The sequence below is a fragment of the Chenopodium quinoa genome, unplaced genomic scaffold (genome assembly GCF_001683475.1).
Source record: "Chenopodium quinoa cultivar QQ74 unplaced genomic scaffold, ASM168347v1, whole genome shotgun sequence".
Classification (NCBI taxonomy): domain Eukaryota; kingdom Viridiplantae; phylum Streptophyta; class Magnoliopsida; order Caryophyllales; family Amaranthaceae; genus Chenopodium; species Chenopodium quinoa.
In genome coordinates, this window is record NW_018743979.1 from 3,146,066 (window position 1) to 3,218,154 (window position 72,089).

At 38.9% G+C, this 72,089-nt stretch overlaps 2 protein-coding genes and 1 pseudogene across 3 annotated transcripts; 1 reads left to right on the forward strand and 2 right to left on the reverse strand.

Annotated features, from left to right (window-relative positions):
* The first annotated feature begins 20,994 nt into the window (after positions 1-20,994).
* Positions 20,995-30,900, forward strand: LOC110690024. The gene is made up of 3 exons (XM_021866849.1): positions 20,995-21,475; positions 22,766-22,825; positions 30,503-30,900. The coding sequence occupies exons 1-2, from the start codon at positions 21,119-21,121 to the stop codon at positions 22,793-22,795; spliced, it is 387 nt and encodes a 128-aa protein (XP_021722541.1). The 5' UTR covers positions 20,995-21,118; the 3' UTR covers positions 22,796-22,825; positions 30,503-30,900.
* Positions 22,834-24,282, reverse strand: LOC110690025 (annotated as a pseudogene).
* A 1,723-nt stretch (positions 30,901-32,623) lies between the features above and the next one.
* On the reverse strand, positions 32,624-41,325 carry LOC110690026. Of its 2 annotated transcripts, none has more exons than XM_021866851.1 (7): positions 40,988-41,325; positions 39,670-40,278; positions 35,389-35,579; positions 33,754-33,983; positions 33,470-33,669; positions 32,950-33,075; positions 32,624-32,852 (listed from the first exon to the last, which is right to left on the reverse strand). In XM_021866851.1, exons 1-7 carry the CDS (start codon positions 41,141-41,143, stop codon positions 32,754-32,756), a joined length of 1,611 nt encoding a protein of 536 aa, XP_021722543.1. In that variant the 5' UTR covers positions 41,144-41,325; the 3' UTR covers positions 32,624-32,753. The 2 variants fall into 2 exon arrangements, with proteins under 2 accessions (XP_021722543.1, XP_021722542.1); XM_021866850.1 differs by having other exon boundaries at positions 35,389-35,582.
* Positions 41,326-72,089: the final 30,764 nt, after the last annotated feature.

Consider the following 72,089-nt stretch of genomic DNA (forward strand, 5'->3'; position numbering starts at 1 on the left):
TCTGGGTTGGTGGTTCCATCAGAAGTACCACCATAACATTCTTAACCTTGGTCGGCTGTGCTGCCTCAGTTATCTCCTTGGAGAACGTAGAAGGTTGTTTCCGAAGTTTTAGCAGATGTAGCTGCTAGTCCAGTGGCTGGACATTATATGGCGCCTGACTCCCGAAGAGAGCAGGCTGCATGTAAGGCTGGGCAAACGTCCTGTATGGCTGAGGCACATTTGGGGTCGAGACGATCATTTGAGGACCTGTATGGATGGACGGGCCGCCTGACATGCTCTCTTGAACAGATTTAGAATACCTCATCGAGCTATTCTTAAAGCTGTCTAGGAACGTCGACGTTGAAGCCGAGTCAGACAGTTGCTTGTTTTTCTTCTACTCAATGAAGAATCGAGCATCAGAGTAAGTCTTCTTGTTGCCATCCGGCTGTGTTTGCCGGATGGTCTTCCTCTTCCCCAGCTCGGGGAGGCGGAACTTAATCCAATCAATCAAAGGTCGGGTCCCTTCCTTTGTTTTTGGGTGCGGAGTGGGCTTCCTGTCCTTGACTGACTTAGCCTTCTCAGAGCGAGAGGGCTTCTTAGCTTACTAACCCTTGTTGGGACCATCCGTCCTCTTGGAGATCAAGTCCTTCATCTCTCCCTTGAAACTCGTCATGAATTTCATGAACTCGTCTCGGGTGATGTGAGCAGACTATCCTGCCGCCTCGGGGGATGACTTACTCGGACCTGTCTGACCATCGCTCGTTCCTTGTTGTCATTAGAACGGATGCGCCTTGTAATGAGAGATCCATCTGCGGTCGTATATGTTTCGAACCCTGGTTCCGTATCATGGTCTGAATAGACCTCAGCCGTAGGCTGCTTATTCTCAGAAGGCAGTACAGTCTCTTGAGAAACCATCTTAAAGGTACTCTCCCCACAGACAGCGCTAAATATTTCGGGGTTTTGTCCCTTGAGAGAGTTATGTCACCAAGACTGATTTCCCGCTGACTGTACCTGCAAATTAACAGAAGCTCCGGGTGTACGGAGTTTTGCCTCCGACGATCAAGTTAGAAAGTGTTCAGAGTGATGTAAAAGTGTGAAAAGTAAAAGTGGATCATCTCGGATTCTGAGATCAGGTGTTTTCTCTGTTTTCGAGAGAATTGATTGTGTGTAATAAATGAACGTGTCCCCGAATTGGGGGAAATCTCCCTATTTATAGGGTCGTTGGTAAATAAGCCCCTACCTAGGTCATTCTGACCTAGATTTGGGGGGTTGCGCTGTATTGCGGCTTTTCTCAGGAATTGGGCCCTAAAGGCCGTCTTTTTCCCTACTGATTGGGAGTGCCACGTGTCAGCTGAGGATTGGTTTATTTTGAACCTCTCCGAAGGTGACACGTGTCACCCTCTGATTGAGCCACATGGCCTGGGTATTTTTACTCAAAACATCTCCTTTTAATTTTTTTTTGTGAATTATTTGTTAGGAAGAAAATATAATTAAATATCATATTTTTATAATTTTTACTTAAAAATAACGGCTAAAGAACTGCATTTGTAAATGTGAAATGACAAATAATGCAATTTAAAAAACCGGAGAATGTATTAAATAGTTATATGTAATAATTTATTGTCTTCGCCCCTCAATTTCATGATTAATCAATTTATTACATGGTTATGACACGCACACAAGTAGACCTGGAAAATGGGTCATTCGGATCGGGTAAAGCAGGGCACAGGCAGGGGTGGCCCGCGTGCCGCCCGGCACGGCCCGCCCTTCGACGGAGCACGGCACGACCCGAGCCCAGGCCCGGCCTGGTACACCAAACTGAGTTCGTGCCACGGGCCGTGCCACGAACAGCCTTTTGGGTTTCTAGGCATGGCCCGGCACGAGCACGGCCAGGGCCCGGTGTGCTGGCACGTTGGCCCGGCACGTGGCACGAACACCAGGCACGGCCCGCCAGGCACGACATTCGTGCCGGCCCGACACGGCCTGCGTGCCGAACGTTGCAACGGTAATATTACCGTTTGTAATAACGGCTAGTTTTTGGCCATTTTCCCTCCCCAAATTCCCTATAAATACCCACTTACATTCATTTCCCAAATCACAAAATCACAATCTCTTCTTCTTATCTCTTATATTCTCTAAATCTCTAATAATCCTTAATCTCTTATATTCTCTAATAATTCTCTTATAGTCTCTAATAATTCTCTTATATTCTCTAACTATTTTCCTAATATCGGAAAAAATTAAAAAGTTCGTAATCGTAATTAGTGGAGCGTTAAAGCACGGTTGTAAGATCTAAACTATTCTTTAATTTATTATCGTTTTATTGTTATTATTAGAGTAATCATGTTTAATTATTATTGTTGTTAATTGTTATTGTTGTTGTTATAATTATTGTTATTAATTATTATTATTATTGTTACAATTATTGTTATTATTTTTTTATTGTTGTTATTGTTATTGTTATAATTGTTGTTATTAATTATTATTATTGTTATTTTTATTGTTAAAATTGTTGTTATTAATTATTATTGTTGTTAATCAGTTTTTATTAAAAATCTAAAAGTTAATTATGGCATCGAACAACCCATCATCTAGGGGGGGGGGGGGAGGCCGACTTGGCCGTGGTAGTAGTTCTAGGGAATCACCTAATACAACGAGCCCCCAAATTCCGAGTCCAACCAATGACCCCGGTTACTTCCCCCCGTACTATGAGCCATTTAGGCATGATTGTACTTCCGGATCTTCCGATTTTCAACCCTATAATATTTCGGGATTTCCACCACCAAACCAATTTCCACCACCACAGCAATTCCCACAATTCAGTCAATTCCCACCTAATTATTTTGGTGATCAACAAAACTATTATTCTAGCCAAAGTAGCCAAGAAGATACCCAAAATGCCTCCGGTTCTATCCCTTCTACTACTACTACTACTACTAACCCAAACACACATCATGAATGGTTAACCGAAAGTGAGATGGTACTTTTGAAAAACCGAAAGAGTGACGTATGGCGTCATTTCCTCCTAAATAAAACCCAACAAACACATGCAAAATGTAAAACACGTAATAGTATTCTCGGCACTATCCAAATCCGGGACGGGACACTTAAGTAGACACAAGAGAGCTTGTGCAAAACCAGCTAGTGATCCAACCCACCCAAAAATTTCCCAGTACCATCCACACGGCTTCACCTAAAACTATGAGAGGGATAGAAATGAACTAGGAAAAATAATAGTACACGCTGAACAACCTTTTCTTTTCTAGGAAAGTGACCCATTTAACACCTAAATTAACAAAGCACTACAACCCCCAACATAAAAGAATCTCTAGGAAAACCTTTGGTTCCGCCGCAATGAAAAATTTCTTAGAGTACAAAGTCCGGTTACAAGCCGAATTGAGTAACCTTAACTATAGAGTATCTTTGACAGCCGATTCTTGGGATAGTGGTTATAAATATCACTATTTATGTGTGACTTGCCATTGGGTAGATGATCAATGGTTGTTACAAAAAAGAATAATACATTTCAAAATGCTGGAATACCCAAACACCGGCATTAACATTGCTCACCATTTAATAGAAGCAATAAACGAATACAACCTTCGAGATAAAATGATGTCTATGACTTTTGACAATGCAACCTCTATGACATACACAACTAATCTTGTCAAACAAAACTTAACCGATGTAATATTAGACGGTGATGCTCTTCATACTAGATGTGTTTGCCATGTACTTAACTTATGTGTACAAGATGGAGTTCGGGAAATTGGCCCATACTACAACTAAATCAGAGATGCTATTATGTCTATTAATAGCTCAAACATGAGATACCAAGGTTGGAAGAGTTTTCTAAAACAACAAAAGATAAGGCCAATAAAAATTAAAACCGATTTCCCAACTAGGTGGAATTCCACCTATGACATGTTAACCAAGGCAATTGAGTACAAGAATCCGTTAACAATATTTTACAACCAAAAATTTCCACAAAATGCTTTGTATGATGATGATTGGTATAACTGTGAAAGATATATGCAATTTTTACAGTTATTATATAACATGACGTTTTGTTTTTCTTCTGTTTACAATCCTTGTGCTCAAAACTTTCTTTCTAATGCATGTTTACTCGCCCAACTTTTCGCTGATCATCGTAGTCAAAGTGATTATGATCAGTATCTTCCAGCAATGGAAACAAAGTTGCGTAAATATTATCGTGAAATTCCTTTGATTTATATTTTTGCATCCATATTAGATCTTAGGTGTTTCGGGGTTTTCTGATGTCCTGCGGGAGAGTTACAATACCGAGACTGGAACCGGACGCCTGTACCTGCAAAACAACGGAGACTCCTGGTGGTGGGAGCTCCGCCTCCGACGGTCAAGTTAGTACTTGATTAAGGAGTAATTAATGCGGAAATTAAAGTGATTGGGTCTCTCTAGGTGAGAGTGTTTAATGTAGGTAATCTGCTGTGTTAGCGAGATCAGCCTGTTATTTCTGTGTGTAATTAATGTAATCTCCCTTAATGAGGATTAAGGGAGGTATTTATAACCTTGGGAAACGTGCCCATCCTAGGTTTAGGTTAACCTAGGGCTGATTGGGCTTCCCTCGGAAGTTGGGCTTGGGTGGCCGGTTTCTCCATTAGGCATGGAGTATGCCACGTGTCATGACATAATAGGTCCAAGGTGGACGAATAAGCGCGTGCCACGTGGCAAGCTCTGACAGTTCCAACTGGGGGACACTTGGCAGGACCTGATTGGCCCACGTGGCGCATTCCGATTGGTGGGAGCAAAATCCCCTAATCATTTGCCCCTCACAGGTGGCACGTGACTGGTCACGTGTTACCTGTGACAGGTGTCGCACTGTAACAGGCGACGACCTACTACAGGTGTCAGTCGGCGAAAGGCCGAGAGATTTTCCCGCCCAAATTTTGAATTCTGAAAGTGACCCTTCGCCTTCTCACTTCGCCTATATAAGGGAGTGTTGACTTCAGTCATTTTCACACTTGAGAACTTTGTGAGAGAACATTCGGACCCCTGAACTTGCTCTGACAATTTGGACCTTTTCTGCCTACCGCTTGTTCTGACAAGCCGACTGCAAAGGATTTTCAGAACTTCATCAATCGTCACTCGTTCAGGTAACTGTCGGTTCTCTTACTTTTTAATTTTCTTTTTATTCTTTTCTTTTTTGAAATGGCACCACGGAAGCACACGACACGACCTAGGTTAGTGATCAGCCGGTCACCGGGGAAGGCTGAATCTAGGACTAGGAGTGCCGCCTGCCCTTTTCCGGACCCATCTTTGCCCTTTATACAAAGTCCGACTATATCTGTGTCTATGCAGAGCATGATGGCCAGAACAAAAAAGACTGCCAGGATCTCAAACTCAGACGGCTCCTCCCACAGGGTGCCGATTAGTGAAACATCTGACCAGGCGCCAGATGTGGAGGTGAAACAAAGCGGCTTAGAAGCCGGCAGCTCTGAGGGAGGATTCAAAGTGACCCCTTCCCATTTTTCAGTTGACAATTCTTCTTTCTTTCCTGCTCCTTTTAAAGGAGAGGAGGCGGGCCCCTCCGGGAGAGGGGAGGAGTCGTCCTCTTCAGACTCGTCAGAGGACGATTCCGAGTCTAGCTCTTCTGGCCATGCTTCTCTGGACACAGAAGAGAAAAACTGTCGCCTGCAAGAGGCGAGGCTTTCTCACGCAGTTGAGAAGGGGGACAATTGGGCGGAGCCATCCGCCTCTTACCGAGAGCAAAATACCCCCTACTACTGCACGGTACCTCGGGGCCGGATCACAGCCATGCAAGAGAAAGTGGAGAGCTTTATTGCAAACCACACCATGGGCCCCGACTTTTTAGTGTTCGTGCCGGATCCAGAAGACACAGTCGTCTGGCCGGCTGGTACCAGTTATGATAGCGCCTGCTTTGGCTGCTACGAGGCGGCCATCAAGGCTGGGCTGCGCTTCCCATTACATCCGGCTGTTCAGCGGATCTTGGATGGGTATGAGTTGGGGTTATGGCAGTTAGCCCCGAACTCCTGGGTCAACGTACTCGGCTATGTGGCCGGGTGCGAAGTGCACGGGGTGGAGCCGAGCTTCGAGGCTTTCGCCCACATGAACTATCTCAGCCAGACCCCTAAGGCAGGCGGTACCGGCTGGTATCAATTGACGAGCCACAGGGGCTACCTCATGACGAGAGGTAAAGCAAACAAGTGGAAGGACTGGCGGAGCACCTTCCTCATCATTGAGAGTTCAGACACTGAGCTGAACAAGCGCTTCAATAGGTGGAACAGGAATCCGCCCCTTCTTGCAGGCGGCCGCAGCATGCCGCCTGTTCCCCCCAAGGCTAAGAAAGAGATCCTTGATAAAGGACTCTTTAAAGTAGAGTCAAGGGTCAACTCTACTTCAGGGGTACGAGAGCAAGTACCCCTGCACTGCGTCCCGAGCTTCAAATGGCTCTATGACGAGTACTTTTTGGCCGCCTGTGGACTCAGCAGTCGGTGCTCAAGAGGTAGTCGGCCTGTCGAATACTCTGTTGTTCCATACATTTCTTGTTATGACTTATTAACTTTGCTATTTGCTTTTGCAGCGGACGCTATGAGCAAAATTACCGCCTCCAAGACTGCGGCGGCCATGTTGCGGGCCTCCATCATGCAACAAGCTTCAACCGACTCCCCCAAGAAGGGGGCACCCTTGGTGGGCTTCGAACCTTTCACCCTCTTTTTGGAGTTGTGTTTATGCATATACTGACTCTTTTCTTCTTTTTTAGACGGGTGCTCCAAGAGCTTCTTCTTCCCAACAGCCGGACCCCAAGGCCCGGAGGACGACTGTTGCGAGCTTTCCTGGTTCTGCCAGGAAACATGTGGCGGCTGAGAAACAGCCGGCCACTTCTTCTAAAACTCCTGCTGGGCCGCCTAGAAGTATGAAGTTGTCCTTGTAAATTTTAGACTTGCTCCCTTTTTTACTAGGTCTCATCCGTTTGTTTATGCTTGATGCAGCCGGCCCTCAGGAGCCTGACTTGGTCGAGGTGGCCAAGTCTATGATCAAGGCCGTTCCTCCAGCTAAAAGGGAGGCGGTCAGGGGTGTCGGCACCCTTGACCTAGACGGGATTGCAGGGGTCCTTGCTGAGGTATACTTAGCATATTTTTTAGTATTTGAATTCCTGGACGCCTGTTTTCTTTTTTGTTTGGAAACTGACGCCTGTTCCTTTTTACTTAGGCCCTGCTCCGAGTGAACGGCCTTCGCAAGCTGCTTGACCGGAAGAACAAAGAGGTAAAGGCTGCAAAAGCCATGGCCGCCTCCAACTGTGATAAGGCAATGTTTCAAATTGCCCAAAATGAAGTTCTGACCATTAATATTCTTTATTATCAGGCGCAGGCTACCGCCGCTATTCGGGCTCAGTTAGAGGCAGCCCAGAAGAGGAATGGCGAGCTGAAGGCGACCATCACCAATCTCAAGGCTGAGCTGAAACCTCTTCGCCTAAAGATGTACTCATACGAAGCCTAGGAGAAATCCTTGGCCAACGTAAAGGAACGCCTGGTGACCCAGGAGAAGAGTCTTACTTAGGAGCTCTCGGAAAAGGCCGAGCAAGAGAAGAAAGAGCTGGTCCGGGAGATGATGGAAGACTCTACTCAAATCCAGCGCATGACTTGGGGCCGCCTCTTCCCCAATGCCGACTTTGCCTCATGGGAAAAAACGTACCGCCAGTGTTCTGATACATATAATCAAGAGATCCTGGCGGCTGCTGAGGAAGAGGCGTTGGAGGAAGCGTTGGAGGAGGAGGAGCCGGTAGTGGCGCTTGTGCCGCTTGGGGGTAATGCATCAAAGAAGAATGCAGCTGAAGCCGAGGCGGCTGAAGCCGAGTCCAGCAAGAAGAGTGCTGACCAGGCGGCAGCTGCTAATATTGAAGATCTGCCCCCTTCTTAAGCTTTATGTATTCTTTCCACGGCCTGCGTGCCGTTTGTTTTGTATTTACCCGGCCAGGGGGCCGGGGCTCTAAATATTTTGCCGGTCTTTAATGACCGGCTTCTTTTTAATGAATTTTGAGCTTCAACTTCAAATTTGTCTAAGTATTGAATATTCTGATATCCAATTGTTCACTATACCGACTGTTTTACATGGCCGATAGTTGCAGACAGGTACGGATAGTTAGTCACGCCGCCTATGCCCCTGGACGACTGGTTGTCTGTTTCCAGGCTAGACGATCAGTCGGCCATTTAGCAATTCGGTATTCAAACTATTTTAAAAACTGGATCCCCTTTAGGCAGGCGGTCCTGTCATTTGTAAATTTAACCAAGTAAGAAAGTTGTCTGACCAAGTAAACATGATTGTTACTTAGTTGCCAAGGAACTGAGTAGTAGAGGTATCAAACGGCGGGTACCGGTTGTTTCCCTTTATTCGCCAATATTTGTTGGCTTTTAACTCATAATTTGTTAACCTAGCAGGAGTAGTGGTTGAGAGCCCCTGTTTGCTAAAAACAGGCGGACGACTCATACCCTTTAGGCTCCATACTAAGTTTGATGGAGTGACTATAAGTTAACATAGGAGTTACTTAGTCTCCGTCACACTCTAGATTGAGTAGTAGAGGTACCAGGCGGCGGAGGCCGGCTGATCCCCTTGATTCACCAATGTTTGTTGGCTATTAACTCAAGAGGTTACCTAGTAGGAATAGGGGTTTGAGTGCCCCTGTTTGCCAAAAAACAGGCGGTCTACTCAAACCTTTTAGGTTCCATACCAAGTTTGAGGGAGTGACTATGAGTTAACATTGGAGTTACTCAGTCGCCGTCACTCTTGCTTGAGAAGTAGAGGTACCAGGCGGCGGAGGCCGGCTAGACCCCTTGATTCGCCAATGTTTGTTGGCTATTAACTCAAGAGGTACCTCCTGCATTTATCCCAAGTAATACAGGCGGTCATCTGACTCAGATTTCAACTGCTACCACTGGTTTGGTTAGTGATAGAGTTATCCTTGTCTCAAAAACGGCTACGTGGTTGCCCTTAGGGACAGTCGTATAGGTGCCGTGTAATTAGTTTATAGAGCAATGTTCCACCCAAAAGGGAGCTGCTCTCTGCGACGAATTTCATCCGGAGGGATGCCGCCGGACGCCTGCTATGATGTTGGGACAGGTCGTATTAGTTTTGAAGATTGGATCAGTTGGCTTGGCGCCTGGTCTGATCACTCGGCCTGTGGCCTTGGTTAGTTCTTGGTGAACGTAGGTGCTAAGTAAGAGGAGGGTAGCCACCTGTTTAGGCACAGGGTCGGCCAGGCCCTAATCTTTTTTAGCTAAGTATAAGGGGGTGGCTGTGTGTTTGGAACCAGTCGGCCCTCTTCTATGGAGAGTAGCCGACTATATGTCCAGACAGCATGCCCCTATGTTGAGAGTAGCCGACTGTAAAGGTACAGGCGGCATGCCCCTCTGAAGATAGAGTGAAACTCAATGGAGAGTAGCCGACTGTAAAGGTACAGACGGCATGCCCTTCTAAAGAGAGTAAAATACTCAATGGAGAGTAGCCGGCTGTAGAGGTACAGACGGCATGCCCCTCTGAAGAGAGTAAAATACTTAATGGAGAGTAGCCGACTGTAAAGGTACAGACGGCATGCCCCTCTTAAGTAAAAAATTAAACTTGGAGAGTAGCCGACTGTTTTTCAGTAGGCGTGCCCCTCTTTGTACCAAATTGAATAGTAAGTATGCAAACTTTTATTAAGTAGCTCTTGACTATTTACATCATTCAAAAGAAATATTTCTTAAGATTATCTACATTCCAAGTTCGAGGCAACGGTTGTCCGTCTGGTGTTTCCAGCCGGTAGGTACCGTTCCTGACCTCTTCACAGATTTGGTAGGGTCCTTCCCAGTTGGGAGTTAGTTTGCCAGACTCATTAGCCCTACCTACTGCTTCCATTTTTCTAAGTACAAAGTCCCCCACTTTGAGTGGACGCCTGTGCACTTTTCTGTTGTATGATCTAGTCATTCTCAGGCGGTAGATTTCATGGCGCAAGACAGCATTGCCCCTCCTTTCAGGAAGTGAGTCTAATGCCAGGCGCATGGCTTCCCAGTTTGCCTCTTCGTCATATAACATTACTCGAAGAGTCGGCTCGTAGTGTTCTATTGGAAGAACAGCTTCCGCACCATAAGTTAGGAGGAACGGAGTTTCTCCAGTCGCCCCTTTTTCAGTCGTCCTAATGGCCCAGAGAACATGTGGTAATTCATCCGCCCATAGGCCGCGTGCTCGCTCAATCTTTTTCTTGAGACCGTCTGAGATGATTTTATTAAAAGCTTCTACCTGGCCTTTTGCTTGTGGTCGGCCGACAGATGCAAAGTAGTTTGCAATTCCTTGGTCACCCAACCAGCTTTTGAGAACAGGCGTCTCAAATTGGGGACCATTATCAAAAACCATAGACATGGGAACCCCAAACCGAGTGATGACATTTTTCCAAATGAATGAAATTACATCTTTCGTCTTGATTCCCTTTACAGCCTCCGCCTCTACCCATTTAGTGAAGTAGTCGACGGCAACAAGTATGTACCTCCTTCCGCCTGTAGCAGGCGTATATGGACCCAGAATATCCATGCCCCACTTAGCAAACGGTAGTGGGCTATGAATAGTAGTGAGGTCAGTAGCCGGACGGTGAATTAGCTTGCCAAACCTTTGGCATTTGTCACATTTTTTTCACCATCTCCATTGCATCTGCTTCTAAAGTAGGCCAAAAGTAGCCCTGCCGCCTTGCCCGTTGAGCAAGCGTCCTACCGCCTATATGAGAAGCACAGTAACCAGAGTGAAGATCGTCTAGTATCTCTCGTCCCTTTTCTGGAGTAACACACTTTAAGAAGGGTTGAAGGTACCCCCTTTTGTGAAGTTCTCCCTTTATTATTTCAAAACTGGTTGCTCGTTTTTTCAGTCCTGCCGCCTGTTGATGATCATCCGGCAGGGTACCATTTGTCAGATATGCCCTGATTGGATCCATCCAGGTTGAGCTTCTGTCTAAGATTCCAATAGGTTCTTCCTCAATGCTTCTCCTCTCCATTACTTCCCAAAAAACAGTTCGAGGAGTATCACAGGAGGCGGATGATGCTAATTTTGAAAGTGCATCTGCCTGGTTGTTTTCTGATCTCGGCACTTGGGTCAGATGGAAATCCTCAAGGGAGCCTACTGCTTGTCGGACCGCCTGTAAATACTTGATCATGGCCGGATGGGTTGCTTCGTATTCGCCATTGTACTGACTCACTATCAATTGTGAATCGGAACAGGCGTCTATTTTTCTTGCCCCTGCCGCCTTGCACATGCGGATTCCGGCTAGTAAAGCTTCATATTCCGCCTCATTGTTTGAGGCCTGAAAACTGAAGCGTAAAGCATACTCGTACCTGTCGCCCTCTGGCGACTGACATATGACGCCTGCTCCACAACCATTTGAAGTAGAGCTTCCGTCCACATATACCTTCCAGACTTGGTCTGGAACTTGAGAGTCAGGAGGACGAGTCATCTCAACAATAAAGTCAGCAAAGGCTTGCCCCTTCACTGCTTTTCTAGGCTCGAAAGTAACTTCGAGGCTCTGTATTTCTATGGCCCATTTGATCATTCGGCCTGACGACTCCATGATGGTCAATGGCTGCTTGATAGGTTGGTCTGTATACACGACGACTGCATGTGCCAAAAAGTAGGGCTTCAATTTTTTAACAGCCATGAAGAGTGCAAGACCAAATTTCTCCACTAGGGGATACCTCAACTCGGCATTTTTCAGTACATGACTGACAAAGTAGACCGGGAGCTGACAGCCGTCTCTTTCAGCAAGGAGAACAACGCTTAACGCATGATCAGAGACGGCCAGGTACATGTAGAGTACTTCTTCGGGCAAAGGGCTGACCAGCCTCGGCAAGGAATGCAAGTGAACTTTCAATTTCTAGAAGGCGGCCTCAGCATCCAGCCCCCATTCAAACCTTGCCTTCTTCTTAATTGCCTGGAAAAAGTATAGACATTTGTCGCCTGATCGGCTTAGAAATCTTCCCAAGGCCGCCAGACAACCTGTTAACTTCTGAACCTCTCGGATGGTACGAGGCGACTGCATGTCAATGACCGCCTGCACCTTCTCAGGGTTCGCCTCTATTCCTCTCTGATTGATAAGGAATCCGAGAAATTTCCCAAACTCAACCCCAAATACACATTTCTTGGGATTGAGCATGACATGGTGCCGCCTGAGTGTGGCGAAAGTTTCTCGGAGGTCCGACAGATGATCTTTCTGAAGTTTAGTCTTGACAATCATATCATCAATGTATGCCTCGACATTTCTCCCAATCTGATCAAAGAACACAGTGTTTATCATTCGCTGGAAGGTAGCCGGAGCATTCTTAAGACCAAACGGCATGACCGTGTAACAGTATAACCCCTGATCAGTGACGAAGGCCGTCTTCTCCTGATCTTTCTTCCATAAAGGAATTTGATGGAAACCAGAGTAGGCGTCCATAAAGCTCATCAAAGCATGGCCGGCTGTTGAGTCGACCAGATTATCAATTTTAGGCAGAGGGTAACTGTCTTTGGGGCACGCCTTGTTTAAGTCTGTGTAGTCTACACACATTCGCCAGGTGCCATTCGGCTTTTTAACAAGCACCACATTTGCAACCCAGTCTGGGAAGTAACATTGCCGAATGAACCCTGCATCAAGTAATTTTCTCACTTCGGCGGCTGCCGCCTGACTTCTTTCTTCGCCATGGTTCCGTTTCTTCTGTCGTATCGGCTTCTTTTTCGGATCCACGGCCAGTTTATGTACCGCCAGATCAGGACTAATGCCAGGCATTTCATGGACTTCGAATGCAAAGATGTCCTTGTATTCTTTCAATAGTTTGTGAAAGTCGTCACCAAGGTCTCTCAGAGCAGTCGTCCCAACTTTGACTGTTCGATCAGGACGTGAGTCGTCTAAGATCAGGTCCGTATGCTCACCAGTCGGCTGAGGGCGGAACTCATCCGACCGCTCCCCTGTCAATGATTGCTATTTTCTTTCTTTTCTTGCGGCCCCTGTCTGGGATGCCTTTCTCTTCTTGCCGCCTGCTTCTTGAACAGGCGCACTCTCCTTGACATTGTCAAGGTCTGTTTTTTCACCACTTGACCCAGTGGCCATAACAGTGGGCTTGACATGCGAGAGATAGCACTCTCGGGCCATCCTCTGATCTCCCCTTAGGGAGCCGACTGTTCCATTATCCTTCTCAAACTTGAGCAACATAAGAGATGGGATTATAACAGCCTTGGAATTATTCAGGGTTGGTCGTCCCAGAATCATGTTGTAGGCCGAGAGTTCTTCTACTACCAGGAACCGGACTACCATGTGTCGTCCTTCCCCTTTTTCGCCCAGGCGGATGGGTAAATCCACTCGTCCCAGTGGGTGGACGACTCCTCCTCCAAACCCTACTAAAGGGTGGGAGGCCGGATGTATGCAATCAGTCTGATATTTTAGTTTCGACAGACATTTGCTACTGATGAGATCTGAGGAGCTTCCGGTATCTATGAGGATTCGGCCAACTCTCTGGTTGGCCACTTTACATTCAATAACGATAGGGTCGTCATGCGGCCCTCTTACCCCTCCTAGATCTTCTTCAGTGATGACAATCTCAGGAAATGAATATTTGGACGACCGTTCTTGGTGAGCGGAATTTACATCTAACCGCCTGATATTGTCTTTGTTGCCCCTAATAGTGGGGCCGCCTCCTGAGAAGCCGCCTGCAACGGTGTAGACGACTACATCATCTGTATCGGAGCTGTCGGCCTGTTGTTTCTTTTTGGCCGACTGCTTTTTCGAGGAAGTGTTCCCCGTAGATTTCTTGACATAAGTGTCAAGATCACCTTGCTCAGCCAGGTGGTCCAGATACCGCATGAGACTGATGCAGTCATTGATGTGATGGCCAACATCTTCATGATAAGCACAAAATTTTTCTTGGTTCCGGTTGTTTGCAGAACCCTTCATGGGGACCGGCTTCTCAATTGAGATCCGTCCCTTGATTTCTTTTAGGATAAACTGGTTATCCTTGTTAAACACATACTTTGGGGAGTATGGTTTGAATTCTTTTTTCTTTGTCTGGGCAGGCTGTTTAGAGGAATCAGCCGCCCAGACCTCTTTTCTTTTCTCGTCTTTGTTGGACGACTGCTTCTGTCGTCCTTCTCTTTTGTCGGACCTTTTACTGTCCGACTGTTTTCCCGTACTACAAAGATCAGTCGCCTGTATATAGGCTTCTGCTTCAATCAAGGCCTCTTGAAGAGTCGCCACCCTCTTTCGGACCAAGTCAAATTTGAAGGTCGACCCGTCCTTGAGACCTCTGAAAAAGTCAGTATAGGCTACCTCATCCGATAACCCTTGAATCTGTATTCTCATCAGGTTAAAACGCCTGATGTAAGAACGAAGCCCCTCCTTCTCGCCCTGCTGAATTGTTCCTAAATCAAGGGTCGTCTTCTTTGCAGGGATGTTCATGGCGAAGTTGGAGGTGAATAAGTAAGCAAGCGTCCTGAAGCTATTTACACAACCAGTCGGCAGGTTGTCGAACCATTGTTGTGCGATTCCTTTGAGAGTCGCTGGGAAACACTTGCACCAGGTGGGATCATCCAACCCTTAAAGGTACATCAGGTTGGTGAATGCCATCAGATGGTCTTCTAGGTTAGTAGTGCCGTCATAGGCGCCTACTAGTACATTTTTCACTTTGGCCGGCTGAGCGGCTTCAGTAATTTCCTTGGAGAAGGCCGACGGCTGTTCACCAAGTCTAAGCAACCGTAGCTGCCAGTCCATAGGTTGGACGTTTTTTGCTGCATGTCCACCAAACGGAGGTGGCTGCAAAAAATACTGTTGTTGCGGCACAAACGGTAAGTTTGGTACCGCCTGGTCGCTATGAAAGCCGGACTGACGGGAGGTGCCGCCTGACTGACTCTCATGATACGACTGAGTATGCCTCATCGAGGCATTTCGCAGACTGTCTTGGGAGTTTGAAGTAGAGGTCGACTCTGACAATCGGTCACTCTTCTTCTGCTCTAGCAGTAGCCGAGCGTCTGTGAATGTTTGCTTCGACCCGTCCGCCTGAATATGACGAACAGGTTTCCTATTTCCTGTAGGAAAACGGAATTTTGTGAAATCAAGGGCAGGTGGCTCCCGCTTCCTAGATTTAGGATGAGGAGTCGCCTCTCGCCCTTGAACTGGCTTCCTCTTCAGTGAAGTGGAGGGTTTCTTAGCCGACTGCTCCTTGACCAGAGCAGGCGGCTTCTTGTTGATCAACTCTTGAATCTCTCCCTTGAAGTCCCTCATGAAGGTCATGAGTTCGTTCCTTGTGATGGGAGCAGATCCATCAGTCGGCTGCTGCCGAACAGGCGGTGCGCCTGCTGGCTCGCTTCCTGTTTGAAGATGTTCCCGTTCCCTTCTTTCGGTATGACGGGTACGTCGGGCCCTTAGGGTCCCGTCTGAATCTGTGTGAGCTTCAACTTCAAATTCATCCTCAGTATCGTGGTCCGACTGAACTTGAGGGTCGTCTAGGGGACGCCTCTCTTCAGGAGTCGGTACAGACTTGGATGCCATCTCAGAAGTACTCTCCCCACAGACGGCGCCAAATGTTTCGGGGTTTTCTGATGTCCTGCGGGAGAGTTACAATACCGAGACTGGAACCGGACGCCTGTACCTGCAAAACAACGGAGACTCCTGGTGGTGGGAGCTCCGCCTCCGACGGTCAAGTTAGTACTTGATTAAGGAGTAATTAATGCGGAAATTAAAGTGATTGGGTCTCTCTAGGTGAGAGTGTTTAATGTAGGTAATCTGTTGTGTTAGCGAGATCAGCCTGTTATTTCTGTATGTAATTAATGTAATCTCCCTTAATGAGGATTAAGGGAGGTATTTATAACCTTGGGAAACGTGCCCATCCTAGGTTTAGGTTAACCTAGGGCTGATTGGGCTTCCCTCGGAAGTTGGGCCTGGGTGGCCGATTTCTCCATTAGGCATGGAGTATGCCACGTGTCATGACATAATAGGTCCAAGGTGGACGAATAAGCGCGTGCCACGTGGCAAGCCCTGACAGTTCCAACTGGGGGACACTTGGCAGGACCTGATTGGCCCACGTGGCGCATTCCGATTGGTGGGAGCAAAATCCCCTAATCACTAGGCAAAAGTATGAAAACACATTTATGTTAGTTGACATTTATTTTCAATGGATGAATCTTGACGATGATGTAGAAACCTATAAGACTCATGTGAAGGATCAGTTTTTTGATTTATATAGAGTCTATGAAATCAAATATGGCACCGTTCCTCGCTCAGGCCTTTCCCAACCATCCAAAAACGTAAGTAAGAAGGCCTAACATTTATTTTCACAAGCTACTAACTTGATTTCAAGGTTTTCAGGTGATTCATTAATCAGGAGAACGCAAAGCGACGTCTCGAAGTTGCAGATGTACCTGAGTTAAGACTTCACCAAAGGCATGGACGACGATGAGATAAACAGCCTCGACCTCCTTGCATGGTGGAAACAACAAAGCGGGAAGCATCCAACTTTGGCGGAAATGGCACGAGACATTCTTCATATCCAAGTCTCCTCTGTTGCCTCCGAACGAGCTTTCAGCGCATCCGGAAGGGTTCTGGACGATAGAAGAACAAGTCTAAAACCCGAAACACTAGAAATGTGCGTGTGTTTCAAAGATTGGTTGGATGCGAAAAATCGCTCACAAGACCGTTCTTACAAGGACAACGACAACGATGAAGGAACCTCTGCTTCCGACCGTTCGGGTTCGACTAGTTCTCAATCTATCCAACTAGCCGATGAAGCCGAAGCCGAAGACGAAGACGAAGACGAGGACGAGCAACAAGAAGAAGAAGAATAGACAATTTTTGTATATTGTACGATTTTAATCATTATCGTTTATCAATATTATCATTATCCAATTTTTGTTTAATACCATCATTTTACGATTTTTTTCATTGTTATCATTGTACAATTCTCTCAACTCAAGTAATAATAATATGAAGTATGCATTATTCACATCCAAAGTCCGATTTGCCTTTTTTCCCCATTTTATTATAATTTGTAAATTAATATAAAAAAAAAAGAAAAATACCAATTAATAATACAAAAAAATATTTAATAAATCATAAACATTAAATTTTAAAGTAATAGTATAAAACTATAAACTAAATATATAAACTTATAAGTAATAAAACATAAATATTCAACTTAATTTATTTTATAACTTATAATTTTATAACTTATAAGTTATAATTATAATTTTATAACTTATAAGTTATAAACTTATAAATTTAAACATAAATATTCAACTTAATTTATTTTATAACTTATAATTTTATAACTTATAAGTTATAATTATAATTTTATAACTTATAAGTTATAAACTTATAAATTTATAACTTATAAAAGTTATAAGTTATAACTTATAAGTTATAGTTATAATTTTATAAATTATAGGTTATAAAATTATAACTTATAAGTTATAATTATAATTTTATAATTTATAAGTTATTAATCGTTAACAAAAAATAAATAAATAAAAAAAATTACAAGGCCAGCATAAAGGTCGGCACGGCACGAGCCCGCCAGGCACGAGGGTCGTGCCAGGCCGTGGGCTAGCCATTGAAATTGGCCGGCACGGCACGGCACGAAAACCTGGGCACACCGGTGACCGTGGCCCGCCAAGCACGACCCGTGGCGGTCCGGTACGGCACGATGCCCAGGTTTAGGGTCGGGTCTAGGTCAGGTCACTTTCGGGTCGGCTAACATTCGGGTCGAGTATGGGTCGGGTCGGGTCAATTCGGGTTTCGGGTCAACTTCGGGTCATGTATCGGGTCAAGTTCGGGTCGGGTCATTCGGGTCAAGTATGTTCGGGTCATATTCGGGTCAGGTCAAAATTTGGTCGGGTCATGTTCGGGTTGTTTTATTTGTGAATCAAGCTCAAATGAATAATTTTATACGGATTATATATTTTTTATTGTTATAATAAAAACTATCAATTCAGTTTATGAGCTTAGCTACGGTTAAAGATGAACAATTTGAGTTACTTTTGGTACGAGACATTTTAAGTTCAATTATAAGGTAATTTTAGTTCAGGACATGTCGGGTATTGGATCTGTTCGGGTCAATTTTGGGTATCAGGTCTGTTCGGGTCAAGCACTTCGGGTCAATTCGGATCGGGTCAACTTCGGATCGGGTCGATTCGGGTGTTGGGTCAGGTTTGGGTCAACTCCATTTTTGGGTCGAGTATGGGTCAGGTCGGGTCAATTTCGGATTTCGAGTCAATTTCGGGTCATGGGTCGGGTCATCGGGTCTCGGTCAGGGATGCCATACACCAATCAACAATTCCCATTTAAGCTATTAATATTTTGATGAGCATGTAATATATTATTTTTAAGTTCTTCCTTCTCAAAATGTGCATAATTACACTACTACGTTGGAATCCTACTTTAACACAACTCATTATATGAGAGAGTATTAAATTTACTACTTGCCTCAATCTATAGATATAAGTGAGTAATAAATAATAATCATGTTTCATAAATAATAATTGTAACTCTTTCTTATAAAATTGAATTAAGTTTGCATTAATTTTTCTTGTTACTTATACTTAAATAATTACATGATTCAGTCCACTTTTAATAAACGGTTTTTTCACCATATACCCTTGAGTTTTTTTGTTTATTCGCCATATACCCCTGAACTTTTTAAAATTCATCATATACCCCTGAGTTTTCACAAAAATACATTATGTACCTCTGATGACTAATGATTGTTAATTTCGTCAGTCATTAGGGTTAATTATGACCTGAAGCCACCCTAAATACATTCCCTTACCCCCGAAACCACCTACATTCCTTTTTCCCACCCCCAAAATCACCCCAAATTTCCTTTTCTCATCCTCAAAATCAACCATACGAATATGATTATGGAAATTTGGAGTGGTTTCGGATGTTAGGGAAAGGAGAGGATCGGTTTCGAGGACGGGGGGAAAGATCTAAGGTAGTTTTGATGCATAATTAACCAAATTTCACTCATCTTGTTTTCATTAGGGGTATATGGTGAATTTTTGTTACAACTTAGGGGTATATGGTGAATTTGAAAAATTTTAGGGGTATGTAGTGAATTAACAAAAAACTCAAGGGTATATGGTGAAAATCCGTTTAATAAACATATCGTGTCATAATTAAATTATTACTTCTTATCATGCTTGTAAACAAGTCATTAAACAAAATTCATCAAACAATCCAAGAATTATATATATATATATATATATATATATATATATATATATATATATTATGATGTCACTTCAATTTTCAAAGTATATAAAATACCTAATATGATACTATGCGAGTATAAAAAATTCATACATGTATACATATTAAATAAAATTTTGGTGAATAGTCACAATCACTAAAAATCATCTTACTCGAATTCTCCGATATTGTAAAAATAATTATTGTCAAAATAAAATTGCATAATAATTAAAATACGCTAAGACTAAAACAAGAAAAAATCTTCTCATGTGAGAAATAAAAACTTGTAGGAAAACTTCTGAAAATAACGACTACTATCATCCGTAACACATATGCATCAAAATCCCTTCCAATTTAAATGGAATCTCGATTTTGACAACTTTGATATGAATTATTACTATAAAAAAAATAACAGTCATTAAAGATATCTTTATAATAAATTAAGACATTTAATGCAAGCAAAATAATCCCTCCAAATTTTTATAGTGCGCACCACTTTAATCGGCACAATTTCTTAGGAGATTGACTTGAATTCTATAAATAATAGGCACAAAGAAATTGATGAATTGTATAAATTTTCATAGTATCAACTAAGTTTAATAAATATACGATCAAAACTATTTAAGGTAAAATTAAGTTATGTATCAACAAATATGTATATTAAAGTGTTCCAATTACTTTAGGATGATTGATTTTGTAGGGTACCCCTCCGTTTCTTTTTATCGGTTATGTTAAGATCTTAAACACTATTCATAATTAGGGATGGCAAACAGATCAGGTCGGGTCAGTTGATTTCGGTCAGCTACCCCCCAACCCGACCCATTTAAGTTTTCGGGTTGAAAACCCCAACTTGAACCTGATATTTTCGGGTTTGGGTCAACCCGAAAGTAACCTAATTTGACTTGATTTTTTATTTTTGGGTTTAAATCAGGTTTTGACCTGAAATTAATCGGGTTCGAGTCAACTCGAAAGTAATCTGGTTTAACTCAATTTTTTGTTTGGGTTTAAATATGATTTTTTTGACCTAATATTGGCTTATACAACCTTAATTTTTTGGAAACTACTTAATTTTCTTTTTAAACAAACTGATATTTTCATTTTTCAAACTAATATTCTCAAGCAAAACACCAAAATTATATAATGAAACTAGCATAATTAACGATTACATATCAAAATAAGATCTACCTACTGAATTACAAATTAGAATTCAAAAGTAACAATTTTTTTTTAAACAGACTTCATATAACATAGTTTTTGGGACGATGTATGTCAAGGCGTGTCATCCTTTCACCCTTTCACACTTCAGGATAGATCCATATTTCGAATTTGAGGGTTTGAAATGTTGAGAAGAGAGAGAAAATTGAAATATGAGGGAGGAAGTTGAAAACGAATGAGTAGTGTGTGAAAAAGTGAAGTAGGCATTTAGGATTTGAGGGTTTTAGTCTACTTTAAGATATTACATAGGCTTGGGCCGAATTTTATTTGTTTTGTTTAGATATTTTTATTTTTGTTTTATTTTTATACTACATATCTATCTTATACAATTCGGGTTATCAGGTTGGGTTGGGGTTGGGGTTGACCCAAAAATAATTTTGGGTTAAGTGGGTCATTTTTGTGTTGAAATTTTCAACCTTAAATTAACCTATTTAATTTCAGGTCGGGTTCGTGTCAACCCATTTAAATTTTCGGGTCGAAAAACTCAATCCTAACCCACTATTTTTAGCTGAGTTTTCGGGTCGGGTTAGCTTAATAGCTTTTGCCACCTTTATTCGTTATACTCCCTCCGTTTTTTTTATTGGTTACGGTCATATTAGTATCACTAGTATCAAGAGGAACTTGCAGACCCCAATAGTATCAAGAGTGAACGGAGGAAGATAAGAGGAGAGAAGAGAGAAGAGAGAGAAATTCAGAAAATTGAGAATGTTGAAGTTCCTGTCAAAGGTGAAGCTAGAGTTCAACGCACTGGACTCCCGTGCAGGTGCGTGCATGGAGTTCTTAGCCCAGTGTAGCGCGGGAAAAGCCAGAGACTCAAACCCCAGTTGCCAAGTCGAAGTTAAGCGTCGCACCGATGATCACCCTCCTCAAATCAAGGTCACCTTCGTCAATGGCGTTGAGGAAGTTTTCGACGCTTCTAAAACCTCTGCTCAATCCATTCGTACTCTCATTCTCGATAAAGGTCAGTACCTTGAAACTGAGCAGATGTTTCGAGATGGTGGTCAAGGTTGGCCTGTCATTATTCCTGAGGAAGAGCTTCGTGAACCTACTCCTAGTATTAAGGTGTGATTTAGGTTCTTGCTGTTTTGATCTGGGTTTGTTGTTTTTCTTTCAAGCATTTTGTCGAACACCTTATGTGCATGTTCTTGTTGGATGCGATTATGTTTATTCGGTATCAATTGTGTTTACTGTTGAAATTTGGGATTGATTTTTGTGTGTTGATGTAACATTTGGGTGAAATTAAGTAATTTTGCCTTTAAAAAAACAGTTATTTTTGTCCTTTTGATGGATTAGGTAATGTTCTTACAAAGCATTTAAAATTTGGGAGTTTAAACAAGGATTTTGTTTGCTGTACCATTTTTTCTTGTTAGGCTAGAAAACTTCGTTCAGTTGGAGAGCTGCTTTGAATTGATTTAGTGTAGTGCCTTATGCTGGTAGTTCAACTTGATGTTATTGGTGGTGCTCCCGTGGGTTTTACCCCATTGTGTATTTAGTCTTTTCCACATTCATTATAGCTCAACTTGAATTTTAATTGTTCCCCGCCCTGCCTAGATTATGATCAATGCAAGAGCTTTCTTTTTCTCGTAATGCTTGACAGTAAATTCCTGTATGGGAGAAAATATTGTGTCTCGGAAAACACTCAAATACAGTTGCCGAAGCTGTTGTACATTAGTAGCAAATGCAGTTGTTTACTTTGGTCCTTGATTGAGCGATTAGAAACTGGGATGGCAAGTACTAATAAAAAAAGTAAAATTGCTAGAATATCTTGGTGCATGTGGTGATATTTCTTCCTCGTTGATTCTTTTCCGGATTGCTTTTGGCCCTAAATTTTATATAAATACAAATGAGAAGGAATGATAAAAAAATATGGGCTCATTGCAGTATTGCACTTGCATTGACGTAGTAATGAGTTGGTGGCCTGGTTCTCCTATGTGCTGGCTTTAACATTTATTGTTGGCTTGGTAGTTGGTATCAGAAATTTCCTTTTTTTTTTTTAACATTTGGCATAGTTGGTTTTTGCCCTGCTGCTTTTATTTCAGCTCAAATCATATTAGCAATCTATTGATTCTATTCAGCATCATGTTTGTATGAAAGCAACTTAAATCTTGATATTGTTGGATTAAGGTACTTCAGAGCATTATTGAAAAGTAAATAAAGATTCCATGCTAACTATTGTTTCATTAGAGTCTAAGAAGTTAAGGTGTATTATTGAAAATTGTTCTTCAGAGAACAATGGTGATCTTGTACACTCCCTTTCCCTCTTCATCATTTAAGATATAATGCTTGGTTTTTGTTTTTTTGTTTTTTTGTTTTTTTGTTTTTTATTTATTTATTTTTTTTTATTTCTTGCAGCCTAGAAAAGCAGAAGACAAAAAGCAATAATTGCCCCTTCTTGAAAAGCTAGCTATGTCAGTAAGTTTTTAATATCTCTTTCCTCATAATACATTGTTTTCATGGAAAGTTATTCTCTGCAATTCTTTTGTAAATACATATTTTTACCAAAAGCTTTGTTTTTTTAGTCTATTCTTCTTTTCTTCCATCTTTTTTTAAATATACTAAGGGTCTAACGGCTAGCCTCTAATTGTAACACCATGATGGCTCTTGGTAATTTGCCTTTTGATGCTGAAAATTCTTATTATTTGGATTTTATTGGACTTTTTCTTAGAGTATATATATAAATGTGCACACTGAATATTGAAAAATTATAGTGTGCAGTCGTAGAAGTCTCATATAAGAACATTAATTAGAATGAAAGTAGTAGAATATACCTAGTTCCAACTTGTGTTGAACTCATATGTGAGATTGATGTGCTTGATATATATGAGCTCGAAAATCTACATACATATATTCATGTTACACCTTTAAAATTTAGCAAAATGCAAAATGCAAAATGATCGGAATCAAAAGAGAAAATGGTTGAAATGTCTTAGGTGCACCATAAATATAGGCTATGTTAATCGGACAAGGCTAAAATTGTGAAGTGTACGTGTCGACACGACACGACATGGACACCGACACGTGTGACCCTTCAATGTGCACTCGGACACTTTCATTAAAAGTGAAGAGAAAAAAAGAGGAGAAACATGAAGAAAAAATAGGGGTGGACGTAATGAAAAATTTAAAGCTTTTGTAATATATTTTATTTATATAAATTTAAGTGACGTATTGACGTGTCCCCGTACCCATGTCCAAATATCGGACAGAGTCCCCGTGTCCTAGAATTTTGGAACTTGCCGGATCGGACACTTGGACACGTGTCCGTGTCCGACCGATCCTGAGTCTATGTAGCATAGAATATAGGTCACCCTACCCAATTTATAACAATGAAAGAATAAAATGCCTTTAGTATTTTATTATTTCCAAACCTCTGTACACTTAATATTACTTCAATAAGCTCCTCATATGGATATATCACCAGGTTGTTGTCAATGATCTTTCAAAAAACTTTCCAATTATCCTTTTGTATCCAGGCCTCTGTTGCACCATCTTCTAGTACTCCACAACGTTTGTCCTAGTATTAATGTACCCATTTTCATCTTAGGAGCAACAGACAAGCTAACATCTTCCATGGTAAACTCTTCTCCGGCTAAGTAAGAAGTGTTGTTCAATTGTGTTTCTATTTTATCAAGAAGCCTAATTAAATGTTTTTCACTCCTCCTTAATACCTGTAGATCTTTCAACTTTTCTTTTGTATCATATTCATTTCTCAGCCTATGGTGATAGGCACTTGTGAGATCAGGAAACTCTGACATCTAGCAAAAAATTTGTGAATTCTGATTTCGGAAATATATAGCCGGTGACTCCCAGGGACATGAGAGAGTGAAATATTTGGGGTTCTGCTCCTGGATTTTGTGCATGCATTCTAGGACTTATCTGCTGCAGCAGAAAGAGACAACTGCCTTTATATGTACCTGCAAACCAAAGGAGCGTTCCATGGAATCAACTTTTCCATCCTTTCAACTCACAATATTACTTGCCAAAATTTCAAGTAAAACTTAAAAGTTTCAAATGAATTCTTATATCTTTAGTAACAAGATTCTTAATCTTTAATCATCGGATAAATACCATATCAGAATTCAAAATCTATATTTCAATTCAGTACCATGAAAAATTTTCAATATTGAATGAAACTTTAGACCCACCTTTAAAAAAGGATAAGGAAATTTGATTCCTTTTTCTATGAAAAAGTATACTTATATTGATTAAAGTTTACTTGTAGAATGAATGATATTATGAAGTATCTAATAGACTGACCTTCACAACAACGACAACAACAAAGCCTGATTTTTATAACCAATGTAAAAAATAATGTCCAAATAATAATAATAATTAATAGGAAAATTTGACCTTTGCTACCACTAAAATGCACCACTTTGATTTTTGCTGCCCATCTAAAATTTTATTTTATTTTACTACCACCCAAAACCTAAAAATATAGGTTTTGCTACCACTTAACAGTTTTCGTTACCCTTCCCTTTTGTCGGGCCCACTTATTTACTTCCTTCCATATTCTTCTCTCTCCATGAACCTCCTCACAGCAGTCCATCCCAAACACCTGGTTATCCTTACATTATAATCCCCATATTCACCCCTTTATTCTCTGAATTTACTCCTAAATAATAAACGGTTAGGACTCACAATTTTTTAATGTTATTTTCTTAAGTTCTCTTTGATAACCCTCTATTTTTTATTTTTCTCATTGGTTGCAAAAAAACTTATTATCTTTGGTAATCATGAATTTTTATAACCAAATATAATAGATATTCTAATTAAAATACTTAACCATGGTCAGTTTTATAATAATTAAATACCTTTTTTTTTATAAAATAAAAAAAACCCACCCCTTCCCACCAGTCCAACACCCTCTCCCTCTCCCTCTCCCTCTCCCCCTCTACTGTTAGTGCCCTGATCACCTTCTCCGTCGACGCCCACGCCTGCGGCCGACCCGACCCCAACTCCCCAACACCCCAACCCCCACCCCCACCCTGAGACCCCCACAAAAATGTAACTGAAATAACTGAAGAAAGCAAAAACCAAAACCCTCTATAGTAATCGTTGTTTGGGTAGCCGAACAAACAAACTAGAAAACAAACAAACAATGGAGACGACGGCAGAATCAACACAAACAAGGTGTTAACATCGACCTTGAACTGGCTCTCTCTGAATCGGTTATCAAACATCTTCATCAAGGCAGTTTTCAGCGATTTAAGCCGTTACTATCCCTTTACTTTGCACCTATAAAGATGTTGTCGTCGATGTCGCCACCGAAAAATTCCTTGCTTTTAGTGTTGAAAGGGAAGGAGTAGGGTCGCTAGCTGGGGAAAGTGCCGGCAGAGAAGGTGGACCGAGTGCCGGCAGTGGAGTGGGAGGGGGAGAGGGAGACGGAGACGGAGAGGGTGGCTGGGTGTGGGGAGGAGGTGGTTTAATTTTTTAAAAATTATTTAATTGTTAAAAATTTAAAAAGAAAAAAAAAAAAAAAAAGAAACTAACTATAGCTGAATATTCAATAAAAAAAAAAGTATCATTAATGTTATAAATAACTTAATATAATAATTCATGATTACCTTAAATAATAAGTTTTTTTGCAATTTACTAAAGAGAAAAAAATTGAGGGTTACCAAAGAAAATTTCCCTTTTTTATTTTGTAAATTGGAGTAACGTAGTTGCTAATTGAGGTATTTGGGATTTTATAGTGATTCTAGGTTCGTTAAATGGAGATAATTGGAGATGTGGGCTCCATGGATGAAAGTTGTGACCGAAATGAAAAATCGTTAATAAGCCGTGCCACACAAAGTTTTTGATAAATTATTTATTTAGCTTTGTTTTTTCCCCCCAAAAGAGGGTAAGATGTAGGTATTGGAGTTTGGTTCCCCAACTTCTTTGTTATGTGGTATACTGTTCGTCAGTGATATTAATGTGCTACAATGAGGCCTTTGCTGTGCTTACAGCCTTACATAACTACCTCCTTAGGTATGTGAAGTTTCTCTTGTTTCTTTCATTCCTTGCCTCCCCCCCCCCCCCCCTTCCCCGTCTACCCCTTTACGGTTTGTTTGGATAGCAAAGTGGAAGGGAAAGGGAAGTAAGGGAAGAAGGAGGAAGAAAGGAAGAGGAGAGAGAAGGTAAGGTTACATAGGAAAGATTTGGTTTATTAAAGAGGAAGGGAAAATGCATAATATCGTTTCCCTTCCGTCTTACCAAATGGTATCCAAACAAGGGAAGATGGATCCCTTTTTTCTCTTCTCTTCCTTTCCCACTAATTTCTCTATCCAAATAAAGTGTTGAAGAGGATCAGAAGAACCTGTATTAGACATTCAAGAAACTAACAAGCAGGGAAGCAGAGTCAAATTCCCTAAACAAAAAAGTACTTGCAACCTATTTTAGGGGAAATAAAAAAAGAAATAAGAAAAAAAAGAGAGCCGAATTCTTCCATTTAGTGTCGAGTCCTTCAAGGTCAATGACATCAGGATCTCTGTCCAAGGTTTAGCTTTTTGTGAAAGACATGTCTCGCATTAAGCACATGTTCTACCAATGCACCAGCCAACATATTACCCTCCCTGTGCTTATAGTATAAGATGACAACCCTGAACCCTCTCATCTGTCAAAATGATAGCACCTAAGTCATGGTTATGAATTAGCGGAGGCCTCTCCAGCATATTCTTCAGAATGAGGGCATCAGTTTCCACCTCCTGAGTGCGAATTTCCTTAATCCAGGTTCAAAGACTTCAAACTTTATCTTATAGTAATTAGCTCTGCGGCAATCAGAGAGGCAACCCTTAATTTAATTATTAAACCAACGATCCACGAGTCATACACCCTCCCCTACAGCCTTCAGCTGTAAACCCTCCGTATGTCATCTGTATTCAGCTTATAGAACCTAGGTGCAGAGGCTTCCGAGTCTAAGCTATAATCAGAATTCGTAGTTCCACTACAGTGATTGTACTTGAAAGATTTTTCATCTTACTTGGATTATTAGCTAATGGAGAATACAGTATTTGAGTATAATGCAAGGAATCAATATTAAGGGGTGGGCATGTTTGTCATAGTCTATTAGTAGTGACTTGGGGAATAAGTTAGAGGTTTGTTAGGAGAGAGTTTTCTATAAATAAGCCTCATTAGGAGGAATAAGGATATGTTGAATATTGTGAGGTTCGTTATTGGGAGAGAGTGAGCCTCTCGAAAGCTCATACTTGGGAGAGCATCCACCTCTCGAAAGTGGAATTATCATTCAAGTTACTTAATTCTCATATTATCAATATCATCATCTTTCTTCCCTAATTTCTGCCATTGTTAGAGCTGTAATGATGTCAGTTCCTAGCATATAACTGATTGAAGAATGAAAAGAAGCATGTTCAAAGCCAATTTAATGATACATATAGCTGAACCATTATTAAGTATTAACAGACCAGAGAAGTAAATAATGAAGATTAAAAAAATAAAAAATAAAAATTTAAAAAAAAATAAAAAAATCTCCCGTCAGGGTTATAGAAAGAGTTGAAATATAAGTCAATTGGCCTATAATTAGTATAGGAGAGCGATTTCAATGTTCCACAGTAGTCAGACAGTCGCAGAAAACATAAAGGTGGTACTCAATATTAGAGTTGCATTGTAACCATCTAGGGAGAGTTACTCATAGTTATCATAGATAGAACGAGATTCCAATGGTTTTTTCCAAAAAGAAGAGGTTTAGGAGGAAGGTGGTGGAAAGGGGGAAGAACCAATTTATAGGCAGAAGTAATAGAAAAATCACTATCCTTGTAACATTCCGAACCAATGAGTTATCCTGACAATTAAAAGAGGTGTCCTGACAGAAGTTGGACGTTGGGAAAAATAAGATGACTGACCCAAGAAAAATTTTCATTTACCATGTATGAGCCATCCTCCAACCCGCCACCACATCTTGAATAGGACAATCCATAAATTAGACCATTTTTTACATAGTAATGATACCACGGAGAAATATCTTCTTCTCATATCAAGAACATCTGAATCTTGTAAAAGATCTCTACCACAAAGAATGTCCCTCCAAATAGGATGAAGGGGATGAACTTGGAATATTTTAACAAAAAAATTAACAAAAAAAAAAAAAAAAAAAAAAAAAAAGAAAAAAAAAAAAAAAAAAAAAGCTGGATTTCTAGCAGTATCCAGCCTCTATAGCTCTAATTCTAAGCTTACCTTGATCCCTTTTTAGCAACCACTTCATCCTTGTCACAAATTAAGATTTGATCATCTAAATCATCTATTTTCTAGCACCCATAAACATATGAATTTGCAAATTTCATCCTAGGATTCTTAGCTGTCTTGACTTTGTAACTTAGTCTCACAAAAGATTTCTACAAATCTTAATTAGATCCTTTATAACACCCAAAAGTAAAAGGCTTAACATACCTTAAAGAGGAAAGGAATTTGAAAATGACATGATAAGAGTATCGCTATCGGGAAAAAAGGACTTTTGCTTGCTACTACTTCCTCTGTCCCTAAAAAATTGCCCCACTACAGTTTTTTTTGGTAAAACTTCTAAAACTTTTACCATGATTTCCTCTATGAATGATAATGGTCATGTGTGATCTTGTTTCGTCTCAATGTATAGATATATAAAATCAGTTTATCAAAGGATATAGCACCTTGAAAATGAGAGGTAGGCACAATGAGATGTCTAAATCGTTGAGGCATAGATTTTGAACAGTTAGCAAATATTGTCAAAAGATTAATGGGTACCCGAAATGGTTGCGAAATTATCTGTGGGACCCTTACCAAACTGAACATATTGGCATAGAAAATGTGAGAGATATGTGCATTTCTACATATATCATAGAGATCTAGAGATTGTGGGGGTTGATTTTGGCACACCAAAAGTTGATTTTGGCACATTGTAAGAGCTTAATTTTCAATGCTCCTCTAACATAAAATAGTGCCAAAATCAATTTTTGGTGTGCCAAAATCATTTCCCAGAAATTGTTTTGAGTGCCTTCCCATTGATATCACCAATGTAATAAGGGAGAGGATTCCCTTGTTGAATACCTCATAAAGGTAAAACAGTTAGTAATAGAACCATTCCAAATAAATGAAATTCCTGAGGTTGTGGCTCAAGTTCTAATGGAATTTGTTAGTTTTGAAGAAAACCAACAAGATTTTTTTACCAGTGAAAGCACTCTCAAAATTGTATCATAAACCTAAGCCAAATTGATTTTCAAAGCCATGATAAATTTTGAAGCAGGAGGAGCTTGGTTGAAAAAATGAGTTGTCTAACAATGTCTTCTAGAACAAAAACTGAGTGGGACTAAACATGTACACTATGTTTGGATAACAATAGTGAAGGGGAAGGAAAAAGAAGGAAGGGAAAGGGAGGTGTGGGGAGGGAGAAGGTGACCTTCCAATTTCCTTCCAAATCTCTCCTAGAACTGGAGGATTTGGTTTATTAAAAGAAGAATGAAAATGGATTCTTCCAATTCCTCTTCTCTCCTTGCATTAGGTATCCAAACAAAGCTTGATGCATCCTTTTTTTTCTCTTCTCTTCCTTTCCCTCCATTTCTCTATATCCAAACATAGTGGTAATCTTAAAAAGGCTAATTCTCTATGATTTTTGTGATAAGGTTGTAAATAGTATTTATATAAACCAATAAGCCTAAAATCTTTGTAAGACTAGAATATAGGAGTTAGAAAAAGTGTTATTGATCTGCTATTGAACAGCTGCATTCTCTATACAATCATACATGTAAATAGTGAGTATTTACATAAATCAATAAGCCTAAATTCTTTGTAAGACTAGAATATAGGAATTAGACAGAGTTATTGATCTGCTACTGAACAGCTGCATTCTCTATACAATCATAGTGAGTGTTTTCCAACAATGTCTGCGAACTATACCTTGCTGGACAGGTTGTACAAGAGATAGATGGTTTATAAGATATAGATAGCTTGTTGATGTAAACTTCTATCATTATTTTATAAGATATGGATAGCTTGTTGATGTAAACTTCTATCATTATTTTATAAGATATGGATATCTTGTTGATGTAAACTTCTATCATTATTTTATTTTTACCTCTCTTACATCGTTGCTGTTTTATTATATTTTATTTTCTTTTTCAGCAAAGAGAAAGCCCGATGAGAGCAGGCAATCACATTGCATAGCACTTTAGCACAGAGGAAATCGGCTTGAAGCCCAAGAAATAGCTTTTCAAGATGGTCAAGTTTTTGAGAATTATTATTTGTATGAATGGGAATGTACGCTCTGGTGCCTGACTGATAAGTGATTAAGTGCAACAATCATGCATTCACTTTACTGCAATAGTATTTCGTGTCAATGGTCGTATAATCTTATTTTACCTTTTCTCCTTTTACTACAAGTATTATAAAAAAAAATTTGTTAGTTTTCTCCTTTTATTTTTGACACTATTCACATGCAATTCTGTGTTCATCTTTTGTATTTTATGCACAAGAAAAACTGTACTTGTGGAATCTTGTTGAATTAGTCTTAATATGTACTTTCAAAAGATTAACTTTTATAATTTTTACTTGAAGATAATTAAAGATATTATTGGTTGAAATTGTGCATTCATCAAGTTAAATTGAATAAAAACAAGAGACTATGAGCTAAGGTTAATTTTTAAATTACCACCCAAAAATGTAACCATTTTCGAACTAACCACCCGTTTAATTTTTTATTCTAAATTACCACCCCTTAAATTAAATAAATGCTCAGATTACCACCCATTTCAAAAATCCGGTGGATTTTCCGTTTGTAGGCCCCACCTAACACTTATTTAAACCATTTTGACTTATTTTTTCCCCGATTTTTCTCCTTAAAAACGCTCTATACTTTAATTCACATTTCCATCCCCAAATTCAACCAAATTTCAAAGAGAAAAAATGTGAATTGGAGTTAGGAGAGTGTTTTAAAGAGAGAAATTGTGGGGAAAAATCAGTCAAAAGGGTCAAAATAAGTGTTAGGTGGGGCCCACATACGAAAAATCCACCGAATTTTTGAAATGGGTGGTAATCTAAGCATTTATTTAATTTAAGGGGTGGTAATTTAAAATAAAAAATTTAATGGGTGGTTACTTAGAAAATGGTTACATTTTTAGGTGGTAATGTAAAATATTTCCATGAGCTAATGAAGCTGAAAAAGCAGCTCTCTAGTGATCTGTAAGAAACCTAAACCAATTTAATGCCAACTTAATGTATTGACATGAGAATCAAAATTTTGATCTCGAATTCACTTGAGCAGAAGATCCTAAACCTGGTTTAGCCGTGATAATTAATAATGTGTAACGTAGTAATTGTTAGTTGTGAGATTGGCTCTTAGTTGTTACATCAGTAAATTAGCAATGTCTAGATTGTCAACTATTAGCTGTGAAGATTGTACTACAATGAATTTTGGATCAAGGTCAAGAAATAGTCAGCTCGAAATAGAAATCGACCCAACCTAAACATGAGATCACTCAACACAAAACAAACCTCTATAATAGTCATTTCGTATGTGTGGTACCCTTTGCATATATGAGCTCCACTACATTGTCATCTTTTGCGTTTAAGACCTTATTCCATTCACCATTCCTAAGGCTAATAGGCTATATAGCTTTTGTGAAACATAACAGAGTCGATTTCCATTTCCTTCCTTTCCTAGTACTTGCCTCTAATAAAAAAAAATTAAATAAAAAATAAAAAATAAAAAAAACAACTGTTTTTGAATATGATTTACTATAGGCAAGTTGCAAAAAGGCGATATATTTGGGGCTAATTTACCTTCAGCAGGAGTAATGAACGGTGCAAGGAGTAGGGAACTGAGGAAGTAATGCTGCGGAAATCTAAAATAAGTGTATTTTAGTCATCCTTTCAATGAAGTCATTAAACCTTCTTTGTTTATATAGAAATTAACCGTTTTCTACATTTGTGGAAATAGACAATGGCTGTTTTAGAGAAGTGTTGTACCAAAAAAGAACAGGAGGGAGTAAATATAAACATAAGATGGGATGGTTGTCTCTTAAACTTGATATGAAGAAAGATTATGATTGGATTGAGTGAGCTCCTCTGGCTAATGTGTGATCCTGGATTACTTTATTCAAATTAGAGAAGGCAAAAGATAAAAGGAAATCCAAATATGATGTTATTAAAAATAAAAATAAAAATCACAGCAAAAATCTGAAATTTTGATATATATATATATATATATATATATATATATATATATATATATATATATATAGAAACTCGTGTAATTACAGATTTTATTTTTATTTTATAAAAAAACACTAACAGGCAAAAGCTCGTTGATATTGCTTAGATACATCCCCACCATAAATACAAACATACAGGTCATCTGCTATTTCAGAATGTGAAGTTAAGGATCCTCACGTCGAACTGTATTCGGATTAGACATCATGTCCATCATCATCTTCTCCGGAGAATCTTCCCAGTTAGTAAATGTTTTCAGGTCAATCTGAAACCAACTCAAACCAAAGATAAGTGCTTTTTTCCTGCATCTGTATCATTGTTAGCAAAATCAACAAATGACTGTGACCTAAAAGGAAATTTACCGTGCGCCTTTGCTCTGTGAAAAGCTCCTCTCTCTTCTGGTATGACATTTGTATTTCCCTTGCAGTCTTACCACCCAATCCCCACACTTCCACATCGAGGACTGATGCTTCAACAGGAAGGTAACCCTAAAAAAGATAATCAAAGACCTCAACAATCACATATATATCAGAAAGGGCCGTCCATGGTAATTGCACTAGACATTATAGACAAGATGGATAATCTAAGCTGGATCACATATATATCAGAAAGGGCCGTCCATGGTATGGATAATCTAAGCTGGAAATCCAACATAGCTACGGCATAGAGAGTATTTTGTGCCCAAGATATCCTATCCTAAAATTCCAGAAAACTAATCATGTACCCAAATTGGACACTTTTTTTTTGGGTAGAATAAACAAAAACCAAGTTGGAAACTTGTAGCCTTGCACATGCAAATGAACTCAACCAACATTGTGATATTAGGATGTATATTGGTACCACAGATTTATGGGGGCTTACTACCAGGATTCAACTCCTCACCTGATTAGGAAATAGAGAGCCATGCTGGTATGTTTTGTCGACAGCATGATGACGTACAGTAACCTTTGCAAAGTCATCATCAAGGAATATTCTTTCATGCCCGCTAGTTCCTCCAAATGCAATCCCAACAGGCTTTGGGTGTGGATCATATGCTCTAACAGTTGAATGCAAATGACTATAAAGGTAGTTCTTCTCCGTTCCTGTCCATAGAAGGGCTCTCAAATTTAAGTACATCAGTATATATTAGTCACTTGAAAATTTCTCAAACTATCACATTCACATACCAGATGCTGAGAATACATGAAAGACTGGGAATATAGAATATAGACAACCCCCAGTCCCATAGAATCCATCTCTGTTCTCGAACCCTTGTTGTGCGAGTGCCCCTATGATCCATTTCCTGCTTATCTCACTGGATTCACCTGAAAAGGCAGAGATCAACAATAGTAATGGTCCATGATAACCATCAACATTTGACCATAATCTGTTCAGCCCTTTCCCATGATAATAAGACCTGTAAATCAATGACAGTAATCAGTCTCCAGCTCATAAGTATTGTATCCAGCCAACATGAGACTGTATCCAATCCATATAAATATTATAAGTAGATTTGAACTTCAAGCTTTATTTTGCAGCATGTGTTCAATTAAATTGACATAAAAATTTATCTCAAGGTTCGCTCCTATTTCAGGCGGAGCCTAACTACTCAAACAACCCCCCAAATGCAGTTACTCTTGGCATCAATAAAAGTAGCTGCTACATGTTTATTTATTATATATATTTTTTTTTTCACAGAAGCATAAAACTAGATATTAGTGACCAGTCACTCTATACAATAATAAAGTAATAAAACAATCATTTATCAAGGAAAACATATCATAATTTAATGGCGCATATTAAACACAAAAAACATGAATGAAAATTACAGTATTTTTGACAAATTACCATCAGATGACCTCATTTAGTCTTCACATCAAGACGTCAGTAAATGTTACTCACTCAGTTTCAGAATAAAATTTACACGTGTATATGGGCACAAAGTTTAAGAAAAAGTTGAGAGGAGATCATAAAGGGAGTTGTATAATATTTTACGAGTGTTATTTTTACTTATCTGAACTAATCTAATCTTACCAACTTATTTGAACTTAATACACCTTATTAAAAATTATTTCGATTGTAATTTGAACTTGGATAACCCTTATCAGAACTTAGTTTTCCTAAACTGACCTTATAAGACCTGAAATAAATGAAAATAAGGTGAACTGAATAGGCCCTATAATTGTTAAAAGGGGGGGGGGGGGATATAAGAGTGGAAAAGGTAAGTGAGCCATGATAGATGAGATGACAACATTTTAATGATGGTAAATCGAGTCTAAAATAAGGAACTGTCACTTATTTTAAAATAGCCAAAAGAGGGAAGAGCGTTAGAGGGAGCAGTGGAATAATACACTTATTCTATGCTAAAGTACACTACATAGAACGCCACAATCTACGCCAAAGCACGCTTCATAGATGCAAAAAAACATAGCCATATTTATCCAAAATTTACAACAAATAGCAAAACAATATAGAAGTAATAGAAATTTCATGTATTCTCAGCTTGGATTTAGAGTCAACCTTTTCAAAGCCAATTATGCTTATCTTGGTAGAATTGAGTTGAATTTTTAACAACACATCAACATCAAGACAACCAAATCAAGTAGTACAAGATGGCTCATTTCATGGTAAAAGCATAGCAAGGCAGATGTGTGCCCACCCACGCAGAGTAGTTTTTAATTCGGAGTATGGGGAGACATATATGTTGATATTAAAGACTGCATGTAGTTCAACTGGAAAGTTTCAGGAATTCCTTCAAACATCAAACAAATAAAAGGCAAATAGAAATTCCCAATCCAGAATCATAGATATTGATGACGAACCGATAAAGAAGGCTATCCGGAATCACATCATTGTTGCTAGGGAAGCATATCCTCAAAAGCTCCTCACTTATGTTACTTCTTTGGGAAAGAGCCATTGCCCATGCCCTACCACATGTTAGAATATGAACTTCACTTGACTCTGCAGAAGTGGATTTAGCAGCCATTGTCCCTGAAGCTTCTGTTCCAGTAGGCTGCTGGTAACAAGACAAGAATAGAGTCAAACACTATTGCTCTTTTATACTTAAATAAATGATGAACTTTCACAGTCCACAAGCAATCAGATTAAAATCAGAGGGAAAATGGGAAAAGACAACTCAAGGGACGCCAAATACTCCAGTCAACACAGCACCGACATTCTAGGCAAGCTGTCTACACAGCTCATTACGACATCAATTGTTTAAGATAATACTACCTCCATTTCTCAAAATATGTGATTAGAAGAGAAAGTGTGTACAACTAAGTTACAAATGTGGATTTGTCCTCACTTATACAGTGGGTATTCTGGTTAGTGAAGTAACTCCAAATCAAAAAATAAATAAAGAAAGAAAGAAAAAAGTTTTCCATTGGGAAAATGATGCAAGTTTGGTGATATATCCCAAAAGATAATACGTAGCGTGCATTGAGAAACAGAGTGTGATGGAGGATAATCTTGAGCATTTTTGTTTTCACTATTATGATGAAGTTCATCAATAGAATCTTTTGCTGCTAATCTTGATAATCAAGCTAATATGTAAAATGCTGGGATCTTGGTATATTAATAATAATTTGTCGTTTGCTCTCCACACTACAGCGAATCACTATCTGAAAGATAGGAGCAGCTACATGTTCTGCAGGTGGGCTAGCTTAACAATACTAGGTACCAACTTATGTTTCCACTCCATGTTGCGGGTAACATAAAAAGAGAGCATATATAATGTGAGACATGAGATGGTCCTTCAGTGTATAAACATTAAGGGGAACAAAAGTTGTCAGGCATTATCACCAAATTTATAATACTATAACGTGTCATTATCCCAACATCTCTAACAAAGCTCCTGTCTAGGATAAGATGAGGACCATAAGATAGCAACTTTGCTAGTGATACTACAAAGAGACATTATAAGTAGATTCATAAGGAATTCTCCATGGGTTCCTCAATCTGTTTCAGCCTTTCAGAAAGTAATGTCCCTTATTCACAATAAATAGAGCATCAACAGTCTTCAAGGAAGAACCAAGGAAACTTTATATAACAAACTGGGAAATTGGGTATGGAAAGGTTGTCGCAGCTGGGATCAACCATCTGAAATTCAAGGTAACAAAAGATCAAGTGTTGATCCCAGAAATATTACTTGTTGGCAGCACATAATCGGTGACGGTGAGGTATACTCGAACATATCCAAAGCTTAGTCTCCATTTTTGCTTTTTGATAAATGATTGTTTTAACTAAATTTGAAAGCTCTTTAAACATAGGTTATTGACTGCTCAAGGCAGATCATTAAGCTATGATATTGTGTTTACACAATGCTGTATGCTGCAAGGAAAACATGAGCCTACGGGTTTGAGCGTGCCGTGCCCAAATGACCAGGCATCTTCTACTATCCAAATGCCAAGGGGCACTAGAAATATTCATTTCAAGGCCATGAAAGCTGTGACTTCCTTTCAATGACTTCATAGTCTATACTTTGAGAGCTGGCTTGGCATAGATATTAGTATAACTAAAACAAAAAAAATTATATTGAGGAAATCATAGAAATTAGTGTCTTATATCAGTTGAATGGAAAGTCCTCCAAGGTAACATATCGTCTCTAGCGTATAGTTTTATGTTCTCAAAGGAAAGTGTAAGTTCAATATTATTACAATTTAGCACGGGATGTGATTAATGATCTTACAGCAACTAAGCTGTGACCAATGTTATCAGAATGATCCAATTCTGACAGGTAGAAGACCTAATTTAGGGGCCAGTACGAGAGATTGTTATACTTCATGCAGAAATTTCAGCCAATAAAAGAACAGTTAATTATTCAGTACCAATGAATTACATTCTTTTCACACTGAATATTTATTTACTTAGTTATAAAAGGCCAATTTGCATCGCAAATTTGATAAAGTGGAGCCATCATTCAACTAACCTAACCTCATTCCATGGGACCAGCAAGAGGCAGAACAAGGAATATTTTCCTTTATCCATTGACTATGCTTTTCAGCCTTTTCATTGGAAAAATTTATCTAACCCGAAATCAAACCTGAAATCTACCAGAAAATGTTGGGTTTTAAGCATAAAAATCATCTTGAAAGTTGTAACCCCTCAAACAATTTCATTATTTTCAACCCCTTCCTATACTTTTTTTTTTTTAACATGCTTTATTCTATGGGATAATCATTGACCTATGCAAAAAGAGTCACAGGATGCTCATAATCGCAACTATAGCTTATATAAAGAGCCACAACTCGGTCAATTTGAAACTGGAAAGAAATATGGAAGGGGACGACATAAACAACTAGTTCCCTACAAATAACGACAATAATTTAACTTGTAAATGACCCAAATGGAGATATTGCCTGACCAAAATCCAACCTGATCAACCTATCTCATCTCATAGACACTCTTTATTGCACTTTATGAGGACAATTGTAGCAGCTTCTGAGATTTTCGGTCATTGAGGAGCACCACGAATGCAATCACATTAATATTACCATGGAAAGAAAAGCCAAGAGTAGTTTAAGCTCAAAAGGCTGCTAAAGAGCTCTAGTGCACTAGAGTAGAGACCTTAACACAGTAGAGCTCTCTCGCGCTCTTCCTCTCCCTCCTCCCTTCCTTGTTCTCCCTTTATCTCTTTCTCATAATAAACTTAAGCCATGTTCTCTTTACCTTATTTTTTTTAACTGAAATTATTTTTACTAAATTATATTATTTTTGTTAAGCTTAAATTATTATTACTGAACTAAATAAAACTTAATTTTACTGATTTTATGCTGTATTTGTTTTTAAAAGTTACAGATTTATACTGATTAAAAATATTTTTTACTGAAGAGAACTTTTTTGCTGAACTTATTTTACAGACGAAAATATTACCGAATATTATTTGAATCAGGTCAAGAGAACAAGACCTTACACTATTGGATACGAGGAAAAGGAGAGAAAAGGAGAAAAGAGAAAGAGAGGGAAATATTTTCCATTGTTTTGATAACAATTGTAAGGGGTAAGGGAAATGGAGGGGAGGAAATTGGAAGGATAATTTTCCATTTGCTTAAGAATAATATTTTTTCAAATTTGGAAAGATTTGAAAGGAAAATATAATGAAGGGACCATGAACTTGCATTATTCTATAAAATACAAAACAATTTCATTTTCTCTTTCCACTAGATCTACACTTTCTGTCACCTTGATCCCCCTTCTTTTTCACTCTACCCATCCCTACAAAAATCCAAAACTTTTTCTGGAATTTCTGTTACTTCATCTTGATTCGTCAGTGAATTTGGGGAATGTCTTCAATTTAGGGATTGCTTTTTATCGTAATCAGTTTGATTTTGATTGATTAATAAAATGGATTTCTGAATTTCGCACTCTCAAATCTTAATCCGATCCATCTCAATTTTGCTGATTGATTTTTCTGCTACCGAAGCACAATTTTAATTCATTCATATGATTATATTTTGTTGGAGTGATTAAAATGAAAACCAGATTGTATATTTGATTACTTCGTAAATATTGGAGGAGGTATAAGCGTTTTGGATCCACCCTCAGGGTGGACGGAGGAAAGTGATGGACTCTGGTTGTAGGAGAGAGAATGTAAATGGTAACGGTTATGGCGGTGGTGGCTATAGCAACGGAAATATCAAAGGCAATGGTAATAGAAATGGAAATGGTTTAGAGTGTTGTTTGAAGCAAATCTCAAAGATCATTTAGCCCCATCCTTCCTTTTCACCTATATCCAAACAAGGGAGTTGAATTTTCTTCCTTCCTTCCCTCCCTCCCCTCCCTGCACCTACCCCTTCCCTCCCCTTCCCTCGTGAAATTGTATCCAAACACATTGTTAAAGAATACACATTACCCAAAAAACCTCTCTTAAAGTTTTACACACCTGTCAGCCACCCTTCAGCATAGAATCCTCAAACTTAGCTAGCATGCCATATAAATTTATCGATTGAACTCATTGAAAATCATATGTTTAAGCTCAATGAGATACATATGTTCCATTTAATTGAGCTTTATGAAGCTAATTCAGCTAAAATAAACAGTTTGCCAAACAAGCTAAGGCAGGATATCAATTGAGAAGATAAGGAGTTTTCAACTCTAAATACCTCAATAGATGCAGCTTTAAGTCGGGAACTAATGAAATTTGAAAAGCATTCTGTGAGGTTGGGCAGTGTCCTTATGGCCCACATGTGTATCTTTCCAGCAGTCAGCTCAGCTTCGAGACTTAATACATCAGTATTCCACACATCAACATCACTGCCATTGTCCGTGCAAGAAACAACAGCTGATAACACCAAATGATTAAGATCAGGTATGCTCACATGCTCACTTTCGGTGGCACTCTTAGAACTCCTTGAATTCCAAGACATAATCCAACATACCCAAATAATCATCCCCAAATCCCGAGGTGAGATTGACCCACTTGTCTTTCCATCAAGTTCATCAGAATCAAAATGTATACCCATTGGGCTCCCAGCTCTATCAGCAGATAATGCAAACACCCGTAACATAATGTTCAACAGCAATGAAGCTGATATCCTCCCACAGCATTTAACATAACCTCTTAAAAATTCCACCCAAGTTATCCCTCCTTTCTGAGGTACAAATAGCGTATCGGTTATAGAGGCAGCCATCTGATCCAAAAACCTCCGGAAGCAATCCGGCACATTGGCTTTTTCGCAGCTTATACTGGTATACTTTAGAGAAAAGCATTGCTGGAAAATTATAGAAGGAAAAACAGTTAAACATCTACTCATTAATAACACCAAATGGGAGAGAACCGAAACAAAAATAGAAATTACGCAATATTAACCACAACATTGAGAGACCTACATAACAATCCTCCATCTCTTCCCAAACATATACTCAGCTATTTCTGTTTTTCGTACATTCCAATACACATGATATCGATTTTTATTACGATAAATAAAAACGGTTATCTCATAAAATCACGGTTGCTGAGTTCACCATCAAAACAAACCATGCTTTTCGCAGTAATTATCAACTAATTCATAAAAATTCTTTATACTTTCTAGCTATTATATTCATCACTTGCTTGCAACTCTTCACCAGTATCACAAATCATAGGAGAAAACTATATCATAAAAATGGCAAAATCATAGAATTAAAACCAAAAATTAATCACAATTCTAAGCACTAAAACGAATATTAATAAGAAATTCTGAACAAATTAGAATAATTTGCATAATTAATTAGCCATTACGATCATTTGATTACCTAACTACTTACCAAAAATTGATCAAGAACAAAAACGAATTACAACAACAACAACAAAAAATAAAAATCAATCAACAAATAATTCAATCACTATAAACAAATAAACTGATTAATTCTTTTTTCAACTTGAAATCGATTCAAAAAAATTCTTCCATTTTTTTTGATTCAAATTAGGGCAATTAAAACCTGAAGAGAAGAGAGAGGAATAGAGTGAGAAGAAGGATCGGCAAGTTTAGAGAAAGAAGTCTGAAGCAAAGGAAGAGAAGCAGAAGAAGCAGCTTGGCCCTCCAATTCTCTCTCCTCTTTGGAATCGGATATTTCCGTTGACGATGATTGCCCCATTTTTTGTTATCTCTCTCTCCAAATCTGTTGTAAATCTGTTTGCCCTGATATTATGAGTTAACTATTCGGGACTCTGTCATGGCGCCACATTTGGTTGTTTGTGATGTCACCGTCACCTGAATTTTACATGATTATTAATGCACTTACCCGCTCTACGCATATCTTTTGCCGACATGACTGTAACCGGACTACAACCGTCAAAAACAGAACTAACTCGATTCAATTCGAAATAGACCTGAACAAAACCCGGTTTAAATTTCGATTTGTAGGGACATACTGTAATAATGTAACATGACTTATGTTTCGGTGTTTTCTGATGTCCTGCGGGAGAGTTACAATTCCGAGACTGGAACCGGACGCCTGTACCTGCAAAACAAACGGATGCTCCGGATGGTTGGAGATCCGCCTCCGACGGTCAAGTTAGTACTTGATTAAGGAGTAATTAATGCGGAAATTAAAGTGATTGGGTCTCTCTAGGTGAGAGAGTTTAATGTGTGTAATCTGCGTAATCTCCCTTAATGAGGATTAAGGGAGGTATTTATAACCTCGGGAAACGTGCCAATCTAGGTTTAGATTAACCTTGGGCTGATTGGGCTTCCCTCGGAAGTTGGGCCTGGGTGGCCGACTTCTCCATTAGGCATGGAGTATGCCACGTGTCATGACATAATAGGTCCAAGGCGGACGAATAAGCGTGTGCCACGTGGCAAGCCCTGAGAGGTCCAACTGGGGAACACTTGGCAGGACCTGATTGGCCCACGTGGCGCATTCCGATTGGTGGGAGAAAAATCCCCTAATCATTTGCCCCTCACAGGTGGCACGTGACTGGTCACGTGTTACCTGTGACAGGTATCGCCCTGTAACAGGCGACGGCCTGCTACAGGTGTCACTCGGCGAGAGGCCGAGAGATTCTCCCGCCAAAATTTTGAATTCTGGAAGTGACCCTTCGCCTTCTCACTTCGCCTATATAAAGGAGTGTTGACTTCGGTCATTTTCACACTTGAAAACTTTGTGAGAGAACATTCGGACCCCTGAACTTGCTCTGACATTTTGGACCCTTTCTGCCTACCGTCTGCTCTGACAAGCCGACTGCAAAGGATTTTCAGAACTTCATCAATCGTCACTCGTTCAGGTAATCGTCGGTTCTCTTACTCTTAATTTTCTCTTTACTTTATTCTTTTTTGAAATGGCACCACGGAAGCACACGACACGACTTAGGTTAGTGATCAGCCGGTCACCGGGGACGGCTGAATCTAGGACTAGGAGTGTCGCTTGCCCTTTTCTGGACCCATCTTTGCCCTTTATACAAAGTCCGACTGTATCTGTGTCTATGCAGAGCATGATGGCCAGAACAAAAAAGACTGTCAGGATCTCAAACTCAGACGGCTCCTCCCACAGGGTGCCGATTAGTGAAACATCTGACCAGGCGCCAGATGTGGAAGTGAAACAAAGCGGCTTGAAAGCCGGCAGTTCTGAGGGAGGAGTCAAAGTGACCCCTTCCCATTTTACAGTTGACAATTCTACATTCTCTCCTGCTCCTTTTAAAGGAGAGGAGGCGGGCCCCTCCGGGAGAGGGGAGGAGTCGTCCTCTTCGGACTCGTCAGAGGACGATTCCGAGTCTAGCTCTTCTGGCCATGCTTCTCTGGACACAGAAGAGAAAAACAGTCGCCTACAAGAGGCGAGGCTTTCTCACGCAGTTGAGAAGGGGGACGATTGGGCGGAGCCATCCGCCTCTCACCGAGAGCAAAATACCCCTACTACTGCACGGTACCTCGGGGCCGGATCACAGCCATGCAAGAGAAAGTGGAGAGCTTTATCGCAAACCACACAATGGGGCCCGGCTTTTTAGTGTTTGTGCCGGATCCAGAAGACACAGTCGTCTGGTCGGCTGGTACCAGTTATGATGGCGCCTGCTTTGGCTGCTACGAGGCGGCCATCAAGGCTGGGATGCGCTTCCCACTACATCCGGCTGTTCAGCGGATCTTGGATGGGTATGAGTTGGGGTTATGGCAGTTAGCCCCGAACTCCTGGGTCAACGTAATCGGCTATGTGGCCGGGTGCGAACTGCACGGGGTGGAGCCAAACTTCGAGGCTTTTGCCCACATGAACTACCTCAGCCGGACCCCTAAGGCAGGCGGTACCGGCTGGTATCAATTGACGAGCCACAGGGGCTACCTCATGACGAGAGGTAAAGCAAACAAATGGAAGGACTGGCGGAGCACCTTCCTTATCATTGAGAGTTCAGACACAGAGCTGAACAAGCGCTTCAACAGGTGGAACAGGAATCCGCCCCTTCTTGCAGGCGGCCGCAGCATGCCGCCTGTTCCCCCCAAGGCTAAGAAAGAGATCCTAGATAAAGGACTCTTCAAAGTAGAGTCGAAGGTGAACTCTACTTCAAGGGTACGAGAGCAAGTACCCCTGCAGTGCGTCCCGAGCTTCAAATGGCTCTACGACGAGTACTTTTTGGCCGCCTGTGGCCTCAGCAGTCGGTGCTCAAGAGGTAGCCGGCCTGTCGAATACTCTGTTGTTCCGTGCATTTCTTGCTATGACTTTTATTAACTTTGCTATTTGTTTTTGCAGCGGACGCCATGAGAAAAATTACCGCCTCCAAGACTGCGGCGGCCATGTTGTGGGCCTCCATCATGCAACAGTCTTCAACCGACTCCCCCAACAAGGGGGCACCCTTGGTGGGCTTCGAACCTTTCACCCTCTTTTTGGAGTTGTGTTTATGCATATACTGACTCTTTTCTTCTTTTTTAGACGGGCGCTCCAAGAACGTCTTCTTCCCAACAGCCGGACCCCAAGGCCCGGAGGACGACTGTTGCGAGCTCTCCTAGTTCTGCCAGGAAACATGCGGCGGCTGAGAAACAGCCGGCCACTTCTTCTAAAACTCCAGCTAGGCCACCTAGAAGTATGAAATTATCCTTGTAAATTTTAGACTTGCTCCCTTCTTTACTAGGTCTAATCCGTTTGTTTATGCTTGATGCAGCCGGCCCTCAGGAGCCTGACTTGGTCGAAGTGGCCAAGTCTATGATCAAGGTCGTACCTCCAGCTGAAAGGGAGGCGGTCAAGGATGTCGGCACCCTTGACCTAGACGGGATTGTAGGGGTCCTTGCTGAGGTATACTTAGCATATTTTTGAGTATTTGAATTCCAGGACGCCTGTTTTCTTTTTTGTTTGGAAACTGACGCCTGTTCCCCTTTTTACTTAGGCCCTGCTCCGAGTGAACGGCCTTCGCAAGCCGCTTGACCGGAAGAACAAAGAGGTAAAGGCTACAAAAGCTATGGCCGCCTCTGACTGTGATAAGGCAATGTTTCAAATTGCCCAAAATGAAGTTCTGACCATTGATATTCTTTATTATCAGGCGCAGGCTACCGCCGCTATCCGGGCTCAGTTAGAGGCGGCCCATAAGAGGAATAGCGAGCTGGAGGCGACCATCAACAACCTCTAGGCCGAGCTGAGACCTCTTCGCCAAAAGATGTCCTCATACGAAACCTTGCAGAAATCCTTGGCGAGCGTAAAGGAACGCCTGGTGACCCAGGAGAAGAGTCTTACTCAGGAGCTCTCGGAAAAGGCCGATTAAGAAAAGAAAGAGTTGGTCCGGGAGATGATGGAAGACTCTGCTCAAATCCAGCGCATGACTTGGGGCCGCCTCTTCCCCAATGCCGACTTTGCCTCATGGGAAAAAACGTACCGCCAGTGTTCTGATAGATATAATCAAGAGATCCTGGCGGCTGCTGAGGAAGAGGCGTTGGAGGAGGAGGAGCAGCCGGTAGTGGCGCTTGTGCCGCTTGGGGGTAATGCATCAAAGAAGGATGCAGCTGAAGCCGAGTCCAGCAAGAAGAGTGCTGACCAGGCGGCAGCTGCTAATATTGATGATCTGCCCCCTTCTTAAGCTTTATGTCTTCTTTCCACGGCCTGCGTGCCGTTTGTTTGTATTTACCCGGCCAGGGGGCCGGGGCTCTGAATATTTTGCCGGTCTTTAATGACCGGCTTCTTTTTAATGAATATTTTTGTTTTGCTTCAAATTTGTTTAAGTATTGAATATTCTGATATCCAATTGTACACTATACCGACTGTTTTACATGGTCGATAGTTGCAGACAGGTACGGATAGTTAGTCACGCCGCCTATGCCCCTGGACGACTGGTTGTCTGTTTCCAGGCTAGACGATCAGTCGGCCATTTATCCAATCGGTATTCGAACCATTTTAAAGACTGGATCCCCTTTAGGCAGGCGGTCCTGTCATTTGTAAAATTAACCAAGTAGGAAAGTTGTTTCCTACTTGTCATGCTTTTAGGCTAGAGACTTTAGGCCGTCTAGGCCGACTGTTTCTCGCCATATTTAATCTAGTGTGAACAGGTGTTGTATGAACACCTTTTTAGTTTCATACTAAATTTTTAAGGAGTGACCAAGTAAACATGATTGTTACCTAGTCGCCAAGTAACTGAGTAGTAGAGGTATCAAGCGGTGGGTATCGGTTGTTCCCCTTTATTCGCCAATGTTTGTTGGCTTTTAACTCATAGGTTGTTAACCTAGCAGGAGTAGTGGTTGAGAGCCCCTGTTTGCTAAAAACAGGCGGACGACTCATACCTTTTAGGCTCCATACTAAGTTTGAGAGAGTGACTATGAGTTAACTTTGGTGTTACTCAGTCGCCGTCACTCCTGCTTGAGTAGTAAAGGTACCAGGCGGCGGAGGCCGGCTGAACCTTTTGATTCGCCAATGTTTGTTGGCTATTAACTCAAGAGGTACCCCCTGCATTTATCCCAAGTAATACAGGCGGTCATCTGACTCAGATGCCAACTGCTACCACTGGTTTGGTTAGTGATAGAGTTATCCTTGTCTCAAAAACGGCTACGTGGTTGCCCTTGGGGACAGTCGTATAGGTGCCGTGTAATTAGTTTATAGAGCAATGTTCCACCCAAAAGGGAGCTGCTCTCTGCGACGAATTTCATCCGGAGGGATGCCGCCGGACGCCTGCTATGATGTTAGGACAAGTCGAATTAGTTTAAAGATTGAATCAGTTGGCTTGGCGCCTGGACTGATCATTCGGCTTGTGGAATTGTTTAGTTCTTGGTGAACGTAGGTGCTAAGTAAGAGGAGGGTAGCCGCCTGTTTAGGCACAGGGTCGGCCAGGCCCTGATCATTTTTAGCTAAGTATAAGGGGGGTGGCTGTGTGCTTTGGAACCAGTCGGCCCTCTTCTATGGAGAGTAGCCGACTATATATCCAGACGGCATGCCCCTATGGTGAGAGTAAAATATTCAATGGAGAGTAGCCAACTGTAAAGGTACAGGCGGCATGCCCCTCTGAAGATAGAGTAAAATACTCAATGGAGAGTAGCCGACTGTAAAGGTACAGACGGCATGCCCCTCTGAAGTAAGAATAAAAATTAAACATGGAGAGTAGCCGACTGTTTGTCAGTAGGCATGCCCCTCTTAAGTAAAAATGAAAACTGAGTATGGAGAGTAGCCGACTGTTTGTTAGTAAGCGTGCCCCTCTTAGTTCAAAATTGAATATTAAGTATGCAAACTTTTATTAAGTAGCCCTTGACTATTTATATCATTCAAAAGAAATATTTCTTAAGATTATCTGCATTCCAAGTTCGAGGCAACGGTTGGCCGTCTGGTGTTTCCAGACGGTAGGTACCGTCCCTGACCTCTTCACAGATTCGGTAGGGTCCTTCCCAGTTGGGAGTTAGTTTGCCAGACTCATTAGCCCTTCCAACTGCTTCCATTTTTCTAAGTACAAAGTCCCCCACTTTGAGTGGACGCCTGTGTACTTTTTTGTTGTATGATCTAGTCATTCTCAGGCGGTAAATTTCATGGCGCAAGACAGCATTGCCCCTCCTTTCAGGAAGTGAGTCTAATGCCAGGCGCATGGCTTCCCAGTTTGCCTCTTCGTCATATAGCATTACTCGAAGAGTCAGCTCGTAGTGTTCTATTGGAAGAACAGCTTCCGCACCATAAGTTAGGAGGAATGGAGTTTCTCCAGTCGCCCCTTTTCCAGTCGTCCTAATGGCCCAGAGAACATGTGGTAATTCATCCGCCCATAGGCCGCCTGATCGTTCAATCTTTTTCTTGAGACCGTCTGAGATGATTTTATTAAAGGCTTCTACCTGGCCGTTTGCTTGTGGACGGCCGACAGATGCAAAGTAGTGTGCAATTCCTTGGTTACCCAACCAGCTTTTGAGAACAGGTGTCTCAAATTGGGGACCATTATCAAAAACCATAGACATGGGAACCCCGAACCGAGTGATGACATTTTTCCAAATGAATGAAATTACATCCTTCGTCTTGATTCCCTTTACAGCCTCCGCCTCTACCCATTTAGTGAAGTAGTCGACGGCAACAAGTATGTACCTCCTTCCGCCTGTAGCAGGCGTATATGGACCCAGAATATCCATGCCCCACTTAGCAAACGGTAGTGGGCTATGAATGGTAGTGAGGTCAGTAGCCGGACGGTGAATTAGTTTGCCAAACCTTTGGCACTTGTCACATTTTTTCACCATCTCCATCGCATCTGCTTCTAAAGTAGGCCAAAAGTAGCCCTGCCGCCTTGCCCGTTGAGCAAGCGTCCTACCGCCTATATGAGAAGCACAGTAACCAGAGTGAAGATCGTCTAGTATCTCTCGTCCCTTTTCTGGAGTAACACACTTTAAGAAGGGTTGAAGGTACCCCCTTTTGTGAAGTTCTCCCTTTATTATTTCAAAACTGGTTGCTCGTTTTTTCAGTGGTGCCGCCTGTTGATGATCATCCGGCAGGGTACCATTTGTCAGATATGCCCTGATTGGATCCATCCAGGTTGAGCTTCTGTCTAAGATTCCAATAGGTTCTTCCTCAATGCTTCTCCTCTCCATTACTTCCCAAAAAACAGTTCGAGGAGTATCACAGGAGGCGGATGATGCTAATTTTGAAAGTGCATCCGCCTGGTTGTTTTCTGATCTCGGCACTTGGGTCAGATGGAAATCCTCAAGGGAGCCTACTGCTTGTCGGACCGCCTGTAAATACTTGATCATGGCCGGATGGGTTGCTTCGTATTCGCCATTGTACTGACTCACTATCAATTGTGAATCGGAACAGGCGTCTATTTTTCTTGCCTCTGCCGCCTTGCACATGCGGATTCCGGCTAGTAAAGCTTCATATTCTGCCTCATTGTTTGAGGCCTGAAAACTGAAGCGTAGAGCATACTCGTACCTGTCGCCCTCTGGCGACTGACATATGACGCCTGCTCCACAACCATTTGAAGTAGAGCTTCCATCCACATATACCTTCCAGACTTGGTCTGGAACTTGAGAGTCAGGAGGACGAGTCATCTCAACAATAAAGTCAGCAAAGGCTTGCCCCTTCACTGCTTTTCTAGGCTCGAAGGTAACTTCGAGGCTCTGTATTTCTATGGCCCATTTGATCATTCGGCCTGACGACTCCATGATGGTCAGTGGCCGCTTGATAGGTTGGTTTGTATACACGACGGCTGCATGTGCCAAAAAGTAGGGCTTCAATTTTTTAACAGCCATGAAGAGCGCAAGACCAAATTTCTCCACTAAAGGATACCTCAACTCGGCATTTTTCAGTACATGACTGACAAAGTAGACCGGGAGCTGACAGCCGTCTCTTTCAGCAAGGAGAACAGCGCTTAACGCATGATCAGAGACGACCAGGTACATGTAGAGTACTTCTTTGGGCAAAGGGCTGACCAGCCTCGGCAAGGAATGCAAGTGAACTTTCAATTTCTGGAAGGCCGCCTCAGCATCCGGCCCCCATTCAAACCTTGCCTTTTTCTTAATTGCCTGGAAAAAGTATAGGCATTTGTCGCCTGATCGGCTTAGAAATCTTCCCAAGGCCGCCAGACAACCTGTTAACTTCTAAACCTCTCGGATGGTACGAGGCGACTGCATGTCGATGACCGCCTGCACCTTCTCAGAGTTCGCCTCTATTCCTCTCTGATTGATAAGGAATCCGAGAAATTTCCCAGACTCAACTCCAAAGACACATTTCTTGGGATTGAGCATGACATGGTGCCGCCTGAGGGTGGCGAAAGTTTCTTGGAGGTCCGACAGATGATCTTTCTGAAGTTTAGACTTGACAATCATATCATCAATATATGCCTCGACATTTCTCCCAATCTGATCAAAGAACACAGTGTTTATCATTCGCTGGAAAGTGGCCGGGGCATTCTTAAGACCAAACGGCATGACCGTGTAACAGTATAACCCCTGATCAGTGACGAAGGTCGTGTTCTCTTGATCTTTTTCCCATAAAGGAATTTGATGGAAACCAGAGTAGGCGTCCATAAAGCTCATCAAAGCATGGCCGGCTGTTGAGTTGACCAGGTTATCAATTTTAGGCAGAGGGTAACTGTCTTTGGGGCACACCTTGTTTAAGTCTGTGTAGTCTACACACATTCGCCAGGTGCCATTCGGCTTTTTAACAAGCACCACATTTGCAACCCAGTCTGGGAAGTAACATTGCCGAATGAACCCTGCATCAAGTAATTTTTTAACTTCGGCGGCTGCCGCCTGACTTCTTTCTTCGCCATGGTTCCGCTTCTTCTGCCGTACCGGCTTCTTTTTCGGATCCACAGCCAGTTTATGTACCGCCAGATCAGGACTAATGCCTGGCATTTCATGGACTTCGAATGCAAAGATGTCCTTGTATTCTTTCAATAGTTTGTGAAAGTCGTCACCCAAGTCCCTTAGAGCAGTCGTCCCAACCTTGATTGTTCTGTCAGGACACGAGTCATCTAAGATCAGGTCCGTATGCTCACCAGCTGGCTGAGGGCGGAATTCATCCGACCGCTCCTCTGTCAATGATTGCTATTTTCTGTCTTTTCTTGCGGCCCCCGTCTGGGATGCCTTTCTCTTCTTGTCGCCTGCTTTTTGAACAGGCGCACTCTCCTTGACATTGTCAAGGTCTATTTTTCCACCGCTCGACATAGTGGCCATAACAGTGGGCTTGACATCCGAGAGATAGCACTCTCGGGCCATCCTCTGATCTCCCCTTAGGGAACCGACTGTTCCATTATCCCTCTCAAACTTGAGCAACATAAGAGATGGGATTATAACAGCCTTGGAATTATTCAGGGTTGGTCGTCCCAGAATCATGTTGTAGGCCGAGAGTTCTTCTACTACCAAGAACCGGACTACCATGTGTCGTCCTTCCCCTTTTTCACCTAGGCGGATGGGTAAATCCACTCGTCCCACTGGGTGGACGACTCCTCCTCCAAACCCTACTAAAGGGTGGGATGCCGGATGTATGCAATCAGTCTGATATTTTAGTTTCGACAGACATTTGCTACTGATGAGATCTGAGGAGCTTTCGGTATCTATGAGGATTCAGCCAACTCTCTGGTTGGCCACTTTACATTCAATAACGATAGGGTCGTCATGCGGCCCTCTTACCCCTCCTAGATCTTCTTCAGTGATGACAATCTCAGGAAATGAATATTTGGAGGGTCGTTCTTGGTGAACGGAATTTACATCTAACCGTCGGATATTGTCTTTGTTGCCCCTAATAGTGGGGCCGCCTCCTGAGAAGCCGCCTGCAATGGTGTAGACGATTGCATCATTTGTATCGGAGCTGTCGGCCTGTTGATTCTTTTTGGCCGACTGCTTTTTCGAGGAAGTGTTCCCCGTAGATTTATTGACATAAGTGTCAAGATCACCTTGCTGAGCCAGGCGGTCTAGATACCGCATGAGACTGATGCATTCATTGGTGTGATGACCAACATCTTCATGATAATCACAGAATTTTTCTTGGTTCCGGTTGTTTGCAAAACCCTTCATGGGGACCGACTTCTCAATTGAGATCCATCCCTTGATTCCCTTTAGGATAAATTGGTTATCCTTGTTAAACGCATACTTTGGGGAGTATGGTTTGAACTCTTTTTTCCTCTTCTGGGCCGGCTGTTTAGAGGAATCAGCCGCCCAGACCTCTTTTCTCTTCTCGTCTTTGTTTGACGACTGTTTCTGTCGTCCTTCTCTTTTGTCGGACCTTTTCCCGTCTGACTGTTTTACCGTACTACAAAGATCAGTCGCCTGTATATAGGCTTCCGCTTCAAACAAGGCCTCTTGAAGAGTCGCCACCCTCTTTCGGACGAAATCAAATTTGAAGGTCGACCCGTCTTTGAGACCTCTGAAAAAGTCAGTATAGGCTACTTCATCCGGTAACCCTTGAATCTGTATTCTCATCAGGTTAAACCGCCTGATGTAAGAACGAAGCCCCTCCTTCTCGCCCTGCTGAATTGTTCCTAAATCAAGGGTCGTCTTCTTCGCAGGGATGTTCATGGCGAAGTTGGAAGTGAATAAGTAAGCAAGCGTCTTGAAGTTATTTACACAACCAGTCGGCAGGTTGCCGAACCATTGTTGTGCGATTCCTTTGAGAGTCGCTGGGAAACACTTGCACCAAGCGGGATCATCCAACCCTTGAAGGTACATCAGGTTGGTGAATGCCATCAGATGGTCTTCTGGGTTAGTAGTGCCGTCATAGGCGCCTACTAATACATTTTTCACTTTGGCCGGCTGAGCGGCTTCAGTAATTTCCTTGGAGAAGGCCGACGGCTGTTCACCAAGTCTAAGCAACCGTAGCTGCCAGTCCATAGGTTGGACATTTTTTGCTGCATGTCCACCAAACTGAGGTGGCTGTAAAAAATACTGTTGTTGCGGTACAAACGGTAAGTTTGGTACCGCCTGGTCGCTATGAAAGCCGGACTGACGGGAGGTGCCGTCTGACTGACTCTCATGATACGACTGAGTATGCCTCATCGAGGTATTTCGCAGACTCTCTTGGAAGTTTGAAGTAGAGGCCGACTCTGACAATCGGTCAGTCTTCTTCTGTTCTAGAAGTAGCCGAGCGTCTGTGTATGTTTTCCTCAACCCGTCCGCCTGAATATGACGAACAGGTTTCCTATTTCCTGGAGTAGGAAAACGGTATTTTGTGAAATCAAGGGCAGGTGGCTCCCACTTCCTAGATTTAGGATGAGGGGTCGCCTCTCGCCCTTGAACTGGCTTCCTCTTCCGTGAAGTGGAGGGTTTCTTAGCCGACTGCTCCTTGTCCAGAGCAGGCGGCTTCTTGTTGATCAACTCTTGAATTTCTCCCTTGAAATCCCTCATGAAGGTCATGAGTTCGTCCCTTGTGATGGGAGCAGACCCATCAGTCGGCTGCTGCCGAAAAGGTGGTGCGCCTGCTGGCTCGCTTCCAGTTTGAAGATGTTCTCGTTCCCTCCTTTCGGTATGACGGGTACGTCGGGCCCTTAGGGTCCCGTCTGAAGCTGTGTGAGCTTCAACTTCAAATTCATTCTCAGTATCGTGGTCCGACTGAACTAGAGGGTCGTCCAGGGGACGTCTCTCTTCAGGAGCCGGTACAAACGTGGATGCCATCTCAGAATTACTCTCCCCACAGACGGCGCCAAAATGTTTCGGGGTTTTCTGATGTCCTGCGGGAGAGTTACAATTCTGAGACTGGAACCGGACGCCTGTACCTGCAAAACAAACGGATGCTCCGGATGGTTGGAGATCCGCCTCCGACGGTCAAGTTAGTACTTGATTAAGGAGTAATTAATGCGGAAATTAAAGTGATTGGGTCTCTCTAGGTGAGAGAGTTTAATGTGTGTAATCTGCGTAATCTCCCTTAATGAGGATTAAGGGAGGTATTTATAACCTCGGGAAACGTGCCAATCTAGGTTTAGATTAACCTTGGGCTGATTGGGCTTCCCTCGGAAGTTGGGCCTGGGTGGCCGACTTCTCCATTAGGCATGGAGTATGCCACGTGTCATGACATAATAGGTCCAAGGCGGACGAATAAGCGTGTGCCACGTGGCAAGCCCTGAGAGGTCCAACTGGGGAACACTTGGCAGGACCTGATTGGCCCACGTGGCGCATTCCGATTGGTGGGAGAAAAATCCCCTAATCAACTTATATTTGAAATACATAAGACTCGACTCGACCTCACCAAACCCGATCTAGTTACCCTAAATTGGCACAGATAAATCAGACAGGGTTACTCTATTTAGTACTAGACCTTGATTGTTGGAGTATTGTGAACTTTTAACCCGAACCGATTAGACCCCACCAATTAGAAACGAAAACTAAGTTGACCCGATGCCGAACTTAATTTAATTGAATTGGGTTGAATATGACTCATACCCAATTACACAACTAACCCATTTCAAACACTAGCCTAGTACACCCAAATCGTTTACGGTTTACCGCATATGACTCGTTTTACCCAAATCACTTACAACTTGAAATTGTTCCAAGAAAAGCTGAATAAACCAACCTGTTTCAATGAACTCATGACTATTTTAACCATACACGTAAACAAACCAAAAAATGTTGACATGAGAAACCCCGGGAAGACTCATTTATGGATTTAAATAAAATATTTTTTTTTTCTAATAGTATTCCAACAAATAAACATGTTTTTTTATGGAATGTTATCAACGCGTTATTAGTAAGTGATAATGAGATGTTTGCAAACACTAATGAGTTAAGATGTTTGCAAATGATTCCTCCATCTCTCTATTTTCCTCATGTCGTACTACCTTACTTCATGTGTAATCACCTCTCATATAACATCATCTCTAATCACTTATATCTTTTCTAATTTGACTTTTATTACTCCTTAATTCATTAAAGATAGCTTTTTAAAACACGTCCAAAATAAAGAAAGTCTAGCATTTGAGGATATCAGATGATCCACAAAATGAATCAATTTCTCTCAATTAATCTACAATAACTAAAACATCCAATCAGAAAATCTAGGTATTTCATATCCTATTTTTCCCACTTTTTTCACGGAAAAATGATGATGTTCCTTCATTTATTTCTAATGTTAAAAAAAAATTACAAAGTAAGAAAAACTTGATAAACAAGCAGTCAAAAATTATATTGGTAAGTTATAATTAATAGGAAAAACTGCAAATAATAATTCAACGTTTGGCCGGTTCTTTTATAATAATACAACCTTTGGATTACACATTAATATTACAACCTTTGGGGGTGTTCATTTTTAACGGGCAAAAACTGGTTGGTAACTTGTTTTTACAAGTTATTATGACACGTGTCGTTGTTTTATTGGTTTTGTCAATTTAATTTGATTTTTTAAAATTTATTTAATATTTTAAATTTTTGAAAAATATAAAATAATAAAAATTACTTTTATTATTATTATATATAAAAAAAAAACTCACCACCTTCCCCACCATCCTACAACCATTCTTTCTCTCCCTCTCTCCTTCACGCAACTCCCCTCTCCCCCACCCTAAAAATTGATCGGCCGGCGTCAAGCTCACCCACCGCCGACCGACCCACCCCCTGTTACCTCGACCTCCCCTTACCCGTCGCGCCACCTAACTAAACGAAACCCTAACTCGCGAAAATTGCAACCCACCTCCACCTTCGCGAACAACAGTTTCGATTTCACCCCTTCCCAACCACCGCAGCCCTGAAACCACCCCCTCCCCTGTTTTTCGGCCTCCATAAACCCTATTCCCCCACCCAAAACCACCAAAAATCTGTTTAACCTAGAAAACCCGAAACCCTAGAAAACGGGTTTATGGTGGGGGATTCGGTATATGAGGCACGGGAATAAGCGTAATTTTTGGGGTAGGCCTGCACTGGGGGAAGCTGAGCGCCGGCGGCCGACTGTCGGGATGGGGCAAGGGGGATGCTGGTGGTTGGTTTTTTTTTTTTTTTGTTAAAAATAAATTATTAATTTAAAACTTTATTAGAATTTAATTAAAGTTTAAATAACTTTATCAAAAAAAAAAAAATTAGACCAATTACATGACAACACGTGTCATGGGTAACCTGTTCAACATGTTACAAGTTTTTTGCTTGTTATAAATGAACACTCTTCAAAGGTTGTAATATTAATGTATAATCCAAAAGATTGTATTGTTAAAAAGATTATACTTCCTCCGTTTTTTATTATTTGCAACAATTACTAAAAGTGGGTGTTTCATATTATTTGCAACAAGTTTTTTTTTCCTTTTATAGTAAGTTTAGTAATGGTAAAATTACTATATTACCCTTAAAAAAAACTGATTATGTTCTAACCTACAATCTAACTATGATTAATAACCCCAAACTAATCATATTCATCCTTCCAACCCCAATCAACCCTTGTATTTTCATTCTCACTTATTTCTCACCATCTCCTTCAACCATCTTCTTCAACCATCACCTTCAATGGAAAACACCACCACCACCACCACTACTACCACCGTACCGATCTCCACTCTATCTTCATCTACCCATAAATTCCCCCTCTCTTTGTTCATCTCCCCTCAAATTCAACCACCACCTTCGCCGGAAGTCGCCCTATAAGTGTCATGCTTGTCGTCGTCGCCGTCTCCGCTTTCTCTCACTTCCTTCTCCTTTTGTTTCAGTCTTGTCACTAAGCTCAAATTTAAAGGTTTTATGGTCAAATTTAACCATGAAAATTGTAGATCTAGAATTTTAATGGTTAAATTTGACCAAATAAATCTTTAATTGATGATATAGAAGGTAGTGGTTTTTCATTTGTATTTTTGGGTTGGTTTTTTTAGGGGCGGGATCCATGGTGTTAGATTTTTCCGGTTGGAGGTGGTGGTTTTGGGGTGGGTTCGTCTGGTTTGTGGGTTTGGTTTCGTGGGGTGGCGTGGGTCTGGTTCGTGGTGGTGGCTGGGTTCGTTTGGTTCGTGGGTTTGGTTTCGTGGGGTGGCTGTGTGGGTTTACGGTGGGTTTGGTGGTGGTGCTTCTGGGTTTTAGTAGTTCCCATAAATTTTTGGTTTTTTTTTTTATTTTTATAATTGGATTAGTGTTTAAGGACATGCCCTTATATTTTAATAATCATGCTTAAAAACTTTTGTTTTGGCCTCCGTGAAAGGTACGGTTGTTGCAGATAATAAAAAACGGAGGTAGTATTATTATTTACAATATTTCCTAATTAATATTGACTTTTTTAGGAATTGTTAATTGAGGATATGAGAAGTTGTATCATATTCCATAATGCAAAAATACTGCATGACATATATAATAGTGTTAATATCCTCTAGTTTTTGATCCATATCATCATATTTAATAGAAGATATCATCATTTCATATAATAATTAAATATTTTAATATAATATAGTTCTTAACAGCTAAGAAATATATAAAAGATATCATTTTGTATAATTTCTAAAAAAAAAATATCATTGTACAAGTAAATGACATAAATAGTTTAATTGAGGATATGATTTTTGATCCACAATTGATGATATGATTACTTTGATTGATGATATGATTTCGATCTACAATCGATGATATGATTACTGTAATTGATGATATCATATATAATTCTCTACAACCAACGATATTATAACTTTAACTAAGGATATCAAATTACTTAGTATTAATTATAGCAGTCAGTTTCTAACCCGAACCGTTAAATCCGACTGTTTCAAACCAATCTGAAAAGGAAATGAACCATTGAAAACCCGTTTCTGAAAACCGACCCGGCCCAATTTTTTCCAACCCGAAACTGAACTGAACTGAATTTGTGCAAACCGTTAATGAGCCTACCCGTTATCAAACCAAACCATTACAACCTGGAACCGAAAGCAACCCGAATCGATTACATCCGAACCCGATAGTAAACCAACCCATTTTAAACCAAAAACTGTTTAAACCCGGTAAAAATCCGATAAACCTGAACCGTTCCAACCCGTAACCTGTTGTGATTGAATCGTTTATAACCCGTAACCTGTTATGACCAAACCATTTTCAACCCGTAACCCGTTGAGGTCGAACCGTTTACAACTCGTAACCCGTTGAGATCAAACCGTTTACATCCGGTAACCCGTTGAGACCGAACTATTTACCACCCCGTAATCCATTATGACTGAACCGTTTACAACCCATAATCCATTATGGCTGAACCGGTTTACAACCCATAATTCAATAGGTTTATGATCTGATATATTTCAACCCACTACTTGATTTACCCAACATATTAAGACTTAACTCGATTATAACCTGACCCATTCCTACCCATTATCTGATTAATCTAAGTCGACAATGATCCGAATCGAGTTTAACCCGATATGATTTGAACTGAAACCCGCTTCAAATTGGGTAAATTTGTTTTCAAACCGATTTTGACCCGAACCAATAATGAACCGACCAGATTTCACCCAATCTGTTTTGAACTGAAACCCGTTTTCAAACCGACCCAGTTTAACCCAAACTGATTATGACCCGAATCGATTACAACCCGACCCGATTAGGGCCCGAAATGTTTTGAACCAAAACCCGTTTTTAATTGATTAAACCCGTTTTCAAATCGATCAGGTTCAACGACCCAAACTGATTATGACCTGAACCAATTACAACCCGACCCGATTAGGACCCGACCTGAATAGAAACCGCAATTAAAAAAAAAAAAAACAAACCGAACTGACCCGATAATTTTCAAAACTGACCTGCTAATAATTTCAACTCGTTATAACCCGAAACCGATAAACCCAACCCAAAACTGAGCCGTTCACCCGAATTGACACCCCTAGTTAATAATTATCCTTCATCCTATAGTACATAATCATATTATCCATTTTACAGAAGATATCATCATTTCATTACACATCATAATTGGATATATTATTACAAAGTCAATCAACTAAATATTTATTCAAAATTGCAGTTTTACATTATTTTTAATATGATATTGATGAAAAAATCAAGTTATCATTGATGGGACGAGTTGTTGATGATCGTGAAGATACATTGCATATGTACAAAGCTCATTCTACATTGTTCGAAATACTACTGTTAAATTAGAAGAAGTAAAAGTGATGAAAATTTAATGAATTTTACTTTGGTTGTTCAAAGGAAGGATTCATGGACATAGAGGGACTTAAAAAGGAGAAGAATGACGATAATCTTGAAGTTCCTTTAGAAAGGGCAGGAACATCATATAAGAGGAAAATTAGATCTGTTAATGGACTAGAATTGGTTGTAAGGCAATCTGGTGAGTATAATGTTATTCACCATAATGTAGAACACAATCATGAGTTAGTGAATCCTTATATTAAGAAAGAAATCATTTAAAATTTGAAAGAAGTATAAAGAAAAAAAGAATGGAAAGCTCATTGAAAAGATGATTGAGAGTGGGATCAAACCATTGGACTGTTACACTTTTCTTACAACTGAAGCAGGATCAGAGGAAGTTCTAGGGCATATAAAGAGAGACTACCTAAATTATGTCATCACTAGATATAAAACACAAAGAGTTGAAGGGTGGTGATATGTAGAGTGTACTTGACACATTACAAGAAAAGCTTTAAGAGTATAATTTATGTCATGCAACAAACTCGTGGTCAATTCAAAAATGTCATGCAACAAACTCAATTTTGTCGGGTCTCTTTCAATTTATATACATTGTCTTTATTAGTATAATTTATGGATTCTTATTGTTGTAGAAATGTTGAAAGTTTTGGAATTTATTATATGGGGTTGAGTTAATTTTATCTATATAGGGTGTTTGTGTCTTGATCACTTGCCTACTGGTCATGCTAGTTGAGTGCTTTTTTTTTTTTTTTTTGGGTTATGTGCTATATGAGAGGGATTTTATGTATGTTTACATAGAGGGTATAGTGTAATATTTTCTTTGGTATATGTCTCACATTTGGTATTGTCCATTGTTAGACTGCAACATGTTCTGTATGCATTGATTTTTCAAGGATTATTGAAGGCAAGTTTGAGTGTTGGAAACATGAGTGCAAAAGTTGACGCAATCACTGTTGAGGCACAGTGTGTTGCTGCAGCTTCTCCATCTACATCATCAGCCGCCGGCACAAGTTTTCAGGTTCACTAGTTCCCATTTTTAAAGGTGCTACTGAGAACAATGATGTTACTATAGATGAAACTAACAGACAACTACATAGGAAAACTAAGTGGAGGCCTGATCTTACCGAGGATACTTCTGTTAGGAGGGGAAGAGCTTTAGTGTCTCAGGTACCAAATTGGGCTTTTATTAACTCCAGTCACTCTAGTAACGGCTTTCCTCTTACCTGTCATTCTGGATTTTATGAAAAACAAATGATAACATGTTCATTTTGAATCTCTGCATTCGGATTTTGTTTTTAAATTTTTTATGCTACCTACTATGCAGATTGAGTTCAAGGCACAACTGTGATGTTCATTCCACATTCTTATTGTTTTTTGTTTTGTTTTTGCTGTACATCTAATTCACTCTGCATCTTTGAAAATGAAATAAGGATTGTGATATGCATTCTCTCCCTGACAACTCTAATTTAGTATGGCTATCCGTTTTGTTTACTTTGTTTTTCTAATTTGATTACAACTTGATCTGAGTTTTCTACTCTCCTATTTCACACATCTCTCTTTCACACACGTAAGTAAGGCTATATCTTAGCATGGTTTAGAGTGATTGGAAGACATAGAGTGTTGAGCCCTAAAAATCGCCCAGTTGTGTAATGAAAGATTGAGAGAGTTGTCTAAATGAAAGGAATGTGTATTGTATGGTATTATAGAATTTAGTTTCATAGTTTTAAGGGAATGTTTCACTTGTAGGAATTATGATTGGCGGTGCAAATCAGAAAAATTGGAGTGGTTTTTAGCTACATGTTTCAGTTTGGGATTTCAATGTGATGAAAATCTGCAATTTCTTCTTCTGTACATGTTTGTTTGAATCTAAAATGTTTTGCCTGCTGCTGTTGAACTCAGGAATATTCTTTGCCAAAAGATGAGAAGCCTGTTGACTGAAAATCTGTTGAAGTAGCAAAGGTTGAGACTGCAGCAGAAGCTGCTCCCGAGTAAACTAAAGAAGCACCTGCTGCTGTAGAAGATAACAGTGAAGCTCGCACCCTCTGCTCCAGCTGTTGGGAGCAGTGAGGCTCAAGCTGATCATGCTCAAACAAGCAATGAGGATGCTGCTCCAGCAGCTGATGAAAGCAGTGAAGCTCCAGAGCAAAAAGAAGCTCTAGAGCAAGAAGAAGCTAGAAAAAATAATGGTCATTTTACTAAAAAAAAAAAAAGTTAAATGAGATACATTGGCTCTATGTGTTAGCTTTCTATATTCATCTTTAGCATAACCTTGTAATTTTTCAGAAAATTTGTATACTACAAATATAACATAATTTTTTTTTGTTGTAATAGTAACTTCTACAAGTGTATATATGATATATTTCATACATCAAACTACTTTAAAATTGCAATATTTTTTTTTTATTTTTAAAAAAGACTATTCGCAACTGGCCTAATTATATGCCAGCTGCAAATAAGTAATATTAGCAGCGGGCCTAATATTAGGCCAGTTGCGAATAATACCTCTTTTAAAGCCCCATTCACTTCACCTTATTTTTGCTGAACTTAAATTTTTTTACTGAATTAAAATTATTTTTGCTAAACTTAAATTATTTTTACTAAATTGAAATTAATTTTATTGAACTGAAATTATTTTTACTTAATTTTATTTTTTTTAAGGTGAAGTGAACAGGGCCTAAGTTTAAAAAAGAGTATTCGCAACTGGCCTAATTAAATGCCAGTTGCAAATAAGTACTATTAGCAGTGGGCCTAGTTGCGAATAATACCTATATATGTTTTAAAAAAGGACTCTATGCAACTGGCAAATACATATGCCAGTTGCAAATAATGACTAATGCCACTTGCTAATAATATTCCCAATTGCAGCCCCCGCAATAGCAGCCCCATGCGTTAGTTGCTAAAAGTCACTTTTTGCCAGTTGCTAATAGCATATTTTCCACTAGTGAAGGGCGGATGCATACCCATTTTTTTTATATATTAAAGTTTGGTGAACTTGATCAAATTGTGGTTGAATTACCTTTAGGGTGATTCGATGATGTTAGAGGATATCAAAGCATTTAGAGATATCATTATTTTTGACACCATATACAAGATAAATATTATGGATTAATATGTGCTCCATTTGTTTGGAGTAACTATCATTGGAGAACAACAATGTTCGGTTGTGCTTTTAAAACCGATGAAACAACGAAAACACTTCAATGGATTCTTGAAACTTTTAAAAATTCTATGAAAGGAATAGAATCAAAGACAATTTTCACCAATATTAAGCAATGAATAATACAATTGCAAAGGTACTCTAAAATACTTTTACTTTTAACAAAACAAGAAAAAGGCCTATTTTTAATGGATAGCTTCTGATGGCCAGGTCTTAGGTTGGGTACCAATCTCTCATATATATATATATATATATATATATATATATATATATATATATATATATATATATATATATATATATATATATATATATATATATTACTGGTAAAGAATAATTGGTAGACGTTTGTTTAATTTTGTCAACCATCACAAGAAATCCTTTCTTCTTATCAACCAATTTTTTCTGTTGAACAAAATTTTCTGTGATAGAATCCAACATCTCAAACAATTCATCATTCATTTCAAAATTTGATTCTGGCTGAGAAGCTTCTTGTGATAAAATTTCAACATCTTTCTTAAGCTCCTTAATCAAATCTAGATTAACAGAAGAAGCAATCTTCATATTACGATGAAGAGTCATCAGCTTCTTTTCAACATCCTAAAAAAAATATCAATAAGTCACATAGAAGACATTTAAATAAAAAAAAAAAAAGTATCATATTAAAAACACAAGATAAATTTATTAGATTGAGATATCATATTCACATTGGAGAATGTCATATGATGGGATAAGAATATCATTTAAAAATAACATATCACTAACAAAAAGGATACAATTCTAATTAAAAATATAACTTATTAAATTGAGGATATCATTATCATCACAGAGGACGGTATGAGGATATCATTATTTAGAGGACATGATTAAAACACATAAGGATATCATAATCAAACCAGAGGATAAGATTAACTAGGCTGAGGTCATAAGTAAATAAAATGAGGGCATCTATCACTTTAAAAAAAAAAAAAAAAAAAAAAAAAAAAAAAAAAAGATTTGTAAAAAACGAGGATATCATTATCAGGACAAAGGACATGAATAATAACAAAACCGAGGATATCATTATCTGAACAATGGACATGATGAACATGAATAAGGATATCATAATCAGAACAGAGGATACGATTAGTAAGACTAAGACCATGATTATATAGAATGAGGGTATCATAAAAACACATATTAACATAAATTATATAAATGATATAATAAGAGTATAATCAAAACAACACAAAAAAAACTTACTAAAACACCCATAAACTGGATTTTTTTATTTGTTGGAAGATCGTTAGGGATCTTGTATTACACATACAATGCCGACTCATCTTCACTTGAAATCCACTATTCATTTTTAAATTCAAGAGCTAAAGGTACATCCTTTTCAGTTGCTTCAAGTACCTTCGAATGTTCAGCAAATACATCAGATCAAAGAAAGAGCAATATCTTGCTTAACAATACCAAATCCAAACTGAGAACAGTCTTTAGTTTGTGCCTTGATTCGAGCATTTAAAGTATCAGAGTTCCAGTTGCTGATAAATGAAAACTTAACACTCGCATACTCTCCATAGTGGCCACATATTTCTTTTTAGTCACAATCCTATTTGTTAAATAATATTAAACAAATAAAATAAAATAAAATAAAAATTAGAAGGCAAGATATTATATAAATAAAAATAAACCATTATTAAATAAGATATCATTTTCAAAGAAAAATAAAATACATCAAGACATAATTAATTACCCTTTTTTTCAACATCAAGCATATTCTTCTTCGATGTAGAAGATTTTGAAGGGACTATAATAATATAAAAAAGATAATTAGTGTTATAAACAATGATAAATACATAAGAGGATAGATTAATCTAAAATTTCATTTTTGTATAAGAGGATGGATATCATGTGCATTAACAGAAGATATCATTATTTAAATAGAGAACATGATTACATCAATCAAGGACATCATAATAAAAAAAAGAAAAAAAAAGGATATGATTTACTAGACTGAAGTCATAATTAAGTAGATTGAGGATATCATTTAAAAAAAAAAAACTATCAAACTATCCATGAATAGAACACATAACTTATTGAACAACTGATACCATTTAAATAAACAAGGACATGTTTAGCAAAATGTATGAAATCATCAAATGAAAATTCAATAGTGAAAAATAAAATTTATAAATAAAAATTAATGCACGAGTGATACGAAATACGTATAAGAGGTTATATCACTTAGGCATAGAGGATAAGTACATAGAAAGAGGATGTGTGATGTCAGCAAAAAGATAATTACCTTTTTCAACAATTTTTCCGGTCTTAAAAGTAGTTGTTCCAGATGCAAAATTGAACTTCTTTTTAACTTGCTTAATATCATCAATTTCATTATTAGTATCATCCACAACATTATTTAAACCAAATAATCCCTCCATTTCTAAATTTTATGCTTATCTGGGTTAGAGCCAGACTTCAATCTAGACAACTCAATCACCGGAGTAGAAGTGTGAGAAATCCCAAGCACATTATGCAAATCAGCGCTGTTGAATGATATCTTATTTTCTACAACTACCAAAATCTTTGCAGTAGGATTGTAATTCAAAACAAGATACTCATACATAGATCTATTGAGATCTTTCGCCAAATTCATCTTCAACTATCCCCCAAATCCAATTTCTTCAACATTAATCCTTTGTTGCGGACTTAAAAGATTAATAAAATATGTCATTGAAATAGCATTAGATTGACTAGCTATTATAACATCTGACATATCTTTTGGAGGAATATCACTGCAAAAAAAATTAAAAAGTAAAGTAAATGAGTATAGAACAAAACATTTTACCATATCAATCCCTTTTTAATAAGGTATAAAACTTTCACTGATATAAACTCAATAGTCGAGGATATGACTGCTACAAACGCCGATTCTATATATATAATTGATGATATCAAAATTTTAATTCAAAATAAATTTTAATAAATAGTCTATACTCGTCAAATTTAGAATTAATTTGTAAAAAAAATGCATAACATATATGAAATAGAAATTAAAATCTAATACCTCAAATCAAAACGTTCTTTCTCCAATTTTCTTCTTTTTATAGGAACTTTCGATTTTTCACCAGCCTTTGCAACAGGAACATTAGTTGTCTTACCAGTGGAATTTCTTTTCAAATTTACTGAAAAAGTGTGTAAAATATACGATAAACATTTAAACACACATCATTTATATTTAATGTAAATGAAAATATGATTAACTGAAGGCACTGGACTAAGGACATCACGAATCAAACCGAGGATATCATTCAAATAATAAGTTTCATAAAAAAACCTAAAACATAAGTTCTAATGGATTAAACATACCTATATTTTGAAACTAAATTTTGTTTTAAAGGAACTAATTTACTGGAAAAACCTTTAGAACATGTCGCCTCTAGTTGTTTCGAAAAAACAATATATTTCTACAAATCGTAATAAAAAGATCAAAAACAATAGCGTGTCATCTATAGCATAAAGTATACCCGCCCTCTATTACAGAATACATATCCTTGAAAAAAAAAAATCAAACAAACAGTTATTTAAACAAAAATATAAAATATTCGATAATTACAATTTTAAAACCCCAAGTCGAAAAAAATATTTCACCAAACACCTAAAATATATCCTTTATTACAATGAAGATATCTTCAAAACCCTAAGTAGGAAAATAATCTCAAAATTTTAAAATACTCGAAAATCAAAATTTCATAACCTTAAGTTGGAAAAAAAAAAATTCATTAGAGACACAAAATATATCCTCTATTACAATAAAGAAATGCTCAGAACCCTAAGTTGGAAAAAAAAAATTCAAATGTTATGATCGATATCATCCAATAATCAGGGCATATTAGTAAGATAAAAAAAAATAAAAAAAAAAAAAAAATAAATAAAAAAAAAAAAAAAAATTTGATTCAAATGTATACCTAGATTCATAATCGACTTTTCGTATTGAACTTCCGTCTCCACTGCCGAAAGTTTTAGGATTCCTAGGCGGCGATCAATTAGTATTCTTCGACCTCATATTTTGGTTTTGCGATGATAATTCAGAGAAAAATCATTCATAAAATTGAAGTAATTAGCATAATCAAAGGAGAAGATGAAGTTGATAATGGAAACAGTAAAGGGAATGAATTGAAAATGAGAGATAAAAAGAAGTATATGAGAGAGGTAGAGAATGAAGTGGAAGAACTTAGGCGATTTTTTCATATAATGAGAAGGCAAGTGAAGTGGGCTTAACCGCTACGGGCTGAGCTCAAAAACTGTGTGTCTTAATAATGGTTGGATGAGACAATACTTTGTGAATTCATTATCCCTTATCTAAGCATAGCCTTATATACAATTACAAAGAGGCTACGAATATAAAGGATAAAGATAGGGAGAATATATAATATCCAAAACAAAGGGATATTATATACATATCTAGATGATATGATTTACACAATTAAATGATAATATTTTCCTAATAAAGTCAATGATATGATTTTAATAGAGAATATATTGCCAAGATAATATCAAGAGATCAGATATCCTTGATATTATATTCCACATGTAAACAATGTTGACTTACCATTCGTACCCTACCAGAACTTCATATTAATGGTTAAAGTTGTATTTTATCTATGTTATTTTTAATACAATTTTTTTTTTCTTTTTTAGACTAAACGTAGTTGTAGGTGTCATTCGAAGCATGCCTACCTAAGCATGTTGTGAATATGCTTGGCACTCATAGAAAGTGGAATTTGACATAATACGATTAAGGACAATGATTAGGGACAAATAAAGTAGGGAGCCGCCAACAAGTTTTTTTAAGGAACTTGTAAACCGTTCACGGATCATTTAAGGCAACCACGATTAAGGGACAACGAAAGGCAACAACGATTACCCCGTGAAGGTTACACCCCATTCATAATTCATGAGATTACTAACTTCATATGGTTTGGAACCACGAAAGGAGGATCGGGGATGATGGTACGAAGTGAGTCATGGAGTCACATTTGCCCGTATTGGCCTTTACTCGATTCTTATTGTGAAAAGTATTTCCTGTGATCTCAAAGGCACACAAACAAAGCTCAATTTGCCCCAAACTAAATTAGGCTAGTAAATTGGTTGAATATTAATGCAACATATAATTTTAAATATTGTAATCACTTCAATTAACAACAAGATTAAAAAGGATCCTAAACCGGTCGTCCAAATTATCTTATTAGTCGTTATATTCAATTATCTTATTAGTCGTTATATTCAATTACATATGGTGATCAACAAAATAACAAAATAACAATAACATTGGAAGCAATTTAACCATAAAAACAACGATTAAGCTATGACAACATAATAAAAATCGTTAGAAATATAATAGGAACAAAAGGAACATGAATCCTTACTTTAATTGCGTTTGCAACTATAAAACAATAAACACGTTAGTAACTTTAAGGAAAATAAATAAAAAAACAACAATGAAATCAAATGAAAGTAAAGTTGATTTGGGGGCCAAACCCTCAAATAGTTCTACCTTTCACGTCTTGGTTTAAGTATAGAATTTTAGGTAAACTATGGACTCCGGGGAGTGCTTAGGGGATGTATTGTGAAATAGGGAAGGCAAATATTTAGGCTAGAGCATAATAAGAGAGAAAGAGAGAATTATTTGGTGCCTCGAAACTGTGAAATCAGTCTCGTATATATAGAGGAAATGTGAAAGGTGAGGTCCGGAAACCCTAGAAATGAGGCACCGTGAAAGAATAAAGCGCTGCAGCACGACATTTCTTTTGTGGCACGGTATAAACTACCGTGGTATGGCAGTAAATTTTATCATTTCTAAAGGTTAAAATGCGTAAAAAGATAAAATCGAATCAAAATAATTGCCATTGCATGGCAATATTTGCTGTGGCATGGCAATGACTGCCGTGTAATGGTAATTTACTGTGGCTCGGTAATTTCCAATTTTTACGTGTTTTTAAAACTTCGATAACTTTTGATCCGTAACTCGGAATAAGGAATATAATATATAGTTGGAAATATATTCAAGTATAATTTCCAACCCAATTAGAATCAGGTTGAAATATTTTGTATATTTTTGAGATATGGCCGTTTTAGTGCAAGGGTGTTGGTTTTGGGCCGAGTTTTAGTGTTTTGCTCATATCTTCTTCGTTTTAAATTGGAATTGGGCTTATAATATACCGTTGGAAAGATTATTTCAAGGCCTATCCAACAAAATAAAATTTGTATCAAAATAAGAGGGCCACAAAATTATTTTAGATCGGTTTTATGATGTGGACACGAAATGAGGAAAATAGTTATGGTTTGGGAAAATGGGTTTAGAATTGGGTTGGTTTATGAAATGTATTGGATTGAATATGGATTTAAGAACTCCAAAACTTATATACTCAACCAGATCAATAATGACGGTGAAAGGTTGTTCATCATCAGGTTTGGTTTTGGGGAGACATTTTTAGATGTCTACAGTAGTGAAATTACCGTGCATGACACGGGACCTAATCTATTTAAATAAAATGAACACTTATTTTAAAATAAAGGGCGTACTTTTTAAAAAAAAATAAAAAAAAAAATACACGATTACAGTTAAGCAAAGTATATCATCTCTCGAAGAATTAGTGTTTTATATACCTAGGTGTACGGTACACCCAGGGTTATAACTATCATTTTACTTCTAATTTCGCTTGCAGTGCTTGACATGCATTTCACCTGCAAGTGATTTTCCCTTCGATTTCTCCTTTCTTCAAGGTTTTATTTCTAAAGAATTCTTTTATTCTTCTTTCTCTCTCTTCTGTTCTTTTTTCTCTATCTTCAATTTACAGAAATCTTCGTGTTAGTCATCTACATTTTTATTTTTTTTTGCTTCGAATTGGGTTTAGTTGCAACAATGGTGAAATCCAGGTAAATTTTCTCTTTTTTTTTCAATTTTTGTTTGCATAATTATGAATTTTGTACTACACTTTTGTTGAAATCTAGATTTTTTTAGCTATATGGAGTTTAAGAAATTGTTTCATTTGTTTTTTTTCAATTTTACTTTGTATAAAATTGTTGTGTTTAGTTATGATCATTAATTTTGATGTGATTAATTGTTCTTAGTTTATGTGTCAATAATTGTGCTCACTTTGCTAAATTTTTTGATTTTCTATTTTATGTTTGCTCATTTATGTATGTTTGTTTATTTTATGGTTTTTTTTTTTTGCTCATTTATGCTTGTTTGCTCCTTTATATTTTTGTTTGCTCATTTGATTTTTATTTAAGCTTTTTTATGTGTTTATTTGATTTCTCTCTTATAATATGAATGCAAATTCAAATGCTGTGAAATGTTGCTTGGTTCAATTGAAGCATATGTTGTTGGTTTAAGTCATCTTTTCCAGTAGCATACTCAAAAGATATACAACTTAATAGGAAAGTGGCTTCTTATCTTGTAAATCTTTTGTAAAAGGTAGGTTATGGGGGTTTCATAGATTATACTACGAAGAGAAAAAATTGTGCTTGTCGATCCTAATATTGTGAGTGTTGTTGTCATTACTAACCTCGTGAAATTTTCTAAAGGAGGTAAGATACATAATTTTAAATTTATTAATAATTAATTGAGTGCATCAAGTATGCGAAATTCAAGGTTGTTCTGCAACTAATGGTCCATTGAGTCCACATACTAGATTGCTATGTACCTTTGCATTCTTGGGTTGCCTTTTAATATGGTCAATATATTTGATTAATATCTTTTTCTAGTCTTGTTGAGAAAAACTTCAAATGATACTAAAATCTCTTGTGTGCATTTTCATTTCAAAATATAGTTAGATTTGTTCCTTTTATTCCATAAATAATACAAGTTACCTACATAGGCTACTATCTCTACTTTGGTGTGTTAGTAAAATTGCAAGCTTATTAGCTCAATTGGTATATTGCACAGAGGATGTAAGTTCAAATCCTACATATGCTACTAGTTTCAAAACATTTGTAATTCTTCATTTTCTCACTGCACTTAGCATGATAAAAACAATAAATAAAAAAAAAAAAAGGAGCTAAGAAGGCAAGAAGCTAAAATATGAACTTAGAGGAACATTTACAATTGCTAGTAGTTGATAAATGTTGCTCATTTGATAATTAAACAAAGAATTTATTGCTGGTTTGATAAGTAGATAATAAATAAATAAATAATAAAAAATAAAATTCACATTCTTAAAACTTGGATTAGTATCTCAAATTTTTGTTTGTGTTCTATACTTTGATTCATCTTCACCTTCATTGATAATATCTAAGTTATTTTTTAGCTCATTTACTCAATACAAGCAAATGGGCAGATTACAAAGTAGTAAAACGCACCCAGCAAACCAAGGTCCAGCAACACCAACACGAAAAGCCGCGAGTTCAGCACTACAACACTTGGAATAATGCCAGTTGCAGTAGTCTCTGGTCCATTCGCACTAGTAGTAGTCCCTATAGACACCTAAAAATGTCTCCTCGGCCAACGTCCAATGACGAAACAACCTTCATTGCCTAATTTGGTCCGGTTCACGTGATGGATCTAAGAATCAATTGAATAGACCTTTTGTTCTAGCCCACTATCATTTCTTAAGCCATTTTATTCATTTCATTATTCCAAACCTTTTTCTTAAGCCCAAAATCCATAAAAAAAACCTAGCCAATTTCCTCTTTTCATAATTGCAGCCCAAAACCGAGCAAGTCTGATTTTCGTGCCCCATAATTTTATCCAATCTTAGACACTACAAGAAAATTGTCTTTTCGTAGCGATTATTTCGTAACGATAGTACGTTCGCTACAAGATGCACATGTGTTTGTGAAATAGTATAGGAATCCGTAACATTTTACAATCGACATAGTAAATCCATTTGAAATCGATACGAAAAACATAATAATATTTATTCACCTTTTTTCTTCACGTTTATAAAATTATGGAAAAGTGTATCGTTTACAATCGCCACTAAAACCCAAAAATCGATACGAAAAGCCTTTTTTACATTAGATTTTAAATTTTTATTTGACTAAGAGAACATAAAATATATCATGGCTTATTGGATAAACATTTAATATTAGAACTTGAGGTTGCATGTTCGAACCTTGTATAGATCATATGTAGGGATTTTATTTATTTATTTTTTTTTATGTAGAAAATGAGTTCAACATTTGTAGCGATTAAAATCGCTACAATAATCACCATAGTTGAATGTAGTTTTCCATATCGATTAATGAGGACAACCCGAGCGAAATCGAAAAACACTACTTAAGGCTATGGTAACGGCGGATATTGTATCGAATAACCATTCGTTGGGAATTTTTTTTGTAGCAATTACAATCGATACGAAATGTTAAAATAATCGCTATGAAAAGGTATTTTTCTTGTAGTGAGACGGTTAGATATCCTTTGAAATAAAATTTTCAACGATATATCATAAGCCTAATTCCGATTTGAAACGAAAAAGATATGATCAAAATATTAAACTCTATCCAAAACTGACCGTCCCACTATTTTGGCCATATCTTTTATTGTACAAAAGATATCAATCTGAGTCTAACTGGGTTAAAAATTAGACTTCTAGAGCTTTCCAACAATATATTACTTATCTTGTTCCGAGTTCTAGATAAAATATTATGATAGAAACAAAAACTGCAAATTTGCTGACCCTCTCTACGCGTTTTCTAAATTCTATCTTCTTTCGAAATTCTATCTTCACTCGATTTTAAGCCTACAAATGCCGCCTATTTTCTGATTTTTAAGGAGGTAAATTTGACATCTCGACAACTATTTTTCAATCCCATATAATCCAAAAGGCTTAGAAGTAAAGTTTCAACGTACAATTTCTATTGTTCTTAGCTTTATTTCTAATCCTATTCAAGTAATTCCAAGTCCAAAACAAGATCTGAAGGTTCTACCTTTTTTACTAAGGCGTTAAGGTATAATCGCGAGGGTGAAATTATTTTTTCTAACTTTTTAATTTAATACTTTTCAATTTATATTTTATTGAAGTTACTAACAATTTATTTATGATGTAACAATTTCAAGGAGCGCGCGTAATGTGAGTAATTAATTTATTTATGTCGCTAATATCATGTTTAGGTTTATTATTATATTTTTGATGATTTGACTAACAATATTATGGTTAAATTGCTTCCAATATTATTGTTATTCTATTGTTATTGTTGATCACAATATTGCATGTTTAAAGGGAATATGTAATTGAAAATCACTACTAATAAGATAATTTGGACAACCGGTTTAGGTTCCTTTTTAAATTCTGTTGTTTAATCAAACTGATCACTAATATTTAGAATTATGTGTGCATTAATATTCAACCAATTTAGGCTAATTTAGTTTGGAGAAAATTGAATCTTTGTTTGTATGCCTTTGAGATCGCAAGAAATACTTTTTATTATAAGAATCGAGTAGAAGCCAATACGGGGAAGTGGCTTCCCCGACTTACTTCGTACCATCATCCCCGATCCTCCTTTCATGGTTCCGAACCTATATGGAGTTAGTAATCTCATGGATTATGAATGGGGTGTAACTAGGGGTGTCCCAATCCGGATACCCGATTTTTGGGTACCCGAAAACACAAGTACCAGCATTGTCAGGTAGTTGAAAAGTCAGCTCATGGCCTGACCCAAAAAACTCTGGTACCTAGAGGGTAAGGTCATAAGGTAACCAGATCTTTAGGTTTTTTTTTTAATTTTTATATTACTTGTTAGAATAATACAAATATACAATACCATTAAGACTAAATTCAAAGAAAATCCAAATTATCAACAAGTTTTAAAAAGTGAATTGGTCTAACATCTAAAATACAATGTTAAAACAAAAAATCAATAGCGGCTTAAGAGATTAAGAAATCTGTCGACAACTATTTTTAAAGTTTTACAAGTATTAAAAACATTTGAATAAACTCCTTTATTAGATTAATGATGCTGATGATATTTGTGAATAGACAATCAACATCAGACTTAG

What these genes read in the sequence shown, in the direction of transcription:
- LOC110690026 (XM_021866850.1), bottom strand. Translation starts at nt 41,143, where the DNA reads ATGGGGCAATCATCGTCAACGGAAATATCCGATTCCAAAGAGGAGAGA. An exon ending in TTAAAGCTGCATCTATTGAG is followed by an intron (nt 35,583 to 39,669) that starts GTATTTAGAGTT and finishes TCTTGTTACCAG; the next exon opens with CAGCCTACTGGAACAGAAGC. An exon ending in TCACAGAGCAAAGGCGCACG is followed by an intron (nt 32,853 to 32,949) that starts GTAAATTTCCTT and finishes AGTTGGTTTCAG; the next exon opens with ATTGACCTGAAAACATTTAC.
- LOC110690024 (XM_021866849.1), top strand. Translation starts at nt 21,119, where the DNA reads ATGTTGAAGTTCCTGTCAAAGGTGAAGCTAGAGTTCAACGCACTGGAC. An exon ending in AACCTACTCCTAGTATTAAG is followed by an intron (nt 21,476 to 22,765) that starts GTGTGATTTAGG and finishes TATTTCTTGCAG; the next exon opens with CCTAGAAAAGCAGAAGACAA.